The 72,089-nt window shown below is 44.2% G+C and overlaps 1 long non-coding RNA gene across 3 annotated transcripts; it reads right to left on the bottom strand.

The window, feature by feature from the left end:
- Positions 1-15,006: 15,006 nt before the first annotated feature.
- On the bottom strand, positions 15,007-64,876 carry LOC132207565 (uncharacterized). Of its 3 annotated transcripts, none has more exons than XR_009443577.1 (5): positions 64,796-64,876; positions 24,338-24,606; positions 20,913-21,112; positions 20,268-20,414; positions 15,007-16,430 (listed from the first exon to the last, which is right to left on the bottom strand). It is a non-coding gene; the product is annotated as an uncharacterized LOC132207565 (long non-coding RNA). The 3 variants fall into 3 exon arrangements; XR_009443576.1 differs by lacking the exon at positions 64,796-64,876 and adding an exon at positions 34,334-34,796; XR_009443578.1 differs by lacking the exon at positions 64,796-64,876 and adding an exon at positions 34,334-34,796 and having other exon boundaries at positions 15,007-16,427.
- Between the last annotated feature and the right edge of the window lie 7,213 nt (positions 64,877-72,089).

Raw genomic sequence — 72,089 nt, 5'->3', positions numbered from 1 at the left:
ACAATTGGTCCCAATCTCTACTTCCCAACTCCTGTCTGATAGCGTCATAGTTTCCTTTTCCCCCGTTAAATATCTTCCCCTGGTAACTGCTCCTTTCCCTTCCCATGGCTATGGTAAATGTCAGGCTGTTGTGGTCACTGTCGCCAAAGTGTTCTCCCACCACGAGATCTGACACCTGTCCTGGCTGCATTGCCGAGCACCAAATCCAAAATGGCCTCCCCCATCGTCGGCCTGTCCACATACTGAGTAAGGAAACCCTCCTGAACACACCTGACAAAAACGGCTCCATCCAAACCATCTGCACGAAGGAGGTTCCAATCTACATTGGAAAGTTGAAGTCACTCATAACAACAACCCTGCTACGTTTGCACTTTTCAACAATAGGCCGGCCAGTGAGGTCTTCGATCTCCCTACTGTGATTTGGGGGTCTGTAGAACACCCCCAGTGAGGTGGCTGCTCCCTTGCTGTTCCTAACTTCCATCCATACTGACTCAGTCGATAACCCTTCTCGGCAACCTCAGTCCATACCACCTCAATAGACGAGTCCTCCTCAAAAGTTCTTTCAGCCACCGTTATACTGTCATAGAACATAGATCATTACAGCACAGCACAGGTCCTTTGGCCCTCGATGTTGTGACGACCTGTCATACCGATCTGAAACCCATCTAAACCTACACTATTCCATGTACGTCCATATGCTTATCCAATGATGACTTAAATGTACCTGAAGTTGGCAAATCTATTACTGTTGCATGCAAAAGCATTCCATTCCCTTACTACTATTATAGTAATATACTATTAGGCGCCCTATTATAGGAAAGATGTGGATGCTTTGGAGAGGGTTCAGAGGAGGTTTACCAGGATGCTGCCTGGACGGAGGGCTTATCTTATGAAGAGAGGTTGACTGAGCTCGGTCTCTTTTCATTGGAGAAAAGGAGGAGGAGAGGGGACCTAATTGAGGTATATCAAGATAATGAGAGGCATAGATAGAGTTGATAGCCAGAGACTATTTCCCAGAGCAGAAATGGCTAGCACGAGGGGTCATAGTTTTAAGTTGGTTGGTGGAAAGTATAGAGGGGATGTCAGAGGCAGGTTCTTTACGCAGAGAGTTGTGAGAGCATGGAATGCGTTGCCAGCAGCAGTTGTGGAAGCAAGGTCATTGGGGTCATTTAAGAGACTGCTGGACATGTATATGGTCACAGAAATTTGAGGGTTGCATACATGAGGATCAATGGTCGGCACAACATTGTGGGCTGAAGGGCCTGTTCTGTGCTGTACTGTTCTATGTTCTATGTTCTACTCTCTGAGTAAAGAAACTACCTCTGACATCTGTCCTATATCTTTCACCCCTCAATTTAAAGCTGTGCCCCCTCGTGCTCGCCGTCACCATCCTAGGAAAAACACTCTCATATCCACCCTATCTAACCCTCTGATTATTTTATATGTTTCAATTGTCACCTCTCAACCTTCTTCTCTCTAACGAAAACATCCTCAGGTCCCTCAGCCTTTCCTCCATACCAGGCAACATCCTAGTAAATCTCATCTGCACCCTTTCCAAAGCTTCCACATCCTTCTTATAATGCAGCGACCAGAACTGTACACAATACTCCAAGTGCGGCCGCACCAGAGTTTTGTACAGCTTCACCATAAGCTCTTGGTTCCGGAACTCGATCCTCTGTCAATAAAAGGTAAAAACACTGTATTCCTTCTTAACAGCCCTGTCAACCTGGGTGGCAACTTTCAAGGATCTGTGTACATGGACACCAATGATCTCTCTGCTCATCTACAATACAAAGAATCTTACCATTAGCCCAGAACTTTGCCTTTCGGTTACTCCTACCAAAGTGCATCACCTCACACTTGTCTGCATCAAACACCATTTTGCCACCTCTCAGCCCAGCTCTGCAGCTTATCTATGTCTCTCTGCAACCTACAGCATCCTTCGTTCACTATCCACAACTCCACCGACCTTAGTGTCGTCTGCAAATTTACTAACCCATCCTTCTGTGCCCTCATCCAGGTCATTTAAAAAAATGACAAACAGCGGTGGACCCAACACCGCCCTTGCGGTACACCACGAGTAACTGTCTCCAGGATGAACATTTCCCACCAACTGCAGCCCTCTGTCTTCTTTCAGCGAGCCAATTTCCGGTCCAAACTGCTATATCTCCCAAAATCCCATTCCTCTGCATTTTGTAAAATAGCCTACTGTGGGGAACCTTATCAAACGCCTTGCTGAAATCCATATACACGACATCAACCGGTTTACTCTGATCTGTTTTTCACCAACAAAGCCACACCTCCCCCTCTTTTTACCACCTTCCCTTACCTTAATGAAAGATCTAAACCCTGGAACCTGCAACATCCATGTCTCTGAAATGGCCACAACATCGAAGTCGCTGACTTGGGAGCAGGTCAGGACTGCAGAGTCATGCTGCTGTGAGCGGGTCAGGGCTGGAGGGGCAGGTCGCTGTGAGCGGGTCAGGACTGCAGGGGCATGTCGCTGGGAGCGGGTCAGGACTGCAAGGGCATGTCGCTGGGAGCGGGTCAGGACTGCAGGGGCATGTCGCTGGGAGCGGGTCAGGACTGCAGGGGCAAGTCGCTGTAAGCGGGTCAGGACAGAGGGGGCAAGTCGCTGCAAGCGGGTCAGGACAGAGGGGGCAAGTCGCTGTGAGCGGGTCATGGCTGCAGGGCAAGTCGCTGTTAGTGGGTCAGGGCTGCAGGTGAAATTTGTTCAGGTGAATTCAAATATGAAATTATACGAAAGACTGCAAGGAATTTAAAGCATCAAGAGGAAAGGGATTTGGAATAGAGCATTAGTTCGTGGGGATGGAGCAGCGCTTGGAATATTGCCTTCAGTTTTGGTCGCTTCATTATAGGGAGGATGTGGAAGCTTTAGAGGGGGTGTAGCGGAGATTTAGCAGGATGCTGCATGGAATGGACGGCACGTCTTATGATGAAACATTGAGGGGGCGAGGACTTTTTCCATTGGAGCAAAGAAGAATGATAGGTGACTTGGTAGAGGTATGCAAGATGATGAGAGGCATAGCTGGAGTGGATAGTCAGAGATTTTTTCCCAGAGCAGAAATGACTATTACGAGGGGGAGAAATTTTAAGGTGACTGGAGGAAGGAATAAGGGAGATGTCAGACCTAAGTTCTTTACACAGAGAGTGGTGGGTGTGTGGAATGCACTGCTGGCAGTGGGAGTGGAGTCAGATACATTTAGAGACTCTTAAGCGACTCTTGGATAGGCACATGAAGGATAGTAAAATGAAGGGTATGCAGGGTAGTTTGATCTGAGTGGGATAATAGGTCGGCACAACATTGCGGGCTGAAGGGCCTGTACTGTTCTTTGTTCTACGTTCAGCCAAAGGTTCTTTTCTTTTGAGGAGAGGGCAATTGATTGTAGTTTTTAAAGACAGAACTGGAGGACAGAGAAAGATATCAAGGAAGGTTGCACGTTAGTGACAGTATCAACAAGTCCACAGCAGATGCACTCTGAGTAACTACACTGCTTTCAAGGCGAGAGGATCAATGATATCAGTTAAGCCCCCCTTGTTTTTGTATTGTGTACTTCTGATGTATGCGCAAATGGACAACCTCACTCTCCTGCTAAGCTGCAGAATGAATAATGCTGCAATATTTGTCAACCCCCAAATGGGCATTGATACATTAGTAAATCTCACATCAATAAACTTACATCTCAAGGTTCTCACCTTCTAGGACTGTTTGTAGTGGTAAATAACCCAAGCGAGGATGTTTGGCAAAGTACTTCTTTGATCTGAAGTTATTTTTCAGCACCTTGGTGAAATCACACACATCGTCACCTGATGTGGTCTAAAAATGTAATATAAATCAAATTTAGTAAAGAATTAATAATGAAACAATCTACTCAACTCACTCTATAATCCACGCTATCCCTGCTAAATGTCTTTGAGGATGTAAAATTAAAGAGTCCAGGCGGAATATGAGTTGCTGTTCCTGCAACCTACGGGTGGCATCATTGTCGACTGCAGGAGGCCCATGATGGACATGTCATCTAAAGAATGGGAGGGGGAGTGGAAATGGTTTGCGACTGGGAGGTGCATTGTGGCACTGCAGGAGGGAACCTGGGAACCCTGCAGCCTAATGGTATCAATGTGGACTTCACCAGTTTCAAAATCTCCCCTTCCCCCACCGCATCCCTAAACCAGCCCAGTTCGTCCCCTCCCCCCACAGCACCACACAACCAGCCCAGCTCTTCCCCTCCACCCACTGCATCCCAAAACCAGTCCAACCTATCTCTGCCTCCCTAACCTGTTCTTCCTCTCACCCATCCCTTCCTCCCACCCCAAGCCGCACCCCCATCTACCTACTAACCTCATCCCACCTCCTTTGCCTGTCCGTCTTCCCTGGACTGACCTATCCCCTCACTACCTCTCCACCTATCTTCTTTTCTCTCCATCTTCGGTCCGCCTCCCCCTCTCTCCCTATTTATTCCAGAATCCTCACCCCATCCCCCTCTCTGATGAAGGGTCAAGGCCCGAAACGTCAGCTTTTGTGCTCCTGAGATGCTGCTTGGCCTGCTGTGCTCATCCAGCCTGACATTTTATTATCTTGGATTCTCCAGCATCTGCAGTTCCCATTATCCTTGAAGATGGCAGGACAGGTTAACACGATGATTAAGAATGCAGACTCAGAACTTGCCTTTATCAGTCATGGCACAGATGGTTTCAGCTGGAAGGTTACGTTGGAATTGTATAGAACTTTGGTTAAGCCAAAGTTGGAATACTGTATGCAGTTCTCATCACCACACTGTTGGAAGGATGTGATTGAATTGGAGACGGTGCAGAGATTATTCACTCCGATATTGCCTGGGGCGGAGCACTTCAGCTATGAAGACTGGCTGGATAAGCTCAGTTTGTTGTCTTTAGAGCAGAGAAGGCTGAGGAGGGACGTGACTGAGGTGCAGAAGATTAGGAGGGGCAAGGTTAGCAAGCAGCTGTATCCTTAGTTGAAGGGTCAATAACAAGGAGACACAATTATGAGGTGAAGGGCAGGAGATGTAGAGGGGATTTGAGGAAAAATATTTTTACCCAGAGGGTGGTGGTAATCTGGAATGCACTACCCAGAAGGGTCATTGAGACAAGAGAGCTCACAACTTGTAAAAAAGTACTGGGATGAGCACATGAAATTAAAGGTTATTCTCCAAGTGCTGCAAAGTGGGATTAGTGCAGTTAAGTTTGCATAGACTTGATTGGCTGAAGGGCCTTCTGTATGCCATATTCCCAAATTCAAATCATGTATCTATCTCCAAAAATCAGTGTCCTAATACTTGGGAAACTGCTAATAGCGATCTTCTAATCTATTTATCATAACTTGCTGCTTCTGTCCTTCAGCCATCTTTTTTAACCAAATTTGATAGTGACCTATATATTCCATGAATCTCAATTTTATAAATCAATCAGTCTTTTATGTGCACCTTCCCCTCATCCTTATCTAGGAAAGATTGCACTGCTTCATGAAGGCAGGCTAAAGTAATTCAGCATTACAGCCATACTCTGGTAGTATAATGACAGCATCAGTGACAGTACAATAAGTGCCTTATATCAATTGTTTCAAAACTGGGTTCTACAGTAGACAGGTAATTGGAGATCTACAAACCAAATCATCTGTCATAACTTTAGATTAAATATATTGGAAAAAAGCATACTAACTAACGCGAGCTTCAATGGTGATAAATTAAATGTAACTAATTGGAACAGTAATATTCCTCATCCAACCTTGCTAAGCAATGCCTTTCTGCACTGATAGGCTGGAAAGCTGCAGTCAAGAACAGATATTCACTATTTATCATCAAGTCGAAACAATTCTGGAATGCTTTTATCTGTCATGAATGTTTAATTACTGCAGTTTGAAACTCTCAACTATATGTAAATCATGAATATGTGATGTGAAAAATATACAAAAGGATCCAGCCCTTTTCTTGATTTATCAGGCTAACAATAGAAGAGCATTTGGATCAAGTGGATATACATTATGAGTGCCCGTATCAAACACCAGTCCAGCGACTGACAGATATCACAGTTAGAAGCAAATACACACATCGGGGCAGCACAGTGGCTCAGCGGGTTAGCACTGCAGCCTCACAGCACCAAGTACCCGGGTTCGATTCCAGCCTCAAGTAACTGTCTGTGTGGAGTTTGCACATTCTCCCCGTGTCTGCGTGGGTTTCCTCCGGGTGCTCCGGTTTCCTTCCACAGTCCAAAGATGCGCTGACTCGGTGGATTGGGCATGCTAAATTTCCCATGGTGTTCAGGGTGGTGTGTCGGTGATAGGGGGATGGGTCTGGGTGGGATGCTGCAAGGGCCGGTGTGGACTTCTTAGGCTGAAGCGCCTGTTTCCACACTGTAGGGAATCTAATCTCATCTCCATGATAAGCGTCAGGAAGGAGCTTTTTAAAAAGATGATTGGAACACTTCTTTACACGTAGCCCTTTGTATTATGAATATGCAATTAATAATAGATAGGTTAGTGATTGCTATTAATAGGTAGGCATTCAATCAAAAAGGTTTGAGAACGATTGCCTACCTTAAAAGGTTAAACACTGGAAGGAGCTCACATTTAGAAGGTAGAAGGAACTCTGCAAAACCCATCAGATACTTGGAGAATCACCAAGCAATACAAAATATACACTGCTCCTCAAACGGATTCAAAGAGGAAATTGGTTAATATGTTAGAGCATGTACGGTCATAGCAACAAGGAGCAGGAATAGCAAGGACAGTATTTGCTGCCCATCCATAGTTCCTCCAAATTGTTTGATATTTCAGAGTGCAGTTAAGTGTCAACCACATTATTGTGGATCTGGAGTTATATGGAGGTGAGATCAAATAAGAATGGCAGAGCTGCTTTCTTAAAGAACATCAGTGAATGAGTCAAGTTTTTATAACGGTGAATAGTTTAACAGTGACAGTGTAACCATCACTGAGACCAGCTTTGTTTATGATTATATCAATTTCAGCATGTGTTGGATAACTGGCCCCCTCAAGCCTGCTTCACCATTCAAGAAGGTCGTGGCTGACTTGACTGCAATGTCAGCTCCACATTCCCACCTACCCCCAAAATTATATTGAACTGAATTCAAATTCCATCAGCTGTTACAGTGGAATTTAAGCCTATACTCTACAGCATTGTCCCAGGCCTCCGGATTACTAATCCTGTGACATTAATAGTGCTTCACTGACTACCCCAGCATGTCAATCCCCGTTCTGAGCATACTTCTTGGCTGAGGCGCCACATTTTCTGGAGTACAGAATTACAAAGTTCACCTCTCTGTGAGTGAAGAGGTTCCTCATCTATCGCTGTTGTTACATTTTATTCTGAGATTGATCTCAGGTTCTACAGCCTGATCTCTTAATTCAAATTACAATAACTTGGCTTTTCAAATGCCCTGTCACATTATCCTTGCCAAGAGATTGAATGTTAATGTTATATATACAGCAGAACAAATGTCCATGTTGATTTTTCTTCATTAAAGTGCCGTCAACAATCTTATAGTCACCAATCTTATACAAGTGCATTTTGTCATGGGAGAGGTTGAATGAGCAAAATCGGACGTTCATTTCTTCCCCACCCCAGCCTCAAAAAGTTTTGTCTTCATTTCAAATTTTTCACATCCAATGGATAATTCTGTACCTTTCTGGTCCCTTCAAGAAGTGCATCCTACCCAAATTGTCCCGAGTGTCTCATCTTAAAAATCGGAATATTTTTTGATATCCTCACTCTCGAACCAATCCATTATATACTTAACATAGGATTCAGGTCAAGTTTGTTTTCCCCGCCACTGCTGTTTAACTTCCTGGCCAATGTCCCACGATTTCTCAAGAAACTATTAGTCTCTCTCTGTATCAGAACATTCTTCAAAAAACTAATACTTTCTCCAAATCTTGATATAACAACTGGCCAGTTTCGGTGCGAGATGAGTTCCACAGCGCAAACTCATACTTGAACCTTTTAGCCATATAAATCATTTGACAAGCAGATTCTAGGGAGTCAATCTGCAGGATCAAGTGACATCTGAAATGCTGTACATTTACTGCAAACAGTCAAGTTCAGTTTTTCTGGCTTCCACAAATCTTTGACAGCATGGCCGTGGGTGTGAATCACCGAGGTCTGGCCAAAATCAGTAAAATCCCTCTCCTTTTCTCATCTGAACACTGCCCCAGAGCAATATCATGTGAATGCACTGCACTTTCCACAGACATGGTGGCAATGCCCAGGTCTATCTCACCACCCCCTCATTCATTTCTTCCACTGTCTCTACAGAACCGGACAGTTTCCATCTATTAAATCTGGTACAGAACGAAGCCATTATCTTTGGTCCTTGAAAGGACGTCTGCTTGCTAGCTACTGGTTTTCGTTGTCCCCTTTGTTATTTTGACCCAGAGTTTAAATTCCGGCCACATAGGCCTGATGTCACAAAGTCTACTTATTTTCACATCCACAACATTTGGCCCCAGGTTAAGTCCGTTAGTTTTGAAACCCGACCGCATTGATTAACTCTGAACATGACCATTCTGATGAATATCAAGTTGGCCTCCCAAGTTCTCCTTTTCTTTAACATGGCATCATTTAAAAGTCCATTGACTCTGTCTTAACACGCACCAAGTTCCATTCACCCATCTTTCTCTGCGCACTCTGATCTACAATGGCTCACAGTTAAGCAGTGCCTTGGTTTTCACATTGCTGTCCTGGCTTTCAAATCCCTCCCTGACCTGGCAACACCCATGCACATCCCCTGACAATGTCCAACTCATAGCCCCTCTAGGCACATTTACGCCTTTAATTCCAGCCTCTCAACACAATTTGTGCTGTTCCATCATCGACAGCTTTACATTCAACTTCTTGGAGCCTAAGCTTTATAGAATTACCTTGCTGAACCTCTGCATCGTTCTTTCCTCCTTCAAAACAGTCCTTAAAATCTACCTCTGATGTGGTTTTAATCATCTACCTTCGGATCTCTTTCAGTACTCAGTATCAAATTTTACTCTATAAAGCTCCTATGACATGCTTTGGGATGTTTTATAAAGTCATGTCATAGAAGCTGTTGTGGCAATTGCTCAGAATATGGTTATATTCTGGGCTGAAATTCTTCATGACACTCATCATTAAAGTATTTTTCTGTTATAAAATGGGTAAATAGTACAGTGACTTCAGGCCAAGGGATGATGTGGTTAAACGCCAAAGTTGCACTCCGTGCTATTGGCATCATGAAGACAGTGTCTCCCTTTCATTTGAAGAAATCTTCTGTATTTTCTCAAATACTTTCTTCATTGTACTTTTGTTGTTGATGGTTTCCAATGAACATAAACCATTACTTGCCTTTTCAATTTCAACCTTCCTCACGTTCTCTTAATTTCTTTTGCTATACCTGATTTGAAACAAACCATTCCTCTTTTAATTCACTGTCCTCCTCAGTCCTTCATGTGGTTGTTTCCCAATCGTTAAGAAGACATCCTGTTGCTTTCCTCATTCACTCTAGTCTAAGATGCCTGGCTGCCCTTATCAGATTGCATTTTCAGCAACTTTATAGACAAACGTCCTTTGAGTGGAAGGTTGTAAGGTCATGCCGAACTGATGTCTCAACAACTGCAAAACCAAGCTAATTGTAACCAATGACATCTGACAACAGGCAAGCAAGGAAGCTCACAACAAAACACAGCACGAGATTACAAATTCTGCAATGTGTGAATGTACTCACAACAGAGCGCTTTCTGGAGTCGGCGGATCTTCATTGCTGGCCGATAGGCAGAAAAACGCACGGTGTTTAAATCACCTGCATTCAAAAAAATCTTTAGATACATTTTTCCTAACTGTTAGTACAAACCATTTCAATTGGAACACATTCTCAACTACTCTGCAATGAATACAGGGGGATAAATATCTGCTGAAGAATACAAGGCACAGTAAAAGGAAATGATAACTACTAGGTTCAATTTATTTCCACATATTTTCAAGGATGGGAACATCACTGACAGGACCAGCATTTGTTACCCATTCCTCATGTAGGTGGTCAAAAGCTACATGAAATTCATGTCATAACTGGGAAACAGCATCTGGTGAATACAGTGGAACTCACGGAAGTCTCACTGTCAGCTTTATAGTAGGAGAGAAAAGATTCGGATAATCATGCTTGGTGTAAAGTCTGCAATCTCGCCGCCTGGTTTTTCAGGGCCACAAAGGGTTTTGAGATCTGAAATGGTATATATGACTCATGAGCACACATCAAATGCAAGTTGCCATGGATGCTATTCTGACAATTCTATGTTGCATGCAGCAAATACCTGATGAAAGGATGTCGAGGAGGCAAGATATTGCCAATACTGTGATATCAGAGCTCAATGCTTCAAGTCCCTCAATGACACATTGCTGAACGTATGATCACCAGGAACATGAATAACCCCTCTGCCAGAGTTATTTAAAGACACTGTCAGCTACTTGCAGATCAATTACTGATGGATTCATAGAGCATACAAACATACAACAGTACAGCACAGGACTGGCCCTTCAGCACACAGTGTTGTGCTGAGCTTTTACCCTCAACCTAACGTCGAGCTAACCTCCACCCTTACCTTATACTATCATCCATATGCCTGTCTAATAGCTGCTTAAATGCTCCTAATGAAGCTGACTCCACTCCCCTCTCTGGCAATGCATTCCACGCTTCTGCCACTCTCTGAGTAAAGAACCTACTTCTCACGTTTACCCGATATCTACCTCCACTTACTTTTAAACTATGCCTCCTCATAAGAGCTACATTCATCCTCGGAAAAAGTCTCTGGCTATCCACTCTCTATCGATGTTCATACCAGTCATTGCCAAAATGTATGTGTGTTGATATTTTTTAGACTTCTTTAAAGTTGCCAAGGTCCACATCTAAGTTCTGAAGGACTCTGTGAAAACTTCAAGGCTGCTACGCAAATCATTCACAGACATGGATGCAGTAATAGACATCTGCAAAAAACCATGTAGGTCAATGCTTCACATCCTGGCCAATGTCATAATGCTTTCAAGTTGCAAGTCTGCTTTGCCAGCCACTTTTGGCCATCAAAAAATTAAGGGGTAGCTACTGAGCTAAAGAGCCAAGCCACTAACAACTGGGCTTCTGACTCTTACACACAACATAGAACATAGAAAAGTATAGCACAGTACAGGCCCTTCGGCCCACCATGTTGTGCCGTGGAATAATCCCAATCCAAAAATAACCTAACCTAATTTACATTCACCTCAATTCACTGCTGTTCATGTGCATGTCCAGCAGTTGCTTAAATGTCACTAATGGCTCTGCTTCCACCATTACCACTGGCAAAGTATTCCATGCACTCACAACTTTCTGGGTGAAGAACCTCCCTCTGACATCTCCTCTATACCTTCCTCCTAACACCTTAAAACTATGCCTCGCGGCAGTCAATCCTGCCCTGGGGAAAAGTCTCTGCCTATCGACTCTATCCATTCCTCTCATTACCTTGTATACCTTGAGCAGGTCACCTCTCTTCCTCCTTCTCTCCAGAGAGCCAAGTCCAAGCTCAGTCAACCTTCTCAACCTGGTAAACCTCCTTTGCACCCTCTCCAAAGCCTCCACATCTTTCCTATAATAGGGCAACCGGAACCGGACACAATATTCCAGTGTGGTCTCACCAGGGTTTTGTAGAGCTGCAGCATAACCTCGCGGCACTTAAACTCGATCCCCCTGTTAATGAAAGCCAAAACACCATATGCTTTCTTAACAACCTTATCCACTTGTGTGGCAACTTTGAGGGAGCTATGCACTTGAACACCAAGATTCCGCTGTTCCTATACACTGCCGAGCATCTGCCTTTAATCCTAGATTCAGCATCTAAATTCGACCTTCCAAAATGCATCACCTCGCATTTATCCAGGTTGAACTCCATCTGCCATTTCTCAGCCCACCTCTGCATACTGTCAATGTCTCGCTGAAGCCTGCAATAGCCCTCAATACTATCAACGGCACCTCCAACCTTTGTGTCAGCAGCAAACATACTAACCCACCCCTCAACCTCCACATCCAAGTCATTTCTAAAAACTACAAACAGCAGAGGCCCAAGAACAGAGCCCAGCGGGTCACCACTGAGCACTGACCTCCAGGCAGAATATTTACCATCTACAACCACTCTCTGCCTCCTGTCAGCCAACCAATTCTGAATCCAGACAGCCAAGTCACCCTGATTTCCATACCTCCTGACTTTATGAAAATGCCTGCCGTGGGGAACCTTATCAAATGCTTTGCTGATGTCCATGTACACCACATCCACTGCTCGCCCCTCGTCAACCTGTCTCATGACCTCCTCAAAGAACTCAATCAGATTTGTAAGGCATGTCCCGCCCATCACAAAGCCGTGCTGACTCCCTTTAATCACGCTCTGTGCATGTGCAACAGCACATCCACATGAAATTTGACAGGGCATGTCCTCGTCTTCCTGAAACAAATTTTCTGCTGTCTGGATAACGCTGGGGAGGCTTCCAGCGCTTGGCAGGGGCAGCAATTGACAGAGTTGCATGATTGGGACTACAGTAGGTGAAAATAAAGGCATCACCTACTCACTAACACTCAGTTGGGTTTCTACCAGGGCCACCCAGCTCCTGGCCTCATTGATGCCCTGGTTCAAAAATGGACAAAAAAGAGGTGAGGGAGTGAGGGCGACAGTGATTGTTCTTGACATCAAGGCCACATTTGACCAAATGTGGCATCCAGGGAACTGAGCAAAACTGGTTTTAACGGGAATGGGGGGAAAGCTCCCTGCTCGTAGGAGTCAGATTGAGCGCAAAGAAGATGGATATGTTTGTCTGGAGTTAGAATCTTGGTGGCACACTGCATGGAAATAAGCCTTTCTGCCCAACACATTATGCATCCAGAGATTGTGACATTGAAGGCTCTGCTTCATGGTGCCAAATTCCTCATTACAACTATTCACAAACTCCTTTTTTGTCCTGCCTACAATGTCTGGATTCTCCACCTCCCACCGCAAGGTCTTTTCCCGTCTGAGCAAATAAGACCCTAAGATATATGAGCAGAATTAGGCCAGTCTGCACACTGAGTCTGCTCTGTCATTCAAGCACGGCTGACATACTTCTGAACCCCATTCTCCTGCCTTCTCCCCGTAACCCTTGATGCACTTACTAGTCCACAAACCTATTTATCTCTGTCTTAAATACACTCAATGACTTCGCCTTCGCAGTCTTCTGTGGCAATGGCTTCCACAGTTACAGACTCTCACTCTTTGCTGCACAGAATAGTGTCAATCCCACTGATTATACTACGTTGCGTTTATCAAGCCCCTTTGAAAGTGTGTTTTTTACCACAGTGCGATAGTCAATTTGCACATCCACCCTAAAGCTCATGCATTCTAGTTCCGCTATCAGCCTCATTCAGTCACAGAAGAACATGGAAACTAGAAGCAGGAATAAGCCAATCAGCCCTTCAAGCCAAGTCCACCATTCAATAAGATCATGGCCGATCTTACATCTCGATATCATATTCCCACTTTCCTGTATACTTATTGAATCTTTTAACATCTAAAAATCTATCACAAAATCAAAGAATCCCTACAATGCAAAATGTTTTCAGCTGATTAAGTCGACACTGACCCTTCGAAGTGCATCGTGTCCAAGACTGGCCCCTCCATCCTTGCTCCATAACTATGCATTTACCATGCCTTATCCACTTGGCCTGCATATTTTTGGACTGTGGGAAGAAACCGGAGCACCTGGTGGAAGCCCACACTGACACAGGGAGAATGTACAAACTCCACATGGATAGTTACCCAAGGGTGGAATCAAAACAGGTCACTGGCACTGTGAGGCAGCAGTGGTGAGCCACCGAGCCACCTTGTCTTGTTCTTGAATACATTCAGTGATGGCCCCCATGGTCTTCTGTGGTTGAAAATTTCACAGATTCACTCTGCTTGAATGACGAGATGTTGTCCTCATCCTAGTCCTAACTGATCTACCCCAAATTCTGAGACTGTGACCCCTGGTCCCAGCACCACAAACAGGGAAAATAGCTTCCCTGCATTGAGTTCATCTGGCTCAGTTCCAACTTTCTATATTTCAATCAGATCCCCCCCTCATCTTTTTAAACTCTCATGAACACAGGCCCAGTTGAATCCATAACTCACCACAGGACAGTCCTACTTTCCCCAGTATTAGCGTAATGAACCTCCACCATCGACCTCTCCTGCGCCTGAAGACTGACCAAATCAGACAAACACAAACTTAAGGGCTGTGACTGCCTCTTGGTGCAAAGAATCCAGGTAACTTGCTCCCCTCCTGATGTGTCCCAGCATCCCTAGATCAGCCTCCAGCTCATAAACACAAGCTACTCAAACATTAAGTGCTTACAGCAAACATGCTTGCACCAGACCATACTGGAACACAGGAGCTCTTACATGTTGTAGCCGAGTTCTAATTAATGACTTTGCTATTTTTATTTAATTATATATATTTACTTATGTTTTCATAAAGCTTATTAACTTTACCATCAGTTGCATCATGTTAAACCTTGGGAATAGAATAAGCCACAGTCACCACTTCTTCTCTAGCACTGGGAGAATCAATTACTGAAGGCTGAGAAGTTAGAAAAGGCAATCGTAATTTTTTTTCTTGATTCAATCTCGTCGAGGGCGTCACTGGCGAGGTAGCATTTATTGCCCAGCCCTGATTACCCAGAGGGCAGTTAAAAGTCAACCACATTGCTGTGGGTCTGGAGTCACATGCAGACCAGGCCAGGTAAGGATGACAGTTTCCTTCCCTAAAAGGCATTCGTGAACCTGATGAGCTTTTCCAACAAGCAACAACAGATTCATGGTCATCATCAGATTGTGAATTCCGGATATTTATTGAATTCAAATTCCACCATCTGCCACAGCGGGCTTTGAATCCAGGTCCCCAGAACATGATTTGTCTCTCTGGATGAACAGTCCAGTGACAATACCATGAGGCCATCGCCTCCCCTAAGATGGATAATTTATACATCCCTAACACAAAAGGCTGAGTTAACTCAGTTGAGACTTGGGTTCATCAAGCCCAAACGCTCTTCAAAGGTGAATTTGTTAAAACTCCACTTAAAATTGGGAACTTCTGAACTTAAACTGCACAATTCAGTTATTGCTAATAAATTACAAATAAAATTAGGTTTGTCCAAAGGGTTAAGACTTTCTTACCCACAAACCACCTGTATTCAGTTCAGTGGATCTACATTCTGGCCAACACTTAGCATTCAATCAATATCACAAAGTAAGTGGTCATTTTTACAGTTCTGTTTGTGAAAGCCTTCTGCGCATATATTTGTTGCTGTGTTTCCGACATTACAAACATACTTCAAAAACTTACTTCATTGGTTATACAGTGCTTTTAGTTGTTTAGTGCCTGTCGAAGCTGAAATATGAACCAAAGTTCTTTGTTCTTGTTTTTCATTTAATGTCACAGATGTTGTCTGTCACTCCTAATTATACATTATTTCAAGTATTTTTAGCCTACATGAATGCATCTAAATAGATCTAAACACATAGGTATATTTGCCTAGAATCCAGAATTTACTTTGGTACCTTTTGGAGTCGCAATGATCTGACAGTGGCACAGAACCAGAGTCCTATTATCAATCTACTTACCTAATGAGTGAAAATGTTCAGTCATTTTTGGATGGTCCCAACAGGTACTCTGAGTCTGGTGGCTAGATAGAGGATGCACAGAACATAGAAGCTTCCACTATAACACTCTGAAAACATTTCTTATCAGAAGTATTATCTATTAATATATGAGATTCAATGGCAAGCCATTCAGAACTGAAATCAGGAAGCACTTTTATCTTAATACAAACAACAGTCAAGATCTCAAATACTCTCTCATAAAAGAATGTGGGTGCTGGATCAATAAGAATGAGTGTGACTGAAATTATTTTTGATAGCTAAGGCTATGAAAGGATATAGAAGAAAGGGAGGTAAACAGACTGACGACAAAAAATGCCGGAGACCACAGTAGGTCAGGCAGCAGCCATGGAGAGAAAGCAAGCTGATGTTTTCAGTCGACATGCCTTTTCAGCAGGTAAACAGAGTTGAAGCTCAGACTAGCTGTGGTTTAACTGAATGGTTTATGCACAGAACAGCAAAACCGATCTGCTTCTGCACCCATTTAGAATGGTTCCTTCTGTTTTATGTACTGTTTTTCGAACCAAACTTCACAATTTTCTGTATTACATTTAATCTACATCATCAACTGGTGCCTCTCCTCACCTTGACCTCCAACTTGCAGCCTCTCTCCACTCCCAAACCTCTGGGTTGTGCCCTCTCCTGCTTCTCAAACTCCAAGTAAGAGCCTCTTTTCCTTCCCTCCGTGACCTCAGGGTTGCAGTCTCTGCCTCCTCACCTCCTGCTGCTATTCAACAATAAATAAAACACAGAACACAGAACATTACAGCACAGTACAGGCCCTTGGGCCCTCGATGTTGTGTCGACCTGTCGTACCGATCTCAAGCCCATCTAACCAACACTATTCCATGTACGTCCATATGCTTATCCAACGACGACTTGAATGTACCTAAAGTTGGCAAATCTACTACCATTGCAGGCAAAGCGTTCCATTCCCTTACTACTCTCCGAGTCGAGAAACTACCTCTGACATCTGTCCTGTATCTTTCACCCCTCAATTTAAAGCTATGCCCCGTCGCGCTCGCCGTCACCATCCAGAAAAAAGGCTCTCCCTATCCACCCTATCTAACCCTCTGATTATTTTATATGTTTCAATTAAGTCACCTCTCAGCCTTCTTCTCTCGAATGAAAACAGCCTCAAGTCCCTCAGCCTTTCCTCGTAAGACCTCGTAATGTGGCAGGGGGATGGGAGCCAAATGCACAGGTTAGTGGGCAGTAACAAGATAATAACTACAGCCTGTAAGGAACTAGATAATGAAGTCAGTGTGACCAAGAGGAAGAGTAGACACAGAGCAGATGATGAATGCTGACGGACAGGTGGTCTGAGGTGCATTTGTTTCAATGCAAGAAGTGTGTAGTGAGCTATCAACGCAAGGTAGCTCAACTGTGGGGTCCTTACAAAAGTTATCTCAAAACTGAACGAGCTGAACTGCTGGGACAGGACAGATTTAGCAAATATCATGTGTGGCCACAGCACAATTTTTGACAAAACAAATCTGAATTCTCAGACAAAGATGCATGAAAACTGATGCTATCATAAATCAGGAACTATATTCAGAATTCTCATAAAGCTCAATGATAAACTATGAAGAACTACTGTAATATTTATATTTTATTATCTACAATCTGATTTAACTATTTCACAAACAATGAAAACGCATATTTTTTCACATTTTTCATTTCAGTGGTTCAGCCAGTTATTTTCTAACCACCATCTTTATCAGGCCGGAAAGCCATAACTAGTGGAGTGCCACAGGGATCAGTCCAAGGACGAGAATTATTTACTCTCTATATTCATAACTTAGAGGAGGGGACAAGGCATAAATTCATCCAAATTTGCTGATGCTACAAAAATAGAGTAAGGGAATGTTGTCATGAGGACAGAAAGAATCTGCAAGGGGATAGACAGGTCGAGCAAGTCGGAAAAAAGTTGGTAGAGAGAGTTTAATGTAGGAAAGTACACTTAGGTAGGAAGAATCAAAAGATAGACTCTTACTTAAATAGAGGGAGACACTAAAAAAAAAATGCAGGGTAGGGGACTTGGATGCTCTCGTCCATGAAACACATACTAGCACGCAGGTGAATGATTGCTTTGTTGCTGTCACATGTACTGAGATACTGTGAAAAGTGTTGATTTGCATGCTGTGTAGGCAAATCACACCGTACAAAGTGCAGAATAGTGTTACAGCCACAGAGAAGAGGCTGAGAGAGAGAGATCAGAATTAACACTTGAGAGGTCCGTTCAAAAGTCACAACAGGAAAGAGGCTGTTCTTAAATCTATTTGTACGCTTTTTCAATCTGATATCCTCTGCCCGACAGAAGAGGACGGAAGAGAGTATAATCAGAGTGAGGGGGTATTTTGATTATGTTGGTTGCTTTCTCAAGGCAGTGGGAAGTGTAGATGGAGTCAATGGATGGAAGGCTAGTTTGCGTGACGGATTGGGCTGTGCTCATGATTCTCTTTCGCTTCTTGCAGTCTTGGGAACAGCAACTGCCATACCACACAGTGATGCATCCAGATAGGATGCATCTCCAAAAACAGGTAGGGTCCTCATGGACATGCTGAATTTTCTTAGCCTCCTTGACCATCATGTCGACATGGGTTGACCAGGACAGATTGTTGGTGAGCAACATTCCCAGGAACTTCACACTATCAACCATCTCCACCTCAGCACCATTGCTGCAGACAGAAGCTTCCTGAAATCAATGACCAGCTCCTCCATTTTGCTTATGCTGATGGACAGATTGTTATCTTTCCATCATGCCAGCAAGCACTCAATTGCTTTTCCTGTAATCTGACTTATTGTTGTTTGAGGTCCGACCTACAATGGAAGCGTCATCAGCAAACTTGTAAATGGAGTTGGGGCCACGCAGTCATGATTGCATAAGGAGTATAGAGTAGGGGCAGCTTTGCTGGGCACCGGTGTTGAGGTTTACGGTGGAGCAAGTGTTGTCACCTATCCTTACTGATTGTGGTCTCTGGGTCAGGAAGTCGAGAATCCTGTTACAGAGAGGGATGCTGAGGCCGAGGTCTCAGAGTTCAGAGAGGAGTTTGTTTGGAATTACAGTGTGGAAGGTGGTGGTCTGATCAATAAGTAACAGCCTGATGTAGGTATCCTTGTTATCCAGACATTCCAGGGATGACTGTCAGGCCAGGGAGACGGTATCAGCTGGAGACCTGTTGCAGTGGTAGGTGAATTGCAAAGGATCAAAGCACTTTGGTAGGTTGGAGTTGATGTGAGCCATGACGATGGTGATGCAAGTAATTTAGAAGGCAAATGGAATTTTGGCCTTTATTGTAAGGAGGTTTCAGTTTAAAAATGGGCAAGTTTTTTTGCAACTGATCAGGCTATTGAGGAGGTCACACTTGGAGAAATACAAGAAAGGATACACAGCCATAGGAAGCAGTTCAAAAGAGACTCACTGGGCCGATTCATCGGATCATGATTTATCAAGAATGGTTGCACAGAAGGTCTTTATTCATTCAAGTTTAGAAGAATGAGGGGTGATCTTACTGAAACACAAAATTTTTTGACAGGCTAGATGTGAAGACAATGTTTCCATTATTGTGGAAATCTCAAACTCAGCAACATAGTTACAGAAGAAGGGAACATTTATGGAAACCTGAGATGCAAAGGAATTTCTTCTTTCAGCAGGTAGCGATTGTTTAGAATACAAGAGAATTGTGAAAGGTAGATCACTGGAAGTATTTAAAGAAGGTGGTAGATAAGATTTTTGAAATAGAGAAGTTGAGCGCTCTGAGAAGCCGGTATGGAAGAGGAGTTGAGTCCCGGGCAGGTCAGCCATGTCTTATCGGATGGTGAGGTAGGGTCAAGAGGTAGAACATCCAGATCCTGGTGCTATTTATGTTTTTGTCTGCTTGCTAGAACCGATAAGGAGTTTTATTGCGCTACATGGCCAAGCGAGCTGCTGACACAGAACAAGACTGAAATAATTTGCTCAATAAAACATTTCATGCGGCTTTATGGGATAAAGAAAACTTTCATCTACTACTTTGCTGACATGAATCAAAATCTGCTCAATTGAAAGAAATACATGCAGTTCATACAACTTTATGTCATTCTTCCCTTCAATGCATCAAGTATATCTTTGTTGCAATTCATTAAAGTATGTCTTTCTCAGGGACTTAAAATATGAAACAATACATAATACTGAAGTGTACAGCAGTGAGCACAATGGTCCAATTCCAAATTCTTTTGGATGGATCGGGAAAAATATCTGCCACCTGCAGCTTCATCCTGAATATATTCAAATTGTTCCAGTCCTGAACCATTTCAGACTGTAGTTCGGATGCTCACATGTCTCACTATTTGGATTTTGTTTTGCGATTACATTCTAAAGTGCAGACTACAGACAAGAACATTGTATTTTTGAAAACGTAATATTATAAAATTGGATAACTTCATAAACTATAATAATAAAATATTAATTGCTTGCTTCAATTGAAACGGTTCTTTATCTTGCTCATATATTTGAAGCCAAATTATCTGGACATGCTTTCTTCAACAGATTGGCTAGTTTAGAAAATGTTTTCACTGTTACCTGTATAAATTTCAACCTCATATTTAGGTCATCAAGCTGGTGAGAAATCTTTGGAGAGAAAGAGACATCAAGCGGAGATAACTGACTGGCCAGATCATTTAATATTTTGACTTCTTGTTTGACTGGGGCAATTTCTTCTTTAAAAACCTAATGGAGAGGAAGCGTATAAAATCTGAGAAACATCCTGAAATTAATGATTAAATGTTAATAAGAAATTAAGTTAAAACTAAAATCCTAATATTAAATATAATATACAAAAGCATCTGCTGGAAATGACATTTAATTCATAAAGATCTCGAGTTAAAAGTAACAGTGACGATGAAACTATCATAAATTATTGTAACAGAAAACTGAATTCACTAATCTATTCTTTAGGGAAAGGAATCTGCATCCCTTCACAATTCTGGTATCTGACTTCAAATTCACAGGAATATGGCTGACTCTCTACTGACTTCCAAAATGGCCTACCAAGCCATTCCTGGATGGGAAATGAATGTTAGCCTTGCCAGCAGTGCCCTCATCCTGTGAAAGAATGCTTTTAAAAAAGTGGATTTAATAAATGTAAAAGTAAGGAACAAAACAGGACAAATCAACTCAACAAGGCTTTGAAGGATAATACTACTTAGTCCTGTTCTTCTTTCTTACGTTACGTTCTCTCGCATGAAGGGTCGAGGCCCGAAATGTCAGCTTTTGTGCTCCTGAGATGCTGCTTGGCCTGCTGTGTTCATCCAGCTCCACACATTGTTATCTCGCATTCTCTAGCATCTGCAGTTACCATTATCTCTCGCAAGCAAAGGTTGATGTCTTTCAAAACCCAATCTCAGATTTTGCAGGCAGTCCTTACCCTGAAAAAATACAAAATATGTATAAAGAAGAAAACTGGAGGTGAAACCATTCAAACAATTTGCATTGGCACAACAAATGTTCAAACTGTAAAAGCAGGTTAAGCACCTGTATATGAGGAAACTGTACTCAAACTTTAAACAGACACTTACAGCCAACAAATGCGAGAAACATCCATTTCTTTCTGCATTACCAATTTTGCTGTTGGGAAAATAGGCCTAGACTTAGCAATGTAAATTCAAACAAGATAGCACCCTCTCAGATCTCAACACTCACAGTCGTAGAGTTCTGTTTTCACATGTTGGAGTATAATAGCATCAAGTACAATACACCAAATCTTTTTTGGTACCTTTTCCTTCCATAAAACTGCTTTTAATAGATGCGCACAGAATTCATTTTATACACATTTAAATGTTTCTAAGTTCAAGAGGCCAGTTCCAGCACTTGGACTTGCATCTTCTTCATCATCACAACAGAACAAAATAAAGACCCACTCTTTCTAAGTCACGTTTTCAATTGTTAGTGACAAGGTGAAGTGCGAGAACTGCTCACTCGATGTTAAAATCTCTTAACTATGTACCTATATATTTCAATCCTGTGAAATATGTGGAATGAATTCGAGAAAAGGATTAATTTTGTTGCTCTGGGAGAGAGCTGGTACAGATAAAATAGGTTGAATGGCCTTCTCCCATGCTAAAAATGTCCATAACTGTTCTTGGCGCTGCTAAATTAAAGTGGGCATCCTTTCATTATGACTGTGAGGCGCAGCATGTTATGATAGATGGCATAATGGAGAAATCCTTTGTTATTAATAAACTTTTCAGCACGAGGCATCCTTCTGAAGTCAAATGTTCGACATATACCTGTTGCACTGACTTGGTTTCAAACACTTATAATGTGGAGGTGCTGGTGTTGGACTAGGATGGACAAAGTCAGAAGCCACATGGCATCAGGTTATAATCTGACAGGTTTGTTTGAAATCATACAAGCTTTTGAAGTGCAGTCCCTTCATCACGTGTGGTCAGAGAGGAAAACACACAGGCACACAATTTATAAGCAGACAGATCAAAAGATCATACAACTGGTGTGAGTGGAGTGTCAGATAATAAGTCTTCATCCAGGATGTTTGTTTATTTGCAGATATTTTGTTGAAGAAACACACAGCTTGGAGTTACAGTCAGTGTGGTGTGTTATAAATAGTATCAGAGATAATGGGAACTGCAGATGCTGGAGAAGTCCAAGATAATAAAATGTGAGGCTGGATGAACACAGCAGGCCAAGCAGCATCTCAGGAGCACAAAAGCTGACGTTTCGGGCCTAGACCCTTCATCAGAGAGGGGGATGGGGAGAGGGAACTGGAATAAATAGGGAGAGAGGGGGAGGCGGACCGAAGATGGAGAGTAAAGAAGATAGGTGGAGAGAGTATAGGTGGGGAGGTAGGGAGGGGATAGGTCAGTCCAGGGAAGACGGACAGGTCAAGGAGGTGGGATGAGGTTAGTAGGTAGATGGGGGTGCGGCTTGGGGTGGGAGGAAGGGATGGGTGAGAGGAAGAACTGGTTAGGGAGGCAGAGACAGGTTGGACTGGTTTTGGGATGCAGTGGGGGGGGGGAGAGAAGGGCTGGGCTGGTTGTGTGGTGCAGTGGGGGGAGGGGACGAACTGGGCTGGTTTAGGGATGCAGTAGGGGAAGGGGAGATTTTGAAACTGGTGAAGTCCACATTGATACCATATGGCTGCAGGGTTCCCAGGCGGAATATGAGTTGCTGTTCCTGCAACCTTCGGGTGGCATCATTGTGGCAGTGCAGGAGGCCCATGATGGACATGTCATCTAGAGAATGGGAGGGGGAGTGGAAATGGTTTGCGACTGGGAGGTGCAGTTGTTTGTTGCGAACTGAGCGGAGGTGTTCTGCAAAGCGGTCCCCAAGCCTCCGCTTGGTTTTCCCAATGTAGAGGAAGCCGCACCGGGTACAGTGGATGCAGTATACCACATTGGCAGATGTGCAGGTGAACCTCTGCTTAATGTGGAATGTCATCTTGGGGCCTGGGATAGGGGTGAGGGAGGAGGTGTGGGGGCAAGTGTAGCATTTCCTGCGGTTGCAGGGGAAGGTGCCGGGTGTGGTGGGGTTGGAGGGCAGTGTGGAGCGAACAAGGGAGTCACGGAGAGAGTGGTCTCTCCGGAAAGCAGACAGGGGTGGGGATGGAAAAATGTCTTGGGTGGTGGGGTCGGATTGTAAATGGCCGAAGTGTCGGAGGATGATGCGTTGTATCCGGAGGTTGGTAGGGTGGTGTGTGAGAACGAGGGGGATCCTCTTAGGGCGGTTGTGGCGGGGGCGGGGTGTGAGGGATGTGTTGCGGGAAATCGGGAGACGCGGTCAAGGGCGTTCTCGATCACTGTGGGGGGAAAGTTGCGGTCCTTAAAGAACTTGGACATCTGGGATGTGCGGGAGTGGAATGTCTTATCGTGGGAGCAGATGCATCCCTCACACCCCGCCCCCGCCACAACCGCCCGAAGAGGATCCCCCTCGTTCTCATCCGCTTTTCAAAACATTGATCTATTCACGTGTACTATCCCTCTCGCTAACTTCATGAGAATTCATTCCAATCACTGAACTCCTCACGCTGACCCACCCCAGATCAAAAAATTCAGCTGAGATCAGGAACTGATCGAGCCTGTATGGCTGAGCTGGCTTTTAAAAAGTTTGCCAGTGAGAGAGTCCCATTGAGAAACATTCATTCAAAAAAAATATAATTGCATGGATTGCTCTCCAATCCTAAACTCTATTCAAATTCCGTGGGCTGAACGGTTGGTTTGTGATGCAGAGTGATGCCCTGCAGAGAGGGCTCAATTGCCACACCAGTGAGCTTACCACAAAGGATCTTCGCCTCAACCCCTCTACTTGCCCGAGGCATGGTGATCTTCAGATTAAATCATAACCAGTTGTCTCTCTCTAAGGAGTGGCCAAATGGTGTGGTAAGACTTCACCTTTAGTCCTGATAACATGGCAACAAGCAGATAACTCACCTGATGTCACTGACCAATAAAATCCTCAATTATACTAATATTACCAATGTGATATCATCAGAAGGCATGCTCAACTAAGTTTTAATTTACAAATTAAGTTAACAACCATTCAATCAATATTACTTCACTACTCATATTACTGATTGTCTCGATACAACATTGCGGTTACATCTGTTCATAAGTGAAGTGTAAAGTAACTGCACTTACTGTGGTTTTATCAATGTGATCCTGCAATGCGTCAATAAACAGGTCATTCACAGGTTGCCAATCAGTGTGGACCCCCTCAGCTGTTATCACATGAGACTCAAGATCATCCAGAGCTTTCTGCGGTTCTTGAAGTTTCTCTAACGCCTTTTCCACCTGTTTCTGCCAGTTGCTCGCATGGGTTTTCAATTGGTCCCAATTTTCCTTCACGTCAATTGACTGTTTGCAGACAGCTTGGGCAATTCTCTGGGCTCTCTCTTCCGGGGTAGATTCTGGAAATATGAAGCGCAAATAATTTATCAACTATTCATGACTTGGATCTATAGAACTTAAGTGTTCTTTCTAAACCCCTTTCCTTTAAAAGGTCTCTGGACTTTCTCCTGAAATTGGGAATACATAGTATAAGACTAAAGATTTTATGACAGGCACATCAATGATAAATTCTGTAATTAGCTAGCAGGTCGCGGAGCCATTAACGGGGAATCACGGAGAACCAATACAAAGCCGAATAAAATTCGGCCGATATTTGAAATTTATGACTACCAAGCAAACTTTAAAAAAGGAAAAGGATTAGAGTAACTAAACGGGTAAAATTCTCAACAAAAGATATGAAAAATCCTTTCAGGATATCTTTCATAGCTATGAAACAAACATCCAAAATAAACCAACTTTCATCTTTCAGGACAGGCAAGTTAGAATGACAAACCCTAAGTCTCCCCTGCATAGTTCTCTCCAGAACTCACTTAATGAGGTTGTTAAGACACATAGAGATAACAAAGTGTGCAGCTGGACGAACACAGCAGGCCAAGCAGCATCTCAGGAGCACAAAAGCTTAGATGTTGGGCTGAGACCTTTCATCAGAAAAGGGGGAGGGGGAGAGGGTTCTGAAATAAATAGGGAGAGGGGGGGAGGCGGATCGAAGATGGATAGAGGAGAAGATAGGTGGAAAGGAGACAGACAAGTTAAAGAGGTGGGGATGGAGCCAGTAGAGGTGAGTGTAGGTGAGGAGGTAGGGAGGGGATAGGTCAGTCCGGGGAGGACGAACAAGTCAAGGAGATGGGACGAGGTTAGTCGGTACGAAATGGAGGTGCGGCTTGAGGTGGGAGGAGGGGATAGGTGAGAGGAAGAACAGGTTAGGGAGGTGGGACAAGCTGGGCTGGTTTTGGGATGCAGTTGGGCTCGTTTTGGGATGCAGTGGGGGAAGGGGAGACTTTGAAGCTTGTGAAGTTCACATTGATACCATTGGGCTGCAGGGTTCCCAAGCGGAATATGAGTTGCTGTTCCTGCCCCCTTCGGGTGGCATCATTGTGGCACTGCAGGAGGCCCATGATGCACATGCCGTCTAAGGAATGGGAGGGGGAGTTAAAGGAGTTAAAATGGTGGGTGACTGGAAGGTGCTGTTGTTGATTGCGAACCGAGCGGAGGTGTTCTGCAAAGCAAACATGAGATTTTTGTCTTCTACCTTGCACTCACTGGAGCACTGCAGCAAGCCTGAGACAGAGATTTTGGCCAGGGATCATGATGGGGTGCTCAAGTGATAGGCAATTGGAAACCTGGGGCCATTTTTATGTACAGAATATAGGTGTTCAGCCAAGTGGTTGGTCAGTCTGTGTTTCGTCTCCCCGATGCAGAGCGAGACAATATTGTGAGCAGTGAATACAGTAGACTAGATTGAGTGAAGTGTGGGTAAATCGCTGCTTCCCCTGGAAGCCTTGGATAGTGAAGCCGGAGGAAGTAAATGGACAGATGTTATGCCTTCTGTGGTGGCATGGAAAGTGCTGTCGGGTTATGGGGAGGTGTTGCGAATGGATAAGGAGTGGACCGAGGTGTCCTGATGGAATGGTCCCTGCAGAAGGCTGACAAGGGAGGGGAGGGGAATATATGCCTGGTGGTGGGATCTTGTTGGAAATCGTGGCTGATGTTCTTCTAGATGTGGATATTGATGGGTTGGTCATTGAGGACCAGGGTACCTCATCAGGGGTGAGGCCAAAGTGTACGAGATGGGTTGGACATGGCCGAGAGCTCTGTCAACCACGAACGCAAGGAATGCTCAGTTGAGGAAGAATGCAGACATTTCGGAATCCCTCCAGCAGAAGGCGATATCATGAGAACAAGTGAATCTGTCTGGACAGTCCTGTTTGAAGATTTTAGGAAGGAAGACTCTGTTGTTTGTCATAAAGGATATGGTTGAGTGATCATATTCAAACTGAAGAGACCAAGAATGTGAGCCTGCAGAATGGGTGGTGAACCATGCCTCTAGGAATTCCTCTGCGTGTCTACACTTGGCTTGGGCTACTATGGTTACCTTGTCCCAGTTTCGTATGAGTGGCGTGATCCTCCACCCATAATGCAACCAACAAACAGATACAATTGGACCGCACATACAAACCCATACAGATCAAAACCCGAAATGACAGTACTCATGGTAACTGACCGGACAGTATAAATTCCAGACAGAGTAAAGTAACATTGTTTCGTTGGAGGCTCTGCTGGTGATGTCACCAATCATGGTGACGAAACGTCTCAATGAAAACAAGCCAGCTCGGCGAGCAAGTCAACAACCTCAATTTGAGCTACCTTGTTCAAGTGTTTCATTTTTGATCTTGAATGTTAAATCTCGCTCCAACACAGGGACGGAGGATTACTGTTAACAGCTGCATTATAACTAATTCAAATCGAATCATTGTTTTGACCAGTCCAGAGATGTGCAGGTTCGGTGGATTGGGAATGCTGAATTACCCACAGTGCCCACACACGTGTAGGTTAGGTATATCAGCCATGGGAAATGCAGGCTGACAGGGATAGAGTAGGGAATGGGGATGGGTCTGGGTGGGATGCTCTTTGTAGGGTTGCTGTGGACTTCTCGAACTGAATGGCCTGTTTCCACACTGGGGATTCTATAAAACTAGGTTTTACTGAATTAGTGAGAAAGTGAGTTTATCAATTGCTAAATGCAAGAAGTCATAAGGCACCACAAATACACACAAGTTAGAAACAAGAAATTAGCTCAAAAAACGTAAAAGTTAAGAGGGATACGGATAGTTCAGCCTTTGGATTGTTTGTGAGGAATAGAAAGTGGGATGTTGTGGCCACTACATTGGGCGATCCCCGGAATGCTTATGTGAATTCAGCAGTTAATTTTGAGATCCTTGTTGAAATTCTTTTGACCTTGTTTCCTTTTTGACATTGCCCTGGTTTGCAGAGCTCAGAGCAAGAGATTGTCTTTTCTTCTTAGCTGCAGCAGAGGCCTATGAAATGGCTGTCCTAGAACTGTGACCTCCACAACTCCGTAGACCACACGAGCATAGTCGCCCAGGAATACACACACACTGACATTAAAGAACTATTGGGATAACAATACTCAGCATGGGACTGGAAAAGACAGCATGTAGAAACAGAAAACAGCTGTAAATAGTGTCAAGAGGTGAAATAAAGTTATAAATCAAAATTAATGACTCTTTGCTTGCGTGCTCATTGTATTCAGAACAAAATCAACAAATTCATAGCACACATACAGGTTGACGGGCATGATTTGAGAGCTATTACAAAGACATGGTTATAAGGCAATCAACACTGGAGGTAAATGTGCAGGGCTACGTGACATTCCAAAAAGACAGGCAAGAGGGAAACTGACTGTAAGCGATGAAATTACTGTGAGAACAAGAAACGATCTTCAATCGGAAGACATAGAATCCAATTTTATTTATTTGCTAATGGGAGGAGGACATCACTAGCTCGGCAGTGTTTATTGTCCATCCCTCGTTGCCCAGGGGACAGTTCAGAGTCAATCATCTAGCTGTGGGTCTGCAGTCACATGTAGGCCAGACCATGTAAGGATGGCAGTTTCCTTTCCGAAAGGACATCAGTGAAGCAGGTGGGTTTTTCTGACATTTGACAATGGATTCATGGTCATCATTAGATTCTTCATTCATGATTTTCTTTTGTATTCAATTCAAATTCCACCACCTGCTGTGCTGGGATTTGAACACCGGTCCCCAGAATGTTATCTAAGTCTCTGAATTAACAATCCAGCAATAATACCACTCGGCTATTTCCTCCCCAACCTTGGAACAAGAAAACCTGTAGTTGACTCCCACATGGGGGAAAACACTGAACCAGGAGCTTCTTCAACAGGGTGATCGCCTCTCCTTACATTTTAAGATAGCTATGAATAATCAGGACCTTGGGGGAAGCTACGAAATTGGGGGAAGGAAAATTACATCAGTATTAGGTAGGAGCTGAGCAGTATTAATTGGGAGGAGCTTTGATTGAACAAGTCGGCATTTGATACGCGGGAGATATTTAAAGACCTACTGATCAGCGTTCAGAACTGGCCTATTCCAGGGAAGGAGGAATGACAAGGATGGCAATCTAAGGACATATGGACAGAAGAAATAAAGGAGTAGGTCATCTGTCTCTTCCAGCTCGCTCCGCCATTCAATAAGGTCATCGCTGATCTTTTGGCGGACTCAGTTCCACTTACCCTCCCATTCACCATAACACTCAATTCCTTTCCTGTTCAAAGATCTATCTGTCTTGGCCTTTAAAACATTCAACCAGGGAACCTTGACTGTTTCACTGAGCAGAGAATTCCACAGATTCACAACCCTTTGGATGAAGAAGCTCATCCTCAACTCAGTCTGAAATCTGTTCACCCTTATTTTGAGGCTGTGCCGCCTAGTTGTAATTTCACCCATCAGTGGAAACAACTTCCGTGTTTCTTTCCTATCTATTTCTTTCATCATTTTAAAAGGTGCTATTAGAACACCCCTCATTCTTCGAAGTCTCAGAGAGTGCAATCCAAGTCTCCTCAATCTCTCCCCATACAGCAACATTTTCAATTGTGGAATCAATCTTGTGAAGCTCCTTTGCACCCCCTCCACTGCCAGCACATCCTTTCTCAAGTGAGGAGACTAAAACTGTACAAACTATTCGACATCAAGCCTCACCAGCACCCTATACAACTGGAGCATCCCCTCCCGATTTTTAAACTCAATTCCTTTGCTGTTCAAAGATCTGTCTGTCTTGGCCTTTAAAACATGCAGCCGGGGAATAGCAGCATGCTACAATTTTTCACCATTTAACTAATACTCCATTTTGCCCTAATTGCTACCAAAATGGATAGTCTCACTTTTACCATCGTTGCACTCCATCTGCCATTGTCCATTCACTTACACTTTCTGCGTCCTTCTGCAGATGTTCATTATCCTCTTCACACAACACTAAAATGAGTGGTAGAGTAATCTGTGAACTGTAACTGAACATAGAAGAACACAACGCAGAACAGGCCCTTCGGCCCTCCATGTTGCGCCGACCTGTGAACTAATCGAAGCCCATTCCCCTGCACTATCCTATTGTCAACCATATGCTGATCCAAGGGCTGTTTAAATGCCCCTCATGTGGCTGAGTTAACTTCATTGGCAGACAGGGCATTCCACACCCTTACCACTCTCTGAGTAAAGAACCTGCCTCTGACATCTGTCTTAAATCCATCACCCCTCAAAGTGTAGCTGCACCCCCTTGTACAAGCTGAAGTCATCATCCTCGGAAAAAAACTCTCACTGTGCACCCTATCTAATCCACTGACCATCTTGTGTGTCTCTATTAAATCCCCTCTGAGCCTCCTTCTCTCCAATGAGAACAGACCCAAGTTCCTCAGCCTTTCTTCATAAGACCTTCGCTCCAGACCAGGCAACATTCTGGTAAATCTCCTCTGCACCTGTTCCAATGATTCCACATCCTTCCTGTAATGGAGCGACCACGCAATATTCAAACTGAGGCCGCACTAGCGTTTTGTAGAGTTGCAGCATGACATCACGTCTCCGCAACTCAATCCCTCTACCAATGAAACCTAAAACACCATCAGACTTCTGAACAGCACTATCAACCTGGGTGGCAATTTTCAGGAATCTATGTACATGGACACCACGATCCCTCTGCTCATCTCCACTGCCAAGAATCTTTCCGTTGACCCGGTGTTCTGCCTTCCTATTATTCCTCCCAAAGTGAAACACCTCACATTTATCCATATTAATCTCCATTTGCCAAATTTCGGGACAATTCTGCAGTTTATCCAAGTCTCCCTGCAACCTGCAACATTCTTCCACACTGTCCACCACTCCACCGACTTTAGTGTCATCTGCAAACTCACAAACCCATCCACCAATTCCTGCGTCCAAGTCATTTATACAAATGACAAACAGCAGTGGTCACAAAACAGATCCTTGAGGCACACCACGCGTTACCGGACTCCAGGCTGAATATTCTCCATCAACCACCACTGGTTGCCTTCTTACCGAAAGCCAGTTTCTAATCCAACTGGCTAAATCTCCCTCAATCCCGTGCCTCTGTATTTTCTCCGAGAGCCTACCATGGGGAAACTTATCAAAGGCTTTACTCAAGTCCATGAACACCACGCCAACTGCCCGACCCTCATCCACATGCTTGGTCACCTTCTCAAAAAACTCAATGACGTTTGTGAGACACGACCTGCCCTTGACGAATCCATGCTGACTATCTCCAATCAAGTTGTTGATTGTTGGATGATTATAAATCCTATCTCTTATAATCCTTTCCAAAATTTTTCCTGCAACACACCTAAGGCTCACAGGTCTATAATTGCCTGGGTCATTCCTACTGCCCCTCTTGAACAAGGGCACAACATTTGCAATCCTCCACTCCTCTGGTACTAAACCTGTAGACAATGAGGACTCCAAGATCAAGGCCAAAGGCTCCACCACCTCCTCCCTAGCATCCCAGACAATCCTCGGAAAAATCCTATCAGGCCCAGGGGCTTTACCTACCTTCACACGTTGTCGAATTGATGACACTTCCTCCTTACTAACCTTAACCCTTTCAATTCTAGTAGCCTCTAACTCAGTCACCTCCTCTACAATATTCTCCTGTCCCTCAGTGAAAACAGATCAGAAACATTCATTTAGCACCTCTCCAATCTCCACAGCGTCCACACACAACTTCCCACTTCTGTCTTTGACTGGCCCTATGCCTACCCAAGTCATCCTCTTATTCCTCACATACCTATCGAAAGCTTTCGGGTTCTCCTTTATTTACCTGCCAGTGACTGCTCGTGTACCCTCCTTGCTCTTCTTAACTCTCTCTTGAAATCCTTCCTAGCTAATCTGTAGCTCTCCATCACCTCATGTGAACCATCTGGTCTCATCGTCACATCAGCCTCCCTCTTCTGCTTAACAAGAGATGCAGGTTTTTTAGTAAACCACGGTTCCCTTAGCTGATCGCTTCCTCCCTGCCTGACAGGGACGTACCTATCAAGGACACGCAATATCTGTTCCTTAAACCAGCTCCACAATTCAATTGTCCCCATTGCCCTGCATTTTGCACACCCATTCTATGCCTCCTTAGTCTTGCCTAATCGCACTACAAGGGAGGAATGGAGAAGCCGATAGTGAATGGGACGATCAGAGGTTACAGCAGAACATAGATAGACTGGAGAGTTGGGCAGATAAATGGCAGATGGAGTTCAATCCGGGCAAATGCGAGGTGATGCATTTTGGAAGATCAAATTCAAGGACGAACTATACAGTAAATGGAAAAGTCTTGGGGAAAATTGATGAACAGAGAGATCTGGGTGTTCAGGTCCATTGTTCCCTGAAGGTGACAACGCAGGTCAATAGGGTGGTCTCGAAGGCATATGGCATGCTTTCCTTCATTGGATGGGGTATTGAGTACAAGACTTGCCAAGGTCACGTTGCAGTTGTATCGGACTTTGGTTTGGCCACATTTGGACTACTGTGCACAGTTCCAGTCGCCACATTACCAAAAGGTTGTGGATGCTTTGGAGAGGGTGCAGAGGAAGTTCACCAGGATGCTGCCTTGTATGGAGGGTGCTAGCCATGAAGAGAGGTTGAGTAGATTAGGATTATTTTCATGAGAAAGATGGAGATTGGGGGGGACCTGATTGAGGTCAACAAAATCATGAGGGTATAGACAGGGTGAACAGCAAAAAGCTTTTTACCCCCAGAGTGGAGGACTCAATTACGAGGGGTCATGAGTTCAAAGTGAGAGGAGCAAAGTTTAAGGGACATATGCATGGAAAGTTCTTTACACAGAGGTTGGTGGGCACCTGGAACGTGTTGCCAGCGGAGGTGGGAGACGCAGACACGTTAGCGTCTTTTAAGATATATTTGGACAGGTACGTGGATGGGCAGAGAGCAAATGGACACAGACCGTGAGAAAATAGGTGACAGGTGAGACAGAGGATCTTGATCGGCGCAGGCTTGGAGGGCTGAAGGACCTGTTCCTGTGCTGTAATTTTCTTAGTTGTTTTGACTGACTAGAGGGAGCGAGGGAGGGAGGAATGGATGGCTGGTGGGAGGGAGCGAGGACTGACTGGAAGAAGGAATGGATGACTGGAGGGAGCAAGAGGAAGGGGGGGCAAAGGGGCAGGAGGAGGAGGGGGGCAAAGGGGCAGGAGGAGGAGGGGGCAAAGGGGCAGGAGGAGGAGGGGGAAAAGGGGCAGGAGGAGGAGGGGGGAAAAGGGGCAGGAGGAGGAGGGGGGAAAAGGGGCAGGAGGAGGAGGGGGGAAAAGGGGCAGGAGGAGGAGGGGGCGGGGGGGCAAAGGGGCAGCAGGAGGAGGGGGGCAAAGGGGCAGGAGGAGGGGGGGCAAAGGGGCAGGAGGAGGGGGGGAACGGAGGAAGGGAGATGAACACAGCAGACAGGCTGACATCAGCTTCCCTGGCCTCTGATGCTGCATGTCCTGCTGTTTCATGCTCATGAACACCTCGTTACCTCCCATTCTCTTTTGTTTGTGTTTTATCACTCTTCCTCCCTCACTCTGATTCTCTCCCCCTCTCTCACCTCTGCTGGTCCTAATTTCACTCCCTTGTCATGCTCCTTTATTTCCATCTTTCTGTCCCTTTTCTCTCTCCCACCACAAACTCTCTCTCTTTCTCACTCTGGCTTTATTCACAGGGGGAGAGAGTACAAGAGCAAAGGAAACCAAAGCACGCAGCGCCTTCGGCTGAGAGAGAAATGAAGCACTGCCGGAGATTTTCCAAACCCTGACACGGGGGTTGCCTCTCTCTCTCTCTCTCGACATTCTCTGTGACTGCCCCATCAAACCCCACACCCATTCCCTTCCCATGGTGTCTCTCCACAAACCCACCTCCGGGTAGAAATGCAAACACAAGTTGCTGAAAATGCTCAGCATCTGTCAAGAAAAAGTCCCGAGGTAGCGTTTTGGATGCGATGACGCTTTCCCTCAGAGCTCCGGCCAGAAATGCTCTGAGACAGGGTCCCCTTGTAGTCGGAGAGCTGCGGGTCGATCTCGGCTGGTCGCTTGGCGCAGGGCATCAAGAGCTCCCCTCAGCCCCTGGAAGGGGTCTGTTCAGCCCCTAACTTTATACTGACCCTGGTTCTGTCCTTCCCTCATCCCCGGGAGCCCCTCCTGCCTTCCCACCTTGTCGTCGGAGTGCTATTCGGCTACGGAGGGTTGTGCGATAAAGATCCTACTTCCCACAGCGGCGGGGCGAGGGGGCATCCCCTCGCTCCGAAAACACCTCCTCCCATCTCATCTTGTGGCAGTGGCTGTTCGGCTGAAGAAAGCAGCTCTGCCCGTGACCCCAAACCTCCCTACAACACCCCTCTCCTAAACCAACCCCCACCACGACGCTTTTGCAGTAGCTGTAAGCCATTCAGTCACTGGGCTGTACGATAGTGACTCTCCCCATGTCCTCTCACTTCCAAGACGGCTATCCTCGAAACCCCACCCCATTCCATCCCCCGCCTTCCCTTTACCTTGTAGTACGAGAGCAGTAGGCTGTTCGGCTACGGAAACCCGCGCAGGGCTGTATAATGGACACCCTCCCAATGTCCCCAGCCTTCTCTCACCCGGGGAGGGCTATTCTCACCCCCAAAACATACATTCCCAACCCCTCGCTTGTGATAGGAGCGGCGCAGGATGTGAAACAGGGACCGTGCTCATGTCCCCAGTCCTCCCTTCACCCCAAACCCCGCTCTCACCTTGCAGTAGGAGATAGTTTTCGGCTACTCAGCCCCGGAAGGCGTCGCGGACCCGCGGCCGGGTGCTCGGGGAGCGCAGGCTCGGTGCCAGGCAGCTGTTCAGGCAGGTAGCTGTGCCCAGGAGCCGGGCGAAGAGGCCTTCTCCCACCTCGGATCCCCGCTCCCGGCAAAGGCGGCGCAGGGCTGAGCCACTGAGCAGCGAGCGCTCCGGCAGCCCGGATGCCTGCTCCCAGCCCGGTGGTCATGCTGGAGGCCGCTGGAGAACAGGAGGTTGTAGGGGTCCGGGAGCGTCGTGCGATGATCCCCGCTGCCGAACCGCTGGGTCCTCAGCCCACGCCTGGGAAAAGGGATCCAGACAGCGGACTCATCGCCGAGGCAGAGTCGGGGGTGGGAAAAGGCTTGAGTAGGACCAAGAGAGGAAGGGGATTGACTGAAAGGGAGAAAGAGACAGACTGTGTGTGTATGTGAGGGAGGGAGGGAGGGAGGTGGGGGGGGAGTAAAAATGCAGTCTGATTGCGGATGGCTTGGGTTCAAACAGAGATCTTTAAACTTTGTTCGAAAGAAACTCACCCTGCTGAGCGGGTGGAGAGGCTCGGATTGAGAGTAAGAGAGATGGAGGAAAAGGCGGGGGGAGGGGCGGCGCAGAGACAGCACAGAACAGGCCCTTCAGCCCACAATGTTGTGCCGACCATTGATCCTCATGTATGCACCCTCAAATTTCTGTGACCATATGCATGTCCAGCAGTCTCTTAAATGACCCCAATGACCTTGCTTCCACAACTGCTGCTGGCAACGCATTCCATGCTCTCACAACTCTCTGCGTAAAGAACCTGCCTCTGACATCCTCTCTATACTTTCCACCAACCAGCTTAAAACTATGACCCCTCGTGCTAGCCATTTCTGCCCTGGGAAATAGTCTCTGGCTATCAACTCTATCTATGCCTCTCATTATCTTGTATACCTCAATTAGGTCCCCTCTCCTCCTCCTTTTCTCCAATGAAAAGAGACCGAGCTCAGTCAACCTCTCTTCATAAGATAAGCCCTCCAGTCCAGGCAGCATCCTGGTAAACCTCCTCTGAACCCTCTCCAAAGCATCCACATCTTTCCTATAATACGGCGACCAGAACTGGACGCAGTATTCCAAGTGCGGTCTAACCAAAGTTTTATAGAGCTGCAACAAGATCTCACGACTCTTAAACTCAATCCCCCTGTTAATGAAAGCCAAAACACCATATGCTTTCTTAACAACCCTGTCCACTTGGGTGGCCATTTTAAGGGATCTATGTATCTGCACACCAAGATCCCTCTGTTCCTCCACGCTGCCAAGAATCCTATCCTTAATCCTGCACTCAGCTTTCAAATTCGGCCTTCCAAAATGCATCACCTCGCATTTATCTAGGTTGAACTCCATCTGCCACCTCTCAGCCCATCTCTGCATCCTGTCAATGTCCCGCTGCAGCCTACAACAGCCCTCTACACTGTCAACGACACCTCCGACCTTTGTGTCGTCTGCAAACTTGCTGACCCATCCTTCAATCCCCTCATCCAAGTCATTAATAAAAATTACAAACAGTAGAGGCCCAAGGACAGAGCCCTGTGGAACCCCACTCACCACTGACTTCCAGGCAGAATATTTTCCTTCTACTACCACTCGCTGTCTTCTGTTGGCCAGCCAATTCTGTATCCAAGCAGCTAAGTTCCCCTGTATCCCATTCTTCCTGACCTTCTGAATGAGCCTACCATGGGGAACCTTATCAAATGCCTTACTGAAGTCCATATACACCACATCCACAGCTCGACCCTCATCAACTTTTCTAGTCACATCCTCAAAAAACTCGATAAGGTTTGTAAGGCATGACCTACCCCTCACAAAGCCGTGTTGACTGTATTTGATCAAGCCATGCTCTTCCAGATGGTCATAAATCTTATCCCTCTGAATCCTTTCTAACACCTTGCAGACGACAGACGTGAGACTTACCGGTCTATAATTGCCGGGGATTTCCCTATTTCCTTTCTTGAAGAGAGGAATTACATTTGCCTCTCTCCAGTCCTCAGGTACGACTCCAGTGGAGAGCGAGGATGCAAAGATCTTCGCAAGTGGCGAAGCAATTGCATTTCTCGCTTCCCAAAGCAGCCGAGGACAAATCTGGTCCGGGCCTGGCGACTTGTCAATCTTAATGTTTGACAAAATTTTCAGCACATTAGCTTCCTCTATCTCTATCCATTCCAGCATGCACACCTGCTCTTCAAAGGTTTCATTCACTACAAAGTTCGTTTCTTTCGTAAAGACAGAAGCAAAAAAACTCATTTAGGTCTTCGCCTACCTCCTCAGGCTCCACACACAAGTTCCCTATGCTATCCCTGATCGGCCCTACTCTTTCTTTCATCATTCTCTTATTCCTCACCTAAGTGTAAAATGCCTTTGTGTTTTCCCGGATTCCTTCTGCCAAGCCTTTCTCGTGCCCCCTCCTGGCTCTCCTCAGACCATTTTTGAGCTCCTTCCTTGCCTGCATGTAATCCTCTCTAGCTGAACTTGACCCTAGCTTCCTCCACCTCATGTAAGCTACCTTCTTCCTTTTCACAAGAAGCTCCACCGCTCTCGTCATCCAAGGTTCCTTTATCTTACCCCTTCTTGCCTGTCTCAGAGGGACATATTAACTCATCACTCCCAACAACTGTTCCTTAAACAGTCTCCACATGTCTATAGTTCCCTTACCATGGAACAACTGCTCCCAGTCCATGCTTCCTAACTCATGTCTAATCGCATCATAGTTTCCTCTTCCCCAATTAAATATCCTCCCATTTTGCCTCATCCTCTCCTTCTCCATAGCTATGTAGAATGTGAGGCAGTTATGGTCACTATCACCAAAATGCTCTCCCACCACAAGATCTGATGCCTGCCCCGGCTCGTTTCCGAGCACCAAGTCCAGAATGGCCTCTCCCCTCGTCGGCCTCTCAACGTACTGCGTTAGGAAACCCTCCTGAGCACACCTTACAAAAACAGCTCCATTCAAATCTTCTGCTCGAAGGAGGTTCCCATCAATATTGGGAAAGTTAAAGTCACCCATTACAACAACCCTACTGCGTCCACACTTTTCCAAAATCTGTCGACCTATGCTTTCTTCAATCTCCCTGCTGCTATTGGGGGGCCTGTAGTAAACCCCTAACGAGGTGACTACTCCCTTGCTGTTCCTAATTTCCACCCATACTGACTCAGTAGGCAGATCTTCCTCGACAATGGAAGTTTCTGTAGCTGTGATACCCTCTCTGATTAGTAGTGCTACACCCCCTCCTCTTTCTCCCCCCTCCCTATTCTTTTTAAATGTTCTAAACCCTGGAAGACCCAGCAACCATTCCTGCCCATGAGAAACCTATGTCTCTGTTATGGCCACAACATCATAGCACCAGGTACTGATCCATGCTCTAAGTTCATCACTTTTATTCCTGATACTCCTTGCATTAAAGCAAACACACTTTAACCGATCCCTTGGTTCCTTCCCAGGAAAATCCTTCCCACTAGCTGGTCTACCTCTTGCTACTGCCTCACCTGCATCAACGCTCACCTCTGGTATACAGCTCAGGTTCCCACCCCCCTGCCATACTAGTTGAAACCCTCTCGAACTACTCGAGCAAACCTTCCACCCAGGACATTGGTCCCCTTCCAGTTCAGATGCAACCCGTCCTTCTTGTACAGGTCCCACCTTCCCCAGAAGGCATCCCAATTATCTACATATCTGAAGCCCTCCCTCCTACACCAGCTGCGTAGCCACGTGTTCAGCTGCGCTATATGATTGTTAATTGAGAGTACTGATGAATTTTGCTTATTGTTTCTGTGATCATCTCAACAATCCATTTGTCAACACAATAAAGTAGATACTGTTATTGTAAAACACCCCTGTAAATCCAAAGAAAATTTCAAGAGGGGCCAGATAAGTAGTGTTGGGGAACAAAGAAATGGCAGAGGAACTGAACAAGTATTTTGCATCAGTCTTCAGGTTGGAAGGCACCAGTCGTAGAACTTTAAGGGAGTCTGAAGCAGAAGTGAGTGCGGTGGCCATCACTAAGGAGAAGGTACAGGGGAAGCTGAAGGGTCTGTGTGGAATTTGTACATTCTCCCCATGTCCGCACGGGTCTCCGCCAGGTGCTCTGATTTCCATCCACAGTCCAAAGATGTGCAGGCAAGGTGGATCAGCCATGGCAAATGTGAGCTTGCCGGGACACAGTACAGGGCTGGGTCTTGGTGGGATGTTCTTGACGGAGATGGTGCAGACCCAATGGCCTCTTTCCGCTCTGTCGGAATTCTATAATTCCGAGAAGATGGTAAATTACATGGACCAGATGGACTGCCCCCCAGAGTTCTGAAGGAGATAAGTAAGAAGACCATGCAGGTATTGATGATCTTTCAGGAATTACTGGAGTCAGGGTGGGTCCCAAAGGAGTACAAAATGGCAAATATAACACCCCTGTTTAAAATGGAGGGAGGCAAAAGACAAGAAATTAAAAGACGAGAAAAACCTGTTAGCCTGATGCTGGTCATTCGGTCAGATTTTAGAATCCATTATTAAGGATGAGATCGGAGAGTACTTGGAAGGACATGGTAATACTTGGAACTACATGTTAAATTGGGCTGAGAAAACACAACTTTGTCAAGGGAAGGTCTCTGTTAGATTCTTTGAGAATGTAACCAGTGGGTAAAAACAAAAGGGAGCCATTGAACTTTATCTGTTTGGATTTTCAGAAAGCCTTTGACAAGGTGCCACACAGGACGCTTCAAAATAAAAAAAATGAGCTTATTGTGTTAGGGAGTAGGTACTGGCATGGATAGAGGATCGGCTAACTGGCAGAATGCAGAGAGTGGCAATAAAAGGGTCTTTTGCAGGATGGCAGCCAGCAACTACAGGAGTTCCACAGTCATCAGAGTTCAGACAACAGCCATTCACGTTATACATCAGCAATCTGGACAAAGGAACTAATGGTATTGTTGTCCACAGGGCGTTGTTGCTAAGTTTGCAGATGACATTTCGATAGGTGGAGAGGCAAGTAGTGTTGAGGAAGTGGGGAGGTCACAGAGAGTCTGTAGAGAAGTGGCAGTACAGGCATAGGCTATTTTCTAAATGGGGAAAGGCTTCAGAAACCTGAAGCACAAAGATGCCCCAGTTCAGGATTCTTTTAACATGCAGGTTCGGTTGGCAGTTGGGAAGGCAAATGCAATGTCAGCATTCATTTCAAGACGGCAAAAATACAAGAGCAGAGATGTATTGCTGAGGCTGTGTAAGGCTCTGGTCATATTGCATTTGGAATATTAAGAGCAGTTTTTGGCCATCTGTCTAAGGAAGGATGTGCTGGCCTTTGTCAGGGTCTAGAGGAGGTTCTCAAACATAATCTTGGCGATGAAGGGACTGTCATGTGAGGAATGGCTGAGAACTCTGGGTCTGTACTCGATGGAGTTTAGAAGGATGAAGGGGGCACACTGAAGGTAATTCAGGCCTGGATAGAGTGGACATGGAGATGATGTTTCCACGAGTAGGAGAGACCAGGACCTGGGGGCACAGCCTCAGAGTCAAAGGGACTACCCTTCAGGATGGAGATGAGGAGGAATTTATTCAGTCAGAAAGTTGTGAATCTGTGGAACTCGTTGATGCAGAAACCTGTGGAGGCCAAGTCAGAGTTGATTTCAGGCATAGATAGATATGTTCTTGCTTAGTATGGACACAGGAGAATGGGATTGAGAATGATTGATCCCACTCAATGGGCTGAATGGTCTAATTCTGTTCTTAAATCTTCAGGTCTAAAACACTGGAATGAATCAGTTCAGTGTCATTTTTATTGCACTGCAAGGACAGTAGCTCTCCAAAAGACCGAACAGATTTTCTCACGCTGTTGTGGCAAACCTATTCAATAACTGGCAACAATGCTCCTATTGCGCCTCTCTCAGCCGATGCTAGTTAGTTCTCCTACTCATCGTAACTGGACCATCCTGGTATTACTGGCACTAGTGCCATGTTTAAAGGCTATTGTGAACCAGTAAAATGCTCAGAATCCAGAACTGCCTTGTACAGTTCATAGCATTTGTCCCAGACAGGGCAGGAAAGAGGAAATTAGCACCTTATTTTACAGTTAGGGACCTGGAAGTCCTGGTGGATGGATTGGTGCAGTGCAGAACTGTCCTCTTTCCCAAGGACAAGCACAGGAGGCCATGACACAAGACTCGGCCAGACTCATCTGAGGCTGTCCAGTGTCAATGCAGTCTCAACCACCAAAAGAACCATCCAGCAGTGCTGCAAGATCAGTGACCCCTGCTCCAACAGAAGAGCCTCATTGTTCTGTGCTACCTCACATTCACACTCTCTCTAATTCTGCACCACCCTTCAGCACAGCTCATGTAATACCATTCTCACCAAAGCATTCAATGTCTGTCTTCGCTTGCTCTCGTCTACTTGAGGCCCCAAGGCTATTATTCCTGTATGCTCTCTGTGCCTCTTGCTCTCACCCAGGAGACCTCACCTCCCTTCCCAAACATACATGAGCACGAACAAATGCACCAGCTCATTTCATCTCACTCAATCCCTCCCTTTGTTTCATTCCAGGTAAAACAGCCCACAGCAGGGCAGAAAGAGCCAACACAGGTAGAGATAATAAAATGTGAGGCTGGATGAACACAGCAGGCCAAGCAGCATCACAGGTAGTGAGGTGTCTAACGTTTGACTTCTCACAACCTATGAGGATAGTGTCCTGACCATGATCATTCTGAGCAGCCAACTGATTGCCTCCAAGCCCCTCGAGTGATATCAGACAATGCCCTGGAGTTACCTAGATCTGCTGCCTGGAACTGCCTCCCTTGACTACAGACCATTCCCCTCAGAACATGAAGCATGACCATGAGGTTGGAGACAATGCAACGCGTTCTGTGCTTCTGCAGCTGGCACATGCTGCAGGTGTGAGATCAACATATCACGGTGCTGAACGGCAACACATCCACTCCTTTGATTGATGACTGCTGACAAACATGACAAGCTGTCTGGCTTGGTCTCGATGACAAAAAGTTAATCAATATACTAGCATTATGAGTCTGTGAGATGTGGCAGAGGGGGCAACCCATAAAAAGACAAGGCAAATGAAGACAAGGCAGAGGAGCTGTTAGCATTCATGCAGGGACAAAATGAGAGTGGAGAGCTCAAGCAAGGTGTCCTGATGTGTAACGTGGCCCAATACACGAATGGGTGCCTGTTCCTGCATATAAAAGTGCCCTGGCAGCAGCACTGCAATGAGGGGGGCTGCTGCAATCCAAAATGCAGCAATGAAGTACAGAAGAGTACTGAAAGCAGATCTGAGATGTGCCATGATGTGCTGAGGCTGGAACATGCCACATGTCAAAACTGTGGACATGGGGTGCTACTGATGGGTGTGGCTGGAGATGCTGGTGACTAGTGTCCAAGTTGGGGGTCCAGAGGAGCATTGAGCAATGTGGAAGCACCACACACCCACTCTGAATTTCATTTCGGTAATTCTCAGCATCTAGTTCCTGTCTGGCAGGTAGAAAAAGGGAATAATTATTAATGAGGGTGGTACTGAGAAATAATCTATGCCTTTCAGTGCTCCCTAGCACGAATTTCAGCTCAATGTCTGCAATTTTACTGCAAAATGAAACATTTTGGTTTTGACATTCAGAAGGAACTTGAGCTGCAATCAATATGACGGGTACGCACCAAATGAAGAATGTCAAAATTGACAGTCGCAAAAATGATTTAATATTGGAACACATCTCATGCAGACAAAGCTCAACTTTATACAAATGAAAAATTGGAGGTCACGTGGGGTGCAGAGAAGGACACCGAAAGATTAACCCCGGACTTTCATCTCCAAGTCCTAGAATTATAACCAGCTTGGACTGAAGGAAAATAAAATTCTCTCCGCTTGCAAGGATTCCCCAATATACTGTCACAGTCTTAATACATTTCCAAGTGAAGTGCATAACATTATTCCTAAATGGAGCTTACTAAACAATCTGACTGAGATAAGCTGAACGACAATTAGCCTGGAAAATACCACAATGGCACAGTTAATGCTCTTCAAGATACTGGCTAGGTTAAAAAGTCTCAGTTATGAGATAGACTGGTATGCTGGGTTTGTTTTCCTTGGAGCAGAGGAGGCGGTGGTGTGGGTGGGGATCTGATTGAGGCAGAGAAAATTATGACAGGCACGGGCAGAATACATGGTGAGAATCCATTCCCCATGGCACATGTGTCTAAGACCAGATGGCACAAGTTTAAGGTGAGGATTAAATGCTTTGGAGGAAGTCTGAAAGCTTTTTCATCTAAAAAGTGATAGACATATGGAGCACACTGCTTGAGAGGGTTTTTGATGCAGGTATTCTCAACATTTAAAAAGCATCTGGGATGAGCATTTAAAATGCTAGGTCAAAGTAGGCTCTGGACCAAGTGTTGACAAATGAGATTAGTGCAGCTTGGTGTTTGTTGGTCGGCATAGATATGGTGTTTCTATGCTGTATGACTCTATGAGATTGAGGGTCATATGAAAATTTATTCTACGTCTGGCCGTTTATTCCTTGACATTAACTGGATGATGATCATATTGTGTATTTTATACATGTCATTCTCCAGCACTAACATTTGTCACCGTGAAGAGCATTACAATCAGAATGTCAAGATGTCTACATGATCCTGGGCAGATCTGACCAAATGGAATCAAAAGTATATCAGTTTAAATTTTATGATTTAAAACAAAAGTCGCTAAAACTGTCAACTACTTTATCTGTTGAACTGAAATGAAACTAGAACATACTGAAACCTTATGTCAACAATACTCGGATTGATTTTAATCAGTCCACAATCTTCACATTTACTTAACTGATCCTGTACATATCAAAATCCAATATGTCGCATGCAGTTTAGTGCACCTTAGGACAATCTAAACTTACATTAAAGTGTAAATCATACATAGGGATCAAAGACGTTCAGCAGCTAGTTCAGACACATTTCGACACAGAGTGGCACGTTGACCAAATCCTTGTGATTTTGTTCCAAACCATCATAAATGGTCGTTGAACAGTTGATTACTTCAGTCACATTTAGAAGTTGCTCATTTTGTGTCAATTTGTGTTGATCCAAGACGCGTTGTGCTGTGTGCAACTCCAACAGATACACGACAAAGGAGGAAGAAAACTAACTTCGATTATAGTTTTAACTTATTGGAGCTATTAAATAAAATTAATTCCTGTATTTGGCCCAGAAATAAATACAAGGATTCACAAAAGTACTCTGGAATGATGGAAACAGGCCATTTCCTTCTCAAATGCAACATGTCAAATCCAACGAGGGAACCGTCAGTGATGCTGGTCATATTCTGTTGTTTGGTTCAGTAATTCCTGCAGAACAATGGTGGAGGAACAGTAGCTTTGTAAGTCATGAAGCCCTCCTTTATATTTATGAAGCAGGACTCAAAACAATTTAACCTGAAACATCCATCTTTTTCAAGCGATGTTCATTCTCACTACATCCAAATCCAAAGTACAATCTAATTGGCTCTTTCTCCGTTTCAAATAGTGGATCTTACAACCTTTATTTCACTTCTGGTCATCAGCATTCTTTTAAATCACACTATGCCACAGCTATTAAGTGTGTTAATTATATGTTCTTGTTAATTTTAAAAAGATGCTCTGTTACCTCGGTTTTGAACGAGATTTCTCTTGTAATTTTGCTATTTTGTCATACATATGGTATGTTCTACAGCGTCTACCAAAAATAATTAGTAGTTAAGCAAGTATCAATTCAACGTTAGTTCACATGATGCCAACAAAATCTGGCAAACTTTGTCAAAACATCGAATGCCAGTCAAACCACTCTAAATATAACAGAACCTCCATAAATAAAATCTAATGGCAATATGAGGAATGAAGCTCCCAGAGATATGCATTCATGTGACTGAAATCATTTATTTTCTCGGCTTCTAACCCTTCCACAGGCAGCAAGATCCTGGCCCATGAACCTTCACTGCTTTAAAAAAATTCCTCCTAACATCCCCCTACATCTTTTCCCCAAAACATCAATGCATTCCATTCTCCTTGTAACATCATCTATCAGCCATAGGAACACAGACTTTCCACGTTTATCTTACCCCAACCAATCATAATCCTTTATGTCTCCATTCACTACTTATTAATCCCCTGTACTCCAATGAAAATAGCATTAGTTAAATTTGTTGATAAAATGTCACATTCTTAAAACAAGTTGGGTAAATTTCATCATTATTACTCAACACTACCAAAATTATTACTCTTTAAGTTTAGTCACCAGATTTGGGTGTATCATTCCAGTCCTATTTCAAGGTTCAGGATAACTTCTTTGTCTTAGCACTGCATGAGCTACATTATAAAGCCCCATCCCACAGATACGAAGGTGGGAAGAAACACATAAAATCTGGAGGGCACTGTGTGTACATGTGTGGAAGTTCTGGGGAACTGTCAAGCAGCCTGCCTATCCTTTGACCTCCTGAGACTAATTGATGGCAATTTAAGGGATCCCCTCTATTGCGTAAGGAGATAGATGTCAATCAGAAAGGCAGTCAGGTTGAGATGCACAATCCAGCCTAGAAAAAGTGAGTTGGTAGGGGAACATCATTCACAGGTCCCTTGGCCTGATCCTAGGCACTTCACGCTCTTAAATGCTCATCCACCCTTTTAACAACCCCTAACAACCCTCAACCACTCCGTACCCCTCGTCGGGGACCCGCCATCCAGCCAACAGCAACTTCAGACTCTTCTGGCCTCTAAGTGGCCAGGATATCTACAAGGTAGAACTTCTATCCAAGACGGCACCCCGATGTCCTGCCTCCAGCCATTTAATGTTGCAGGGCAGCTGTGAAGAGCATGGGCAGGGTCCCATTTGGCATTTCAACTGGGAGAGACCTGAGCAGGAGCTGGGGCAACAGCACCATGTTGAGTACTATTTATCGGACCAAAAATTCCATATCCTAAGCATTCTCTCCAATGTTCTGCCAATTCAACAGTCAGTGCCCAAGGTTAGTGGAAAACCAGAAATAAGGAAAGAGTTCAAAGCCGAGAAATAGAAAAGAAACAGACAACAAAAGCGTATTTAAAGAAATGAAAAGAAAGAAAGAAGTCAAAGTGAACGCAGATCCCTTCAAGGATGGAGGCGGCAAAAATAATAATGGGGAATCAGGAAATGGCAAATGAGACAAATAAATACTTCATATGAGTCTCCATAGCAAAAGAAACAAATACAATCTCAAAATTACTTACTTAACAAGGTACAAAAAGCAGACAGGAAATATCACCAGAGAAAAGGTGCTCGGGAAACTAATGGGGCTAAAGGTCAATAGGTATCCTGGACCTGATGTACCCTGCACTAGGATATTAAAAGATGTAGCTACAGAGATACTGGATGCACTAGCAGTAATCTTCCAAATATCCCGGGAATCTGGAACATTTCAAGCAGTAGATTGGAATACTGCCAATGTAACAACTTCATATGAAAAGGAAGGATGACAAAAAATAGGCAACCTCTCATTAGGAAAATATTGCAGTCTGTTATAAAAGATGCAACAGCAGGTCATGTGGTCTGGCAATACTATGGCTTTAAGAGGTGTATTTTGTCCTGGTTTGTGTTCTTCTCTAAAGGCCCGAGAGGCCTTGGGGTTTTATTTTTTGAAGTTGTAACAACAAAAGCAGCATGAATGGGTAACTTCCGAAGAAGGGGCTCGACCCAAAACATCAGCTTTCCTGCTCCTCTGATGCTGCTTGGCCTGTTGTGTTCATGCAGCTCGACACCTTGTTATCTCAGATTCTCCAGCATCGGCAGTTCTTACTATCTCAGTATGAATGGGTCATGTCAGGCTCCCACAGAACCAAGGTTTTAGTTTAGATTTCGACAGTTGTTGAGGTTTGAAGTTGGCCGTGGAAGCTGTTATCTCTCTCCATATCTCCCCATCTCTCTCTGTGTTACAGCTAAAAGCAGGGGTTCTCTTTCTGTGACCAGAATCATGTGAGACAATCTGTTTTACTGTCTTTGCCTTTGCCAAGGTGTGTTTATGGGATATTATTATATTGGAACAGTTGTTGTTTGGTAGTTAAGTAATATATTATTCAATTAAGTTTTCCAGTAGAGTTAAACTAATCTCAATTCTTCTTTCTTTTGTCTGCATTTTAACTAGGGGGAAAGTGGTTTTGCTTAAATCTGAGTGGTGTGCCGAATCGATTTACATCGAGAACACAGCACCCTAGACTTGTCTTTAAATAAAAGTTGGAGTCTAGGTTATCTCCTTGATACATATTTGTTGGGGACTTGGTCTAGTCCATAACTGTGGAAGTAGATAATATAATCAAGCAAAGTCAGCATGGCTTCATGGTGGGGAAATTGTGCCTGACAATTTTTAAAAAATTCTTTGAGTAAGTAACAGACAGGATGGATAAAACAGAACCAGTAGAAGTATTGTGTTTGGATTTTAAAATGGCACTTGAAAAAATATCGCCCTAAGTTTACCTAATATAAGAAAAAAAACACATAATTTTGGGATAGTATATTAGCATGTTTTCAGAATTGGTCAAAGAATAGAAAATAGGCAGTTGGGCTGAAGGGAGAGATAATGGGAACTGCAGATGCTGGAGAATCCAAGATAACAAAGTGTGAAGCTGGATGAACACAACAGGCCAAGTAGCAGTGACAATGGGAACTGCAGATGCTGGAGAATCCAAGATAATAAACTCTGATGAAGGGTCTAGGCCCGAAACGTCAGCTTTTGTGCTCCTGAGACACTGCTGGGCCTGCTGTGTTCATCCAGCCTCACATTTTATTGTCTAGGCCAAGTAGCATCTTAGGAGCACAAAAGCTGAAGTTTTGGGCCGACACTGTTCATCAGGGATGCGGAGAGGGTTCTGAAATAAATAGGGAGAGAGCGGGAGGCGGACCGAAGATGGATAGAGGAGAAGATAGGTGGAGAGGAGAGTGTAGGTGGGGAGGTGGAGAGGGGATAGGTCAGTCCAGGGAGGACAGACAGATCAAGGAGGCTGGATGAGGTTACTAAGTGGTAAATGGAGGTGTGGCTTGAGGTGGGAGGAGGGTTTAGGTGAGAGGAAGAACAGGTTAGGTAGGCGGGGATGAGCTGGGCTGGTTTTGGGATGCAGTGGTGGGAGGGGATGAGCTGGGCTGGTTTTGGGGTGCAGTGGGGGAGGGGGAGATTTTAAAACTCACGCAGCCCACATTCATACCATTGGGCTGTAGGGTTCCCAAGCGGAATATGAGTGGCTGTTCCTGCAACCTTCGGGTGGCATCATTATGGCACTGCAGGATGCCCATGATGGACATGTCGTCTAAGGAATGGGAGGGGGAGTTAAAATGGTTCGCAACTGGGGGGTGCACGTGTTTATAGAACAGAGAACATTACAGCACAGTACAGGCCGTTCAGCTCTTGATGCTGTGCCGACCTGTCATACTGATCTGAAGCCCATCTAACCTACACTATTCCATGTATGTCCATATGCTTATCCAATGACGACTTAAATGTACCTAAAGTTGGTGAATCTACGACTGTTGCAGGCAAAGCGTTCCATTCCCTGACTACTCTCTGAGTAAAGAAACCACCTCTGACATCTGTCCGGTATCTTTCACCCCTCAATTTAAAGCTAAGCCCCCTCGTGCTCGCCGTCACCATCCTAGGATAAAGGCTCTAACTCTCTGATTATTTTATATGTTTCAATGAAGTCACCTCTCAAACTTTTTCTCTCTAACGAAATTGCGAACCGAGTGGAGGTGTTCTGCAAAGCGCTTCCCAAGCCTCCGCTTGGTTTCCCCAATGTAGAGGAAGCTACACCGGGTACAGTGGATACAGTATACTACATTGGCAGATGTGCAGGTGAGCATCTGCTTAATATGGAAAGTCATCTTGGGGCTTTGGATGGGGGTGAGGGAGGAGGTGTGGGAGCAAGTGTGGCACTTCCTGCGTTTGCACGGGAACGTGCTGGGTGTGGTGGGATTGGAGGGGAGTGTGGAGTGGACAAGGGAGTCACTCCGGAAGGCAGACAAGGGTGGGGATGGGAAAATGTCTTGGGTGCTGGGGTTGGATCGTAGATGGCGGAAGTGTTAGTTAGGCTGAAGGGAGGTGTAACTAATGGAGTACCACAGGGATCAGTGCTGGATCCATACTTATTGTCAATAAAATATTACTGACTTATATACTTGAAGCAAACATACTATTGCCAGGTTTGCAGATGACATAAAAATAAGTGGGAAGGCTATTCAGTTCCAAGAACGACCAGGAGGCTGAAATGTTCAAAAGCAGAAGCTTGATTATGAAACAAAAAAACTCAACAGGTCTGGCAGCATCAGTGAAGAGAAAACAAAGCCAATGCTTTGAGTCCAACAATCCAAAGTTAGAACATAGAACAGACAACAGTACAGCACAGAACAGGCCCTTCAGCCCACGATGTTGTGCCGGCCATTGATCCTCATGTATGCACCCTCAAATTTCTGTGACCAGATGCATGTCCAGCAGTCTCTTACATGTCCCCAATGACCTTGCTTCCACAACTGCTGCTGGCAACGCATTCCATGCTCTCACAACTCTCTGTGTAAAGAACCCTCCTCTGACATCCCCTCTTTACTTTCCTCCAACCAACTTAAAACTATGACCCCTCGTGTTAGCCATTTCTGCCCTGGGAAATAGTCTCTGGCTATCAACTCTATCTATGCCTCTCATTATCTTGTATACCTCAATTAGGTCCCCTCTCCTCCTCCTTTTCTCCAATGAACAAAGTCCGAGCTCAGTCAAACTCTCTTCATCAGATAAGCCCTCCAGTCCAAGCAGCATCCTGGTAAACCTCCCCTGAACCTACTCCAAAGCATCCACATCTTTCCTACAATAGGGTGACCAGAACTGGATGCAGTATTCCAAGTGCGGTCTAACCAAAGTTTTATAGAGCTGCAACAAGATCTCACAACTCTTAAACTCAATCCCCCTGCTAATCAAAGCCAAAACACCATATGCTTTCTTAACAACCCTGTCCACTTGGGTGGCCATTTTCAGGGATCTATGTATCTGCACACCAAGATCCCTCTGTTCCTCCACGCTGCCAAGAATCCTATCCTTAATCCTGTACTCAGCTTTCAAATTCGACCTTCCAAAACGCATCACCTCGCATTTATCCAGGTTGAACTCCATCTGCCACCTCTCAGCCCATCTCTGCATCCTGTCAATGTCCCGCTGCAGCCTACAACAGCCCTCTATACTGTCAACGACACCTCCGACCTTCGTGTCGTCTGCAAACTTGCTGACCCATCCTTCAACCCCCTCATCCAAGTCCTGTATCCAGACAGGTACGTTCCCCTGTACCCCATTCCTCCTGACCTTCTGAATGAGCCTACCATGGAGAACCTTATCAAATGCCTTGCTGAAGTCCATATACACCACATCCACAGCTCAACCCTCATCAACGTTTCTAGTCACATCCTCAAAGAACTCGATAAGGTTTGTGAAGCATGACCTGCCCCTCACAAAGCCGTGTTGACTGCATTTAATCAAGACATGCTCTTCCAGATGCTCTTAAATCCTATCCCTCAGAATCCTTTCTAACACCTTGCAGACGACAGGCGTGAGACTTACTGGTCTGTAATTGCCGGGGATTTCCCTATTTCCTTTCTTGAAGAGAGGAATTACATTTGCCTCTCTCCAGTCCTCAGGTACGACTCCAGTGGAGAGCGAGGATGCAAAGATCTTCGCGAGTGGCGAAGCAATTGCATTTCTCGTTTCCCAAAGCAGCCGGGGACAAATCTGGTCCAGGCCTGGCGGCTTGTCAATCTTCATGTTTGACAAAATTTTCAGCACATCAGCTTCCTCTATTTCTCTCCATTCCAGCAAGCACACCTGCTCTTCAAAGGTTTCATTCACTACAAAGTTCGTTTCTTTCGTAAAGACAGAAGCAAAAAACTCATTTAGGGCTTCCCCTACCTCCTCAGACTCCACACACACAAGTTCCCTATGCTATCCCTGATCGGCCCGACTCTTTCTTTCATCATTCTCTTATTCCTCACCTAAGTGTAAAATGCCTTTGTGTCCTCCCTAATCCGTTCTGCCAAGCCTTTCTCGTGCCCCCTCCTGGCTCTCCTCAGACCATTTTTGAGCTCTTTCCTCGCCTGCCTGTAATCCTCTAGAGCTCAGCTTGCCCCTAGCTTCCTCCACCTTATGTAAGCTACCTTCTTCCTTTTGGCGACAAGCTCCACCGCTCTCGTCATCCAAGGTTCCTTTATCTTACCCCTTCTTGCCTGTCTCAGAGGGAAATATTTATTCTTCACTCGCAACAACTGTTCCTTCAACAGTCTCCACATGTCTATAGGGCCTTTACCATGCAACAACTGCTCCCAGTCCATGCTTCCTAACTCATGTCTAATCGCATCATAGTTTCCTCTTCCCCAATTAAATATCCTCCCATTTTGCCTAATCCTCTCCTTCTCCATAGCTCTGTAGAATGTGAGGCAGTTATGGTCACTATCACCAAAATGCTCTCCCACCACAAGATCTGATACCTGCCCCGGCTCGTTTCCGAGCACCAAGTCTAGAATGGCCTCTCCCCTCGTTGGCCTGTCAACGTACTGAGTTAGGAAACCCTCCTGAACACACCTTACAAAAACAGCTCCATTCAAATCTTCTGCTCGAAGGTAGTTCCAATCAATATTGGGAAAGTTAAAGTCAGCCATTACAACAACCCTATTACGTCCACACTTTTCCAAAATCTGCCGACCTATGCTTTCTTCAACCTCCCTGCTGCGATTGGGGGGCCTGTAGTAAACCCCTAACGAGGTGACTACTCCCTTGCTGTTCCCAATTTCCACCCACACTGACTCAGTAGGCAGATCTTCTTCGACAATGGAAGCTTCTGTAGCTGTGATATATCTCTGATTAGTAGTGCTACACTCCCTCCTCTTTCTCCCCCCTCCCTATTCTTTTTAAATGCTCTAAACCCTGGAACATCCAGCAACCATTCCTGCCCCTGAGAAACCCATGTCTCTGTTATGGCCACAACAACATAGCACCAGGTACTGATTCATGCTCTAAGTTCATCACTTTTATTCCTGATACTCCTTGCATTAAAGCAAAAACACTTTAACTGATCCCTTGGTTCCTTCCCAGGAAAATCCTTCCCACTAGCTGGTCTACCTCTTGCTATTGCCTCACCTGCATCAACTCTCACCTCCGGTATACAGCTCAGGTTCCCACCCACCTGCCATACTAGTTTAAACCCTCTCAAACTACTCGAGCAAACCTTCCACCCAGGACATTGGTCCCCTTCCAGTTCAGATGCAACCCGTCCATCTTGTACACGTCCCACCTTCCCCAGAAGGCATCCCAATTGTCTACATAACTGAAGCCCTCCCTCCTACACCAGCTGCGCAGCCACGTGTTAAGCTGCGCCCGCTCCCTGTTCCTCGCCTCGCTATCTCGTGGCACCGGTAGTAAACGAGAGAACACTACTCTGTTCGTCCTGCTTTGCAGCTTCCATCCTAACTCCCTGAAATCACTTTTTATATCCTCAATCCTTTTTCTGGCTTTATCATTAGTGCCAATACGTAACACGATTTCTGGCTGTTCGCCCTCCCCTTTTAGAACTTTATACACCTGATCGGAGACGTCCCGGACCCTGGCACCAGGGAGGCAACATACCTTCCGGGAATCCCGATCCTGACCTTTAACATGCGTTTCCTTAGCTGTGATGGAGTGATGACCCTCATTCCCCACAGGAGACCTCCTCCTTGTATAGATAGTTCTAGCTTCCACGTGACAAATGGTTTCAGTTCCGGTTGCTCCCTTTGCAGTACCACACCCACCACTCACGTAGTCGTGGGTCATTTTGACTGTCTCTCTTAATTTGTCCTACCGTTGCCAGAGTGTTCCCTACTTGCTCGAAGTAGAAAATGTCTACATAGGGACTGTTCGTTGTCAACTCATTTGGCAAAGGTAATCTAAAATCCTTCAGCAATCTCTCAGTTTCTGATTTACAGCATCCCACAGTGAACTTCAGTTTTTACTTTTGAAGGGGGCTTGTATAATCCCACGGCATCAATGATATGGCCTTAGTATTGTATGGAAATTATTTTTAAAAATCATAGTCATTTTTCCTCACTTCTTCAAATCTAACTTGTGAGGATGCTCTTTTTTAGGTTCTCCCTGTGAGTAAAATATTGTCTTGGTAACACTAGACTCCTTTCAATCCACTTCAAATCTGATCCATGGCATGTTAGAATAATCCAAGCACAGATGGATTTCAAATGGAAATCTCTTGTTATTGAATACTACTTTACGTGTTACAATAATCAAGTATTTCCGTGACTCAGGAACTCTATTCATCTGGAGATAGATTTGACTAAGTTCAATCTTACTGAAAAGCAGACCTCTAGCTGGTCCAACAAGTATGTCATCAATTACAGGCAAAGCATACTGCTCAGCGCATAATGCTGGATTAGTAGCGAACTTGTAATCAGTGCAGATGCATAACTCCATCTATCAGTGGAATGATAGGTGTGGGCCAATCATTTTTGGATTCAAGGATTCCCATCTTGACCAGTGTCACTCAATTATGGCCGTAGTGTCATAGTGACGTACAGCATGGAAACAGAACACTTTGGTCCAACTCATCTACGTGAACAGAATATCCTTATTTTTCTAATCCCATTTACCAGTATTTGGCCCATATCCTCTAAACCCTTCCTATTCATGTACCCATCCAAGTGCTTTTTAAATATTCTAATTGTACCTGCCTCCGCCAGTTCCTCCGGCAGCTCATTCCTTACACACACCATCCTCGGCTTGGAAAACGTTGCCCCTTATGTTCATTTTAAATCTTTCCCCCTCACCTTAAAGCTATGCCCTCTAGTTTTTGACTCCCCTACTCGAAGGAAAAGACCTTGGCTATTCATCCTATCCATGCCCCTCATGATTTCATAAACCTCCAAGTTCACCCCTCAGCCTCCAAAACTGCAGGGAAAGTAGTCTATTCAGCCTCCCCATAGCTCAAATCCTCCACCCTGGCAACATCATTGGAAATCCTTTCTGAGCCCTGTCAAGTAGGTTTAATTCTGCCTCAAGCTTTAGTCTGATTGCACGAGGCACTGATCCTGCCTTGCAACATTTTGCTGGACTCTCACACTTGATTTTCAATTCGACAGATGTCTTCTCCATGTCTCCCAGATCCCAATGAAAATAATTGCACGCTTCTTTAGAATTTTCCAATGAATCAGTTTCAGAATCTGACAAGCAACTTAGTTCAACCCAACTGAGTTTGATTTTTTTTCCAGCCATGGTCCTCCCAGTGAAACTAGCAGATTATCCATGCTGTCATTGTTACATGTAGATTTTTTTCCTACTCTTCACTTTCAGTACTTTTGCTGTACACTGTTCATATTTCTTTCTCAAACACACCCATTCAATGGGCCCTTTATTGCCGCAGTTTCTGCATACGACTAATTTATACCAGCAATTTGCTGTTGAGTGAAGTGCTCTTTCACACCAATGGCAGTTGTGAGTCTGTGTTGGTGCTCATCTCTCAGCTGCCACTATTCCTACTATTTCTTCATAAGTTTTGAAACCCGGTTTCTCTAGCGGTACCAGGCTCCTCAGGCGACGAAGGACATTCCCACACCCTGCCATAATACCAGGAACAATGGATTCTCTGGGTGGAGGAATTTCAGGTCTCTTTACTATAAAATATTTAACAGCTGAACTGTGGCAAGATCAAACAGGGACAGCATGGATTTATGAAAGGGATAGAGGGAAATCATACTTGACAATCTTTTGGGATTCTTTGTGGATGTAACTCATTCAGTTGATGAGGGGGGAACCACTAGATGTGGCTTCTTTGGGCTTTCAGAAGGCTTTTAACAAAATCCCACATAAGAGATTAGTGCTTTAAATTAAAGCCCGTGGGATTGTCGTAATATACTGAGATGGAAATAAAACTGGTCAGCAAGTATCAAAGGATAGGAATAAATGGTCTTTTTCCAAAGGCAGAGACAGGTGGTGTGTCGCAAGGATCTGTGCTCAGACTCCGGCTACCCACCTATTCAAACGAAGGAATCAAATGCACTATCTCCACATCTGCAGATGACACAAAGCTGGATGAGAGGGTGAGCTGTAAGGAGGATGCAGAGATGCTTCAGTGTCATTGGGACAAGCTGAATGACTGGGCAAATGTGAGACAGATACAGTATTACACGGATATATGTGAGATTATTCACTTTGGGAGCAAAAACGGAAAGGCAGATCATTACCTGAATGGATATAAATTAAGACATAGGAATGTAGAATAAGATCTGGGCAAACCTGTACTTCAGTCATTGAAGGTAAGCATGCAGGTGCAGCAAGCAGTAAAGATGGCAAATAGCAGAAGGGCCTTCATAGTGAGAGAATTTTCATTCAGGAGTGGGGATGTCTCGCTACCATTACATACCAAGAATATTACGTGCAGTTTCGGCCTCTTTATCTGAGGAAGCACACTCTTGTTCTAGGGACAGTGCAGCAAAGGTTTAGCAGACTGATTCCTGGAAGGCAGACTGGCATATTAGGAGAGGTTGCGTCAGATAAGATTATACCACTGGCATTCAGAAGAATGAAGGGGCTTCTCATCGAAGCTTAAAATTCTTACAGGACTAGACAAGTCAAATGGAGGGCAGATGTTCTTGATGGCAGGGATGTACAGAACAAAGGAGTCACAGTCATTCTTCATACCCTTAAACTAAGACGAGGAGATATTTCTTCACCCAGAGACTGATGAGCCCACAGAATTCACTACCACAGAAATCAATCAATGCTAAAACATTGCACAGTTTCAAAAAGGAGTTTGGGTTTAGCACTTGGAACTAAGTGGATCACAGGATATAAGGTTAAAGGAGGAACAGGCTACTGTGTTGGATGATTGGATATATTCATAATGAATGATAAAGCAAGCCTGAAGGGCCAAATGGCCCATTTCTCATTCTACTTCTTATGTTTCCGTGGAAAGTGAATGGCCACAAACTTGGCAGATAGAATATAATGTGGAAAATGTCAGGTTGTGCACTTTGGCAAGAAGAATAAAAGAGCTATATGTTATTAAAATGGAAAAAAGATTGCAGAAAGCTGGAGTGCAGGAGGAATTTGAAGCTCCTCGTGCATGAATCATAAGAAGTTAGCAACCATGCTCAGCAACTAAGAAGGAGGTGTCCTGTTGGCCTTTAAAAGGAATGGAATAAAAGAAGAGGGAAGTATTGCTAAAACAATACAAAGTACGAGACAGACCACATCTCAAACACAGCAAATAGTTTTGGCCCTTCATCAAAGGAAAGAAATCTCAACATTGGAGGCAGTCCAGAGAAGGTTAACTAAGTTGATTCTAGGTACAGAAGGATCTTCTTTCTAAGGAGGTCAAATAGGTTGGACTTGTACTCTTTAGAATTTAGAAGAGTAAAAGGTTACCTTATTAAAACATACAGGATTCTTAGGGGACCTGTTAGTGTCGATGCAGAAAGTTTGGTTCCTCTTGGAGGAGAATCTACGACCAAAGGGCATCATCTCAGAATAAGGTGTGACATATTTAAGACAGGGATGAAGATGAATTTATTTCCTCTGAGGGCTTGATTTTGTGGAATTGTCTACTCCAGAGGCCTGTTGAAGCTGGGTTACTAAGAATATTCAAAACAGAGATAGCCATGATCTGATCGAATGGTGAAGCAAATTCAATGGGCTAAAAAGCCTACTTCCATTCCTTCATTTTATGGCTTTATGACCCCTACATTCCTGGGTTTTTCAGTCCTCACACACTCTTTGGAACAATGTCTTTCGAGTATTTATTGTTTGCCACTATCCCTTTAGTTAAACTGCTTCACCTCATGCATCGTTTTGTTTTGCTTTTGACATTTCACATTTTATATGGGGTAACACAATGCAAGTTGATCAACAACAACAAGAACAAGAGCAAAGTTGCTGGAAAAATCCCAGTAGGTCTGGCAGCATCCGTGAAGGGAAAAATAGAGTTAACGTTTCGGGTCTAGTGACACGAACTCAGAACAGTGAGCAAAGATCACCACTCTTTGCAATTATCATCTTTTGATTTCGTAGATATATCTGCCACTAACCTAACCCGTCGATCCAGGCTGAGGATTCATTACCACACAAGTTTGCTTTCCTGCACTGAATACTGGGTCCTTCTGTCTTGGAGTGAGAATCACACCAACATTTCTGACTCAGGAGGAGGGCCACTGCTGACTAAACCACACTGTATCCCAGATCCCCTCACATTTTGCTGTATTGAACTCTATCTGCCATGTCATTTCCCATTCTGTTGGCCTATTGCAGCTGATCAGAATCATCCTCATTGTTTGGGCTCCTGCAAGCTTGGCAATCGTGGTAAATTTTGGAACTTCACGCTCTATTACTCATGTTGAGGTGTGCAATAATAAGATGGTAACTATACCAGGGGATTTCAACTTCCTCAACATTGCTTGAGATAGTCATAATCAGTGAATCATACAATATATGAGGCCCTTCAACCCACTGAGTCTGCACTATCAAGGACATACTACTATATACACTAGACCCACTGTCAACACACTAGGTCATAGCCTTGAACGTAATGACACGTCAAGTGCTTTTTAAAGATTCTGAGATTTCCCGTCTCAACTATAATCCCAGAGAGTGCATTTTAGACCCCTCTGGGTGAAAAAGGTTTTCCCCTAATCCCCTTTAAACCTACTGCCTTTCATTTTAAAATAATGTCCACCTTGTTATCGAGTGTAAAGCGCACAGTGTAAAGAGGAGTTGGATTTCTAAATACGCGTTCAGCAGAGTTTATTGTGTCAACATATAGAAGGTCCATCAAGGGACAGTCCAGTCCCAGATCTAATTCTTGGGAACAAAGTTGCCAAGTTGTTTAAGGTGGTAGTGGGCAGAATTTATTGATAACAACCACTGTTATGAAAAAGAAAATGGTAGTTTGCAAAAAAAATAATTTTGGATTGGAGGAAGGCAGATGCTATTAAAATAAAGCAGGATCTGACCAAAGTAGAACAGGTTCAGCTACGTCTGGCAAATTCTACAGTAGAAAGTGAAGGTGTGATTGAGAAGAAAATGGGGAAAGCACAGGCCCAACATGTTTTCTTTGGGATGAAATTTGGACATAACAAGACAAAGAACCCTGGATGTGTAGGAATATTCAGAATTGGTTAAGAACAAAAAAAAGGCTTTCAGTAGGTGCAAAGGGAGCAAATGATGGAGGCCCCAGTGGAGTATAGAAAGCTCAGAGGGAACTTAAAGCAGTTAGGAGGAAACAGGCGCATGAAAAAACATGAAGATAAAATTTGACAGATCCCAAGATATTTCACAAGTACATTTAGGGGAAGAAGATAACCAGAGAAAGAATGGGGCCCATTAGGGTCCAGGGGCAAACTTTATACCATACAGAAGGACACTGGTAGAGTGTTTCACTTTAGTCTACATTCAAGAGGAGGAAGATGGACGTAGAGAACTTGGGGACAGGGACTGAGGTACTTGAGCAGACTGACGTAGGGAGTGAGGCTTTGCCAGGCCTAAAAGTAAATAATTCTCTAGGTCTGAAGGGGTTGTTTCGTATGCTGCAATGAGAGATGAGAGGAAATTACAGGGGCTCTGACCCAAACTTTCAATTCTTCTCTGGCTACAGGGGAATTGGTAGAGGACAACTAATGTGGTACCATTTTTCAAGGAGCGAGAGAGAGATATATCAGGAATTACAGACCAATGAATCTCACATCAGTGGGAGGGAAACAACTGGGGAAATTCTGGAGGAGAGAATTCATCTCCACTTGGAAATGCAAGGTCTGATCAGCATGGCTTCATCAAAGTGAGGTCACACTTCACAATTTTGATACAATTTTGCAAGGTAAGTAGGTGCCCAGATTTTCACAAGGGTTTTGATAAGCTATAACACATTAGGCTACTTAATAAGATAATAGTCCATGATGTTGCTGTCGTATATTATCATGAACAGAGGACTGGCTCACTCATAGAAGACAGAATTGGGACAAGGGAGGCATTTGCAGACTGGCAACCTGCAGCTAGCGGAGCGCCGCACAGATTAGTGCTGGGGACACAATTATTTATGAAATACATTAATGCCTTGAATGAGGAAAGAGAATATACTGTAGCTGATGACACAAAACCATGTGGGAAGGCAATTAGTAAGGATTAATCAAAAAGTCTGCAGAGAGATATTGACAGGCTAAGCAAATGGGCAAAAACTTAGCAGATGGAATATCATGTAGGGAAATCTGAGCGAATGTATTTTGGCAGGAAGAATAGAAGAGCTGGCTATTATTTAATGGAGAATGACTGCAGAAAGCTACAGAACAGAGGGATTTAAATATTCTCATCTACGAATCACAAAAAGCAAGTATCCAAGTTCATTGGGTAATGAGGAAGGCAAATGGAATGGAATATAAAAGTATAGCGGTTTTGTTAAAATTGTACGAGGCAATTGTCAGATCTCAGCTGTAACACCGAGAACAGTTTTGGGACACATATCTAAGGATGTGGAGGAAGTTCAAATAAGTTCCAGGAGGTTAAGAAGATTGAGTCTGTTCTCGTTGTAATACAGAAGAATGAGATGCCACCTTATTGAAACTTAGAAGATTCTTGACAGGTTAGATGCAGAGAGTTTGTTTTCCCTTGTGGGAGAATCTAGGACCAGACGGCATAATCTCAGAATAAGGGGTCACACATTTAAGACAGAGATTGGGAGGAATTTCTTCCCTCTGAGGGTTGAAAATCTGTGGAATTCTTTGCCACAAAAGACTATTGAGGCTGGTCATTAAGTAAATTTAAGGTTGAGATAGACAGCGGATATTGGGAAAAGGCAGGAAAGTAGACTTGAGAATTAACTGTTCTGCCATGGTCTCTTTGAATTGCAGGGCAGATTCAAAGGGCTGAATGGCCTATTTCTGCTTCTGTGCTCTATGCTTATATTGCAGCTGATGTCGTTTGTATGGATTTCAAAAACACCTTTGACAAGGTCCCACATGTGAGACTGATAATAAAGGTAAACACATCTGGCACCACTGGCTGTTGCGACAAGGTAGTTCTAAAATGGCACAGTGGTAAGAGACAGAGCACAGAGGTAGAAGGCTGTTTGTGCGACTGGAAGCTTGTGTCAAATGGCGTACTGCAATGTTCCATATTGGGTCCCTCACTGTTCGTGATATATATAGCATAATGAGATATAGATGGGTTGGTCAGATGAGCAGATCAGTGGCAGACAGAATTTAATCCTGAAACATATCAGGTGATGCACATCGGAAGAAGTCACAAGACAAGGAGGTACTCAATGAATGGCAAGACACTAGGATGCTTAGGGGACACAGACGGATCATGGGGTGCTTGTCCACAGAACCTTGAAGGTGGCAGGACACGTTAACACGATGATTAAGAATGCAGACTGAGAACTTGCCTTTATCAGTCATGGCACAGATGGTTTCAGCTGGAAGGTTACGTTGGAATTGTATAGAACTTTGGTTTCGCCAAAGTTGGAATACTGTATGCAGTTCTCATCACCATGCTGTTGGAAGGATGTGATTGAATTGGAGGGGGCGCAGAGATTATTCACTAGGATATTGCCTGGGGCGGAGCACTTCAGCTATGAAGACTGGCTGGATAAGCTCCGGTTGTCGTCTTTAGAGCAGAGAAGGCTGAGGAGGGACGTGACTGAGGTGCAGAAGATTAGGAGGGGCAAGGTTAGCAAGCAGCTGTATCCTTAGTTGAAGGGTCAATAACAAGGAGACACAATTATGAGGTGAAGGGCAGGAGATGTAGAGGGGATTTGAGGAAAATATTTTTACCCAGAGGGTGGTGGTAATCTGGAATGCACTACCCAGAAGGGTCATTGAGACAAGAGAGCTCACAACTTTTAACAAAGTGCTGGGATGAGCACATGAAATTAAAGGTTATTCTCCAAGTGCTGCAAAGTGGGATTAGTGCAGTTAGGTTTGCATAGACTTGATTGGCTGAAGGGCCTTTTGTATGCCATATTCCCAAATTCAAATCATGTATCTATCTCCAAAAATCAGTGTCCTAATACTTGGGAAACTGCTAATAGCGATCTTCTAATCTATTTATCATAACTTGCTGCTTCTGTCCTTCAGCCATCTTTTTTAACCAAATTTGATAGTGACCTATATATTCCATGAATCTCAATTTTATAAATCAATCAGTCTTTTATGTGCACCTTCCCCTCATCCTTATCTAGGAAAGATTGCACTGCTTCATGAAGGCAGGCTAAAGTAATTCAGCATTACAGCCATACTCTGGTAGTATAATGACAGCATCAGTGACAGTACAATAAGTGCCTTATATCAATTGTTTCCAAACTGGGTTCTACAGTAGAGAGGTAATTGGAGATCTACAAACCAAATCATCTGTCATAACTTGAGATTAAATATATTGGAAAAAAGCATACTAACTGACGCGAGCTTCAATGGTGATAAATTAAATGTAACTAATTGGAACAGTAATATTCCTCTTCCAACCTTGCTAAGCAATGCCTCTCTGCACTGATAGGCGGGAAAGCTGCAGTCAAGAACAGATATTCACTATTTATCATCAAGTCGAAACAATTCTGGAATGCTTTTATTTGTCATGAATTTTTACTTATTGCAATTTGAAACTCGCAACTATATAGTGATGTGAAAAATATACAAAAGGATCCAGACCTTTTCTTGATTTATCAGGCTAACAATAGAAGAGCAATTGGATCAAGTGGATATACATTATGAGTACCCGTATCAAACACCAGTCCAGGGACTGACAGATATCACAGTTAGAAGCAAATACACACATCGGGGCAGCACAGTGGCTCAGCGGGTTAGCACTGCAGCCTCACAGCACCAAGTACCCGGGTTCGATTCCAGCCTCAGGTAACTGTGTGGAGTTTGCACATTCTCCCCGTGTCTGCGTGGGTTTCCTCCGGGTGCTCCGGTTTCCTCCCACAGTCCAAAGACGTGCTGACTCAGTGGATTGGCCATGCTAAATTGCCCATAGTGTTCAGGGGTGTGTGTGGGTTATAGGGGGATGGGCTGAAGTGCCTGTTTCCACACTGTCGGGAATCTAATCTAATCTCCATGATAACCGTCAGGAAGTAGCTTTTTAAAAAGATGATTAGAACACTTCTTTACATGTAGCCCTTTGTATTATGAATATGCAATTAATAATAGATAGGTTAGTGATTGCTATTAATATGCAGGCATTCAATCAAAAAGGTTCGAGAACGATTGCCTACCTTAAAGGTTAAACACTGGAAGGAGCTCACATTTAGAAGGTAGAAGGAACTATGCAAAATCCATCAGATACTTGGAGAATCACCAAGCGATACAAAATATACACTGCTCCTCAAACGGATTCAAAGAGGAAATTGGTTAATATGTTAGAGCATATAGGGTCATAGCAACAAGGAGCAGGAATAGCAAGGACAGTATTTGCTGCCCATCCATAGTTCCTCCAAATTGTTTGACTATTTCAGAGTGCAGTTAAGTGTAAACCACATTATTGTGGATCTGGAGTCATATGGAGGTGAGATCAAATAAGAATGGCAGAGCTCCTTTCTTAAAGAACATCAGTGAATGAGTCAAGTTTTTATAACGGTGAATAGTGTAACAGTGACGGTGTAACCATCACTGAGACCAGCTTTGTTTATGATTATATCAATTTGAGCATGTGTTGGATAACTGGCCCCCTCAAGCCTGCTTCACCATTCAATAAGGTCGTGGCTGACTTGACTGCAATGTCGGCTCCACATTCCTACCTACCCCCAAAATTATATTGAACTGAATTCAAATTCCATCAGCTGTTACAGTGGAATTTAAGCCTATACTCTACAGCATTGTCCCAGGCCTCCGGATTACTAATCCTGTTACATTAATAGTGCTTCACTGACTACCCCAGCATGTCAATCCCCGTTCTGAGCATACTTCTTGGCTGAGGCGCCACATTTTCTGGAGTACAGAATTACAAAGTTCACCTCTCTGTGAGTGAAGAGGTTCCTCATCTATCGCTGTTGTTACACTTTATTCTGAGATTGATCTCAGGTTCTACAGCCTGATCTCTTAATTCAAATTTCAATAACTTGGCTTTTCAAATGCCCTGTCACATTATCCTTGCCAAGAGATTCAATGTTCATGGTTTATGTACAGCAGAAGAAATGTCCATGTTGATTTTTCTTCATTTAAGTGCCGTCACCAATCTTATAGACACTACAAGTGCATTTTGTCGTGGGAGAGGTTGAATGAGCAAAATCGGACCTTCATTTCTTCCCCACCCCAGCCTCAAAAAGTTTTGTCTTCATTTCAAATTTTTCACATCCAATGGATAATTCTGTACCTTTCTGGTCCCTTCAAGAAGTGCATCCTAGCCAAATTATCCCGCGTGTCTAATCTTAAAAATGAGAATATCTTCTGATATCCTCACTGTCGAACAAATCCATTATGTACTTAACATAGGATTCAGGTCAAGTTTGTTTTTTCCCCCACTGTTTGTTTAACTTCCTGGCCAATGCCCCACGATTTCTCAGGAAACTATCAGTCTCTCTCTGTATCAGAACATTCTTCAAAAAACTAATACTTTCTCCAAATCTTGATATAACAACTGGCCAGTTTCGGTGCGAGATGAGTTCCACAGCGCAAACTCATACTTGAACCTTTTAGCCATATAAATCATTTGACAAGCAGATTCTAGGGAGTCAATCTGCAGGATCAAGTGACATCTGAAATGCTGTACATTTACTGCAAACAGTCAAGTTCAGTTTTTCTGGCTTCCACAAATCTTTGACAGCATGGCCGTGGGTGTGAATCACCTAGGTCTGGCCAAATCAGTAAAATCCCACTCCTTTTCTCATCTGAACACTGCCCCAGAGCAATATCATGTGAATGCACTGCACTTTCCACATACATGGTGGCAATGCCCAGGTCTATCTCACCACCCCCTCATTCATTTCTTCCACTGTCTCTACATAACCGGACAGTTTCCATCTATTAAATCTCGTGCAGAACGAAGCCATTATCTTTGGTCCTTGAAAGGACGTCTGCTTGCTAGCTACTGGTTTTCATTGTACCCTTTGTTATTTTGACCCAGAGTTTAAATTCTGGCCACATAGGCCTGATGTCACAAAGTCTACTTATTTTCACATCCACAACATTTGGCCCCAGGTGAGTCCGTTAGTTCTGAAATCCTACCGCATTGATTAACTCTGAACATGACCATTCTGATGAATATCAAGTTGGCCTCCCAAGTTCTCCTTTTCTTTAACATGGCATCATTTAAAAGTCCGTTGACTCTGACTTAACACGCACCAAGTTCCATTCACCCATCTTTCTCTGCTCACTCTGATCTACAATGGCTCACAGTTAAGCAGTGCCTTGGTTTTCACATTGCTGTCCTGGCTTTCAAATCCCTCCCTGACCTGGCAACACCCATGCACATCCCCTGATAATGTCCAACTCATAGCCCCTCTAGGAACATGAGCTCCTTTAATTCCAGCCTTTCAACACAATTTGTGCTGTTCCATCATCGACAGCCTGACATTCAACTTCCTCGGGCCTAAACTTTAGAATTACCTTGCTGAACTTCTGTATCATTGTTTCCTCCTTCAAAACAGTCCTTAAAATCTACCTCTTTGGTGAGGTTTCAATCATCTACCTTCGGATCTCTTTCAGTACTCAGTATCAATTTTTACTCTATAAAGCTCCTATGACATGCCTTGGGATGTTTTATAAAGTCATGTCATAGAAGCTGTTGTGGCAATTGCTCAGAATATGGTTATATTCTGAGCTGAAATTCTCCATGACACTCATCATTAAAGTATTTTTCTGTTATAAAATGGGTAAATAGTACAGTGACTTCAGGCCAAGGGATGATGTGGTTAAACGCCAAAGTTGCACTCCGTGCTATTGGCATCATGAAGACAGTGTCTCCCTTTCATTTGAAGAAATCTCCTGTATTTTCTCAAATACTTTCTTCATTGTACTTTTGTTGTTGATGGTTTCCAATGAACATAAACCATTACTTGCCTTTTCAATTTCAACCTTCCTTACGTTCTCTTAATTTCTTTTGCTGTACCTGATTTGAAACAAACCATTCCTCTTTTAGTTCACTGTCCTCCTCAGTCCTTCATGTAGTTATTTCCCAATCATTAAGAAGACATCCTGTTGCTTTCCTCACTCACTCTAGTCTAAGATGCCTGTCTGCCCTTATCAGATTGCATTTTCAGCAACTTTATACACAAACGTCCTTTGAGTGGAAGGTTGTAAGGTCATGCCGAACTGATGTCTCAACAACTGCAAAACCAAGCTAATTGTAATCAATGACATCTGACAACAGGCAAGCAAGGAAGCTCACAACAAAACACAGCACGAGATTACAAATTCTGGAATGTGTGGATGTACTTACAACAGAGCGCTTTCTGGAGTCGGCGGATCTTCATTGCTGGCCGATATGCAGAAAAACGCACGGTGTTTAAATCACCTGCATTCAAAAAAATCTTTGGATACATTTTTCCTAACTGTTAGTACAAACCATTTCAATTGGAACACATGCTCAACTACTCTGCAATGAATACAGGGGGATAAATATCTGCCAAAGAATACAAGGCGCAGTAAAAGGAAATGATAACTACTAGGTTCAATTTATTTCCACATATTTTCAGGGATGGGAACATCACTGACAGGACCAGCATTTGTTACCCATTCCTCATGTAGGTGGTCAAAAGCTACATGAAATTCATGTCATAACTGGCAAACAGCATCTGGTGGAACTCACGGAAGTCTCACTGTCAGCTTTATAGTAGGAGGGAAACGATTCAGATAATCACGCTTGGTGTAAAGCCTGCATTCTTGCCGCCTGGTTTTTCAGGGCCACAAAGGGTTTTGAGATCTGAAATTATATATTTGACTCATGAGCACACATCAAATGCAAGTTGCCATGGATGCTACTCTGACAATTCTACGTTGCATGCAGCAAATACCTGATGAAATGACGTAGAGGAGGCCAGATATTGCCAATACTGGGATATCAGAGCTCAACGCTTAAAGTCCTTCAATGACACATTGCTGAAAGTATGATCACCAGGAACATGAATAACCCCTCTGCCAGAGTTATTTAAAGACACTGTCAGCTACTTGCAGATTAATTACTTACGGATTCATAGAGCATACAAACATACAACAGTACAGCACAGGACAGGCCCTTCAGCACACAGTGTTGTGCTGAGCTTTTACCCTCAACCTAACGTCGAGCTAACCTCCACCCTTACCTTATACTATCATCCATATGCCTGTCTAATAGCTGCTTAAATGCTCCTAATGAAGCTGACTCCACTCCCCTCTCTGGCAATGCATTCCACGCTCCTGCCACTCTCTGAGTAAAGAACTTACTTCTCACATCTTCCCTATATCTACCTCCACTTACTTTTAAACTCTGCCTCCTCATAAGAGCTACCTTCACCCTCGGAAAAAGTCTCTGGCTATCCACTCTCTATCGATATTCATACCAGTCATTGCCAAAATGTATGTGTGTTGATATTTTTTGGACTTCTTTAAAGTTGCCAAGGTCCACATCTAAGTTCTGAAGGACTCTGTGAAAACTTCAAGGCTGCTACACAAATCATTCACAGACATGGATGCAGTAATAGACATCTGCAAAAAACCATGTTGGTCAATGCTTCACATCCTGGCAAATGTCATCATGCTTTCAAGTTGCAAGTCTGCTTTGCCAGCCACTTTTGGCCATCAAAAAATTAAGGGGTAGCTACTGAGCTAAAGAGCCAAGCAACTAACAACTGGGCTTCTGACTCTTACACACAACATAGAACATAGAAAAGTATAGCACAGTGCAGGCCCTTCGGCCTACGATGTTGTGCCGTGGAATAATCCCAATCCAAAAATAACCGAACCTAACTTACATTCCCCTCAATTCACTGCTGTCCATGTGCATGTCCAGCAGTTGCTTAAATGTCACTAATGGCTCTGCTTCCACCACTACCACTGGCAAAGTATTCCATGCACTCACAACTCTCTGGGTGAAGAACCTCCCTCTGACATCTCCTCTATACCTTCCTCCTAACACCTTAAAACTATGCCTCGTGGCAGTCAATCCTGCCCTGGGGAAAGGTCTCTGCCTATCGACTCTATCCATTCCTCTCATTACCTTGTACACCTCGATCAGGTCACCTCTCTTCCTCCTTCTCTCCAGAGAGAAAAGTCCGAGCTCAGTCAACCTCCTCAACCTGGTAAACCTCCTTTGCACCCTCTCCAAAGCCTCCACATCTTTCCTATAATAGGGCAACCGGAACTGGAGACAATATTCCAGTGTGGTCTCACCAGGGTTTTGTAGAGCTGCAGCATAACCTCGCGGCTCTTAAACTCGATCCCCCTGTTAATGAAAGCCAAAACACCATCTGATTTCTTAACACCCTTATCCACTTGTGTGGCCACTTTGAGGGAGCTCTGCACTTGAACACCAAGATCCTGCTATTCCTATACACTGCAAAGAATCTGCCTTTAATCTTATATTCAGCATTTAAGTTCGACCTTCCAAAATGCATCACCTCGCATTTATCCAGGTTGAACTCCATCTGCCATTTCTCAGCCCACCTCTGCATACTGTCAATGTCTCGCTGAAGCCTGCAATAACCCGATACTATCAATGGCACCTCCAACCTTTGTGTCAGCAGCAAACATACTAACCCACCCCTCAACCTCCACATCCAAGTCATTTCTAAAAACTACAAACAGCAGAGGCCCAAGAACAGAGCCCTGCGGGTCACCACTCAGCACTGACCTCCAGGCAGAATATTTACCATCTACAACCACTCTCTACATCCTGTCAGCCAACCAATTCTGAATCCACACAGCCAAGTCACCCTGATTTCCATACCTCCTGACTTTATGAAAGTGCCTGCCGTGGGGAACCTTATCAAATGCTTTGCTGATGTCCATGTACACCAAATCCACTGATATAGATCTCGAGTTAAAAGTAACAGTGATGATGAAACTATCATAAATTGTTGTAACAGAAAACTGAATTCACTAAACTATTCTTCAGGGAAGGGAATCTGCTTTCCTAAGCAATTCTGGTATATGACTTCAAATTCACTGGAATATGGCTGACTCTCTACTGACTTCCAAAATGGCCCACCAAGCCATTCCTGGATGGGAAATGAATGTTAGCCTTGCCAGCAGTGCTCTCATCCTGTGAAAGAATGCTTTAAAAAAAAGTGAATTTAATAAATGTAGAAGTAAGTAACAAAACAGGACAAAACAACTCAAAAAGGCTTTGAAGGATAACACTACTAAGTCCTGTTCTTCTTCCTTACTTTATGCTATCTGTACGCAGAACTGTATTTGAAATTACAATTTGACACCTGCCTGATGCACATCACACATAAAGACATCCTGAGGCATCCCAAAACTCAATCTGTTAACCAGTTCCAATTCAAGCCATTAGGAAATCAACCTCTGGATGTCGGGTATGGGTTGCCTGAACAAGCATAAACTCTTCCCTTTTTATATATACCACCAAGCAAATAGCAGACAATTAGGTTTAATGCAGAAACGGTTTTAGGTTTTGGTTGGCAAAATCAGGGCAGAACTTATACACTTAATGGTGAGGTCCTCAGCAGTGTCGCCAAACAAACTTGGGGAGCAGGTTCAGAGTTCCTTCAAAGTGGAGTTGCAGGTAGAGAATAAGGCGTTTAATATGCTTGCTTTTGTTGGTCACAGCACTAAATATAGAAGTTGGGAAGTCATGTTGCAGCTACAAAGGACATTGGTTCGGCCATTTTTGGAATACTGCATTCAATTCAGGTTTCCTTGCTATAGGAAAGTTGTCGTGAAATTTGAAAGGGTTCAGAAAAGATTTACAAGAACATTGCCAGGGTTGAAGGGTTTGACTGCAGGGAGAGGCTGCTTTCTCTCAAGTACCTGCTTCAAAATCTTCCCACCCCCCAGCCTCATCTCATATCCAGCCCGACTGATCCAGACTGATCACAAGGTAACAATGTGACCACCTCTGAATGGCACTTCTCACAAGACATTCGAAAAAAGTCGCTCAGCCACATCATTTCTTTTTCTGGCAACAGAAGTTTTAATTGCAATAAATTACAAAGAATTAACGAAAAGAAAAGCATGCTGCTGTTCGACTCTTCAGAAATATGACAAATCCCAAATTTCCAGTTAAATCTTGGTAAAAATGGAGTGACGAAAATCATCTGCACACAACGGGGTGGCCTGTTCTTGAATCCATAGTATTTATGTAGCCGATCTTGTTCAGTTTCTGGTTAATAGTAACACCTCTGATGTTGACAGTGGGGGATGCAGCGATGGTAACAGCAATAAATATCAAGAGATGATGGCTGAATTCTCCCTTGTTGGAGATGGCCATTGCTTGGCACTTGTGTGGTGCAAATATTACCGAGCACTTATCAGCCTAAGCCTGGATAATATACTGGTCTTGCTGCATTTAAACATGGACTGCTTTATTATCTAAGGAGTTGGAAATGGTACTGAACATTGTGGAGTCATCAGTGAACATCCCCACTTCTGACTTTATAGAGAGAAGCTGAAGCAGCACAGATGTTTGGGCCTTGGATGCTGCCCTGACGAACGCTGAAAGAGATGTTCTGGAGGTGAAATGACTATGTCTAACAATCACAAACGTTTTCCTTTGTGCTTGGTATGACTCCAATTAACAAAGACCTTTTCCCTGCCTTACAAGAATCTAAGTCCACCTTAAAATATTCAATGACCCCAACTCTGTCATCTTATGAGGCAGCTAGTTCCAATGTCATACAACTATCAGAGAAAAAATGCTCTGCTCATCTGTCCTGAAGTGGCAAGTCCAAATTTTGCATAAGTGTCCCGAGTTCAGCGCTCGCCAAAGGAGAGGAAAAATCTTTCTACATATTCCTCATGAAGACCATTCGGAATCATATATACTTCAAGGAAATCACCTCCTTACTCTTCTCAACCTCAGCAAAAACAAGCCCAGTCCTTCTAAGACAACAAAGTGTGGAGCTGGATGAACACAGCAGTCCAAGCAGCATCCCTGGAGCACAAAAGCTGATGTTTCGGGTCTAGACCCTTCAGCCTCTCTGATGAAGGGTCGAGGCCCGAAACGTCAGATTTTGTGCTCCTAAGATGCTGCTTGGCCTGCTGTGTTCATCCAGCTCGACATATTGTTATCTCGCATTCTCCAGCATCTGCAGTTACCATTATCTCTCCAAAATAAAGGCTGATGTCTTTCAAAACCCAATGTCAGATTTTGCAGACAGTCCTTACCATGGAAAAATACTAAATATGTATAAAGAAGAAAACTGGAGGTGAAACCATTCAAACAATTTTCATTGGCACAACAAATGTTCAAACTGTAAAAGCAGGTTAAGCACCTGTATATGAGGAAACTGTACTCAAACTTTGACCAGACACTTAGAGCTAACAAATGCGAGAAATATCCATTTCTTTCTGGATTACCAATTTTGCTGTTGGGAAAATAGGCCTAGACTTAGCAATGTAAATTCAAACAAGATAGCAACCTCTCAGATCTCAACACTCACAGTCGTAGAGTTCTGTTTTCACAGGTTGGAGTATAATCACATCAAGTACAATACACTAAATCTTCTTTGGTACCTTTTCCTTCCATAAAACTGTTTTTAGTAGATGCGCACAGAATTCATTTTATACACGTTGAAAAGTTCAAGAGGCCAGTTCCAGCACTTTGACTTGCATCTTCTTCATCATCACAACAGAACAAAATAAAGACTCACTCTTTGTAAGTCACGTGTTCAATTTTTAGTGACAAGGTGAAGTGCGAGAACTGCTCACTTGATGTTAAAATCTCTTAACTATGTACCTATATATTTCAATTCTGTGAAATATGTGGAATGAGTTCGAGAAAAGGATTAATTTTGTGGCTCTGGGAGAGAGCTGGTACAGATAAAATAGGTTGAATGGCCTCCTCCCATGCTAAAAATATCCGTAACTATTCTTGGCGCTGCTAAATTAAAGTGGGCATCCTTTCATTATGACTGTGAGGCGCAGCATGTTACGATAGATGGCATAATGGAGAAATCCTTTGTTATTAATGAATTTGTCGGCACTAGGCATCCTTCCGAAGTCAAATGTTTGACATGTACCTGTTGCACTGACTTGGTTCCAAACATTTATAATGTGGAGGTGCTGGTGTTGGACTAGGATGGACAAAGTCAGAAGCCACATGGCATCAGGTTATAATCTGACAGGCTTATTTGCAATCACACAAGATTTGAAGTGCAGTCCCTTCATCACGTGCGGTCAGAGAGGAAAACACACAGACACACAATTTATACGCAGAGAGATCAAAAGATCATACAACTGGTGTGAGTGGAGTGTCAGATAATAAGTCTTCATCCAGGACGTTTGTTTATTTGCAGATATTTTGTTGAAGAAGCACACAACTTGTAGTTACAGTCAGTGTGGTATCTTATAAATTCTTGCTTTTGAAATAAAGTTTAAAACTCTGAGACAGATTCTGAACACAAGCCTCTAAACTACAAGTCAGAGTCTGACCTGAGATGTCACCTTGTACATTCCTGTTGCGCTGCCTGATTATCATGACAACACAGCACTGACATTGACTTTATAAACACTTCACTTGCCTTTAACACTCTTGGTCGCCTGGAAAGAGTTATTATCTGACACTCCACTCAGGCCAATTCTATGATCTTTTGATCTCTCTGCTTATAAGCTGTGTGTCTGTGTGGTCACCTCACGAACTGCACCTGATGAAGGGGCTGCACTCCAAAAGCTTGTGTGAATTGAAATGAACCTGTTGGACTATAAGCTGGTGTCATGTGACTTCTGACTTCACACAGCTGTAGCATATGTTTTCAATCCTACCATGACTTGACAATAAGCCAACTTCTTAAAATTTATAAAATGAGAAGTATGTCTAACCTTGAGCCTTTAAAAAAGGAAATATTACAACCATAGTATTCCCCATGGTAGTTTCATTCAGAAGGTCAGGAGGAATGGGATACAGGGGAACTTAGCTGCTGGGATACAGAATTGGCTGGCCAACAGAAGAAGCGAGTGGTAGTAGAAGGAAAATATTCTGCCTGGAAGTCAGTGGTGAGTGGGGTTCCACAGGGCTCTGTCCTTGGGCCTCTACTGTTTGTAATTTTTATTAATGACTTGGATGAGGGGATCGAAGGATGGGTCAGCAAGTTTGCAGATGACACAAAGGTCGGAGGTGTCGTTGACAGTATAGAGGGCTGTTTGTCGGCTGCAGCGGGACATTGACAGGATGCAGAGATGGGCTGAGAGGTGGCAGATGGAGTTCAACCTGGATAAATGCGAGGTGACGCATTTTGGAAGGTCGAATTTGAAAGCTGAGTACAGGATTAAGGATAGGATTCTTGGCAGTGTGGAGGAACAGAGGGATCTTGGTGTGCAGATACATAGATCCCTTAAAATGGCCACCCAAGTGGACAGGGTTGTTAAGAAAGCATATGGTGTTTTGGCTTTCATTAACAGGGGGATTGAGTTTAAGAGTCGTGAGATCTTGTTGCAGCTCTATAAAACTTTGGTTAGACCGCACTTGGAATACTGCATCCAGTTCTGGTCGCCCTATTATAGGAAAGATGTGGATGCTTTGAAGAGGGTTCCAAGGAGGTTTACCAGGGTGCTGCCTGGACTGGAGGGCTTATCTT

Source organism: Stegostoma tigrinum, unplaced genomic scaffold, assembly GCF_030684315.1.
Source record: "Stegostoma tigrinum isolate sSteTig4 unplaced genomic scaffold, sSteTig4.hap1 scaffold_101, whole genome shotgun sequence".
NCBI classification, from domain to species: domain Eukaryota; kingdom Metazoa; phylum Chordata; class Chondrichthyes; order Orectolobiformes; family Stegostomatidae; genus Stegostoma; species Stegostoma tigrinum.
This window is presented reverse-complemented; position numbering and strand designations above follow the sequence as displayed.